The sequence below is a fragment of the Sciurus carolinensis genome, chromosome 12 (genome assembly GCF_902686445.1).
Source record: "Sciurus carolinensis chromosome 12, mSciCar1.2, whole genome shotgun sequence".
In the NCBI taxonomy this organism is placed as follows: domain Eukaryota; kingdom Metazoa; phylum Chordata; class Mammalia; order Rodentia; family Sciuridae; genus Sciurus; species Sciurus carolinensis.
Window position 1 is genome coordinate 54,982,356 of NC_062224.1, and position 72,089 is coordinate 55,054,444.

The following is a 72,089-nucleotide window of genomic DNA, read 5'->3' on the forward strand; positions in this document are numbered from 1 at the left end:
GAATACATTTTCTTTCTCTATTTGTACATGGAGTCAAGGCATACCATTTGTATAATCATAAATTTACATAAGGTAATGTTGTTTGATTCATTCTGTTATTTTTTCCCTTCCCCCACCCTTCCCACCCCTCTTTTCTCTCTATACAGTCCTTCCTTCCTCCATTCTTACCACCCTCCTTAACACTAACCCTAAACCTAATCCTAACCCAAACGCTAATCCCTCCCACCCCCATTATATTTCCTTACCGCTTATCAGCGAGATCATTCATCCTTTAGTTTTTTGAGATTGGCTTATCTCACTTAGCATGATATTCTCCAATTTCATCCATTTGCCTGCAAATGCCATAATTTTATCCTTCTTCATGGCGGAGTAATATTCCATTGTATATATATGCCACAATTTTTTTATCCGTTCATCAATTGAAGGACATCTAGGTTGGTTCCACAATCTGGCTATGGTGAATTGAGCAGCAATGAACATTGATGTGACTGTATCTCTGTAATATGCTGATTTTAAGTCCTTTGGGTATAGGCCAAGGAGTGGGATAGCTGGGTCAAATGGTGGGTTCATTCCAAGCTTTCTGAGGAATCTCCATACTGCTTTCCAGAGTGGCTGCACTAATTTGCAGCCCCACCAGCAATGTATGAGTGTACCTTTTTCCCCACATCCTCGCCAACACCTATTGTTGCTTGTGTTCTTGATAATCGCCATTCTAATTGGGGTGAGATGGAATCTTAGTGTAGTTTTAATTTGCATTTCTCTTATTACTAGAGATGGTGAACATTTTTTCATGTATCTGCTGATTGTTTGTACATCATCTTCTGTGAAGTGTCTATTCATTTCCTTAGCCCATTTGTTGATTGGATTATTTGTATTCTTGGTGTAGAGTTTTTTGAGTTCTTTATAGATTCTGGAAATTAGCGCTCTATCTGAAGTATGAGTGGCAAAGATATTCTCCCACTCTGTAGGCTCTTTCTTCGCATTGCTGATAGTTTCCTTTGCTGAGAGAAAGCTTTTTAGTTTGAATCTATTCCAGTTATTGATTCTTGCTTTTATTTCTTGTGCTATGGGAGTCCTGTTAAGGAAGTCTGATCCTAAGTCAACAAGTTGAAGATTTGGACCTACTTTTTCTTCTATAAGATGCAGGGTCTCTGGTCTGATTCCAAGGTAGTTGATTTTTGTGCAGGGTGAGAGATAGGGGTTTAATTTCATTCTGTTGCATATGGTTTTCCAGTTTTCCCAGCACCATTTGTTGAAGAGGCTATCTTTTCTCCATTGCATATTTTTGGCCCCTTTGTCTAGTATGAGAAAATTGTAATTATTTGGGTTTGTGTCCATGTCCTCTATTCTGTACCATTGATCTACCTGTCTATTTTGGTAACAATACCATGCCGTTTTTGTTACTATTGCTTTGTAATAGAGTTGAAGATCTGGTATTGCGATACCCCCTGCTTCGCTCTTTCTACTGAGGATTGCTTTAGTTATTCTGGGTTTTTTCTTCTTCCAGATGAATTTCATAATTGCTTGCTCTATTTCTGTAAGGTATATCATTGGGATTTTAATTGGAATTGCATTGAATCTGTATAGCACTTTTGGTAGTATGGCCATTTTGACAATATTAATTCTGCCTATCCAAGAACATGGGAGATCTTTCCATCTTCTAAGGTTTTCTTTAATTTCTTTCTTTAGTGTTCTGTAGTTCTCATTGTAGAGGTCTTTCACCTCTTTTGTGAGATTGATTCCCAAGTATTTTTTTTTTTTGATGCTATTGTGAATGTGGTAGTTTTCCTAATTTCACTTTCTGAAGATTCATCACTTATGTATAAAAATGCATTGGATTTATGAGCATTGATCTTGTAACCTGCTACTTTACTGAATTCACTTATAAGTTCTAAAAGTTTTCTGGTGGAATTTCCAGGTTCCTCTAAATATATAATCATGTCATCAGCAAACAGGGATAGTTTGAGTTCTTCTTTTCCAATTTGTATCCCTTTAATTTCTTTGATTTGTCTAATTGCTCTGGCGAGAGTTTCAAGGACAATGTTGAATAAAAGTGGTGAAAGAGGGCATCCCTGCCTTGTTCCAGTTTTTAGGGAGAATGCTTTCAGTTTTTCACCATTTAGAATGATATTGGCCATGGGCTTAGTGTACATGGCCTTTACAATGTTAAGGAATGTTCCCACAACCCCAATTTTTTCTAGTGTTTTGAGCATGAAGGGATGCTGTATTTTATCAAATGCTTTTTCTGCATCTATTGAAATAATCATGTGATTCTTAACTTTAAGTCTGTTGATATGGTGAAAGACATTTATTGATTTCTGGATGTTGAACCAACCTATGATCCCTGGGATAAAACCCACTTGATTGTGGTGCACTATCTTTTAAATATGTTTTTGTATGCGATTTGCTAAAATTTTGTTTAGAATTTTTGCGTCGATGTTCATTAACTATATTGGTCTGAAATTTTCTTTCCTCGATGTGTCTCTGTCTGATTTACGTATCAGGGTGATATTGGTGTCATAGAATGAGTTTGGGAGGGTTCCCTCCTCTTCTATTTCATGGAATTCTTTGAGGAGTATTGGAATGAGCTCTTCTTTAAAGGTTTTGTAGAACTCGGCTGAGAACCCATCTGGTCCCGGACTTTTCTTTGTTGGTAGGCTTTTGATGACCTCTTCTATTTCATTGCTTGAAATTGATTTATTTAGGTTATGTATGTCCTCCTCGTTCAGTTTAGGTAATTCATATGTCTCTAGAAACTTGTTGATGTCTTTGAGGTTTTCTGTTTTGTTGGAGTACAGATTTTCAAAATAGTTTCTAATTATGTTTTGTATTTCAATTGTGTCTGTTGTGATATTTCCTCGTTCCTTCCGAATTTTAGTAATTTGAGCTTTCTCCCTCTTTCTCTTTGTTAGTGTGGCTGAGGGTTTATCAATTTTGTTTATTTTTTCAAAGAACCAACTCGTTATTTTGTTAATTTTTCTGATTGTTTTTTTGTTTCAATTTCGTTGATTTCAGCTCTGATTTTAACTATTTCCTGTCTTCTACTACTTTTGGTGTTGGTCTGCTCTTCTTTTTCTAGGGCTTTGAGCTGTAGTGTTAGGTCATTTATTTGTTGATTTCTACTTCTTTTGTTGAATGCACCCCATGAAATAAATCTTCCTCTAAGTACTGCTTTCAGGGTGTCCCAGAGATTTTGATATGATGTGTCTTTGTTCTCGTTTACTTCTAAGAGTTTTTTTATTTCCCTCCTGATGTCTTCTGTTATCCATTCATCATATAATAGTGTATTATTTAATCTCCAGGTATTGGAGAAGTTTCTGTTTTTTGTTCTGTCATTTGTTTCTAATTTCAATCCATTATGATCTGATAGAGTACATGGTAGTATCTCTATCTTCTTGTATTTGCTAACAGTAGCTTTGTGGCATAAAATATGGTCTATTTTAGAGAAGGATCCATGTGCTGCTGAGAAGAAAGTGTATTCGTTCTTTGTTGGATGGTATATTCTATACATGTCGGTTAAGTCTAAATTGTTGATTATGTTATTGAGATCTATGGTTTCTTTATTCAATTTTTGTTTGGAAGATCTATCCAGTGGTGAGAGAGATGTGTTAAAATTGCCTAGTATTATTGTGATGTGGTCTATTTGATTTCTGGATTTGAGAAGGATTTGTTTGACATACACGGATGAGCCAATGTTCGGGGCATAGATATTTATGATTGTTATGTCTTGTTGATTTATGCTTCCCTTAAGCAGTATGTAATGTCCTTCTTTATCCCTTCTGACTAGTTTTGGCTTGAAGTCCACATTATCTGAAATGAGGATGGATACTCCAGCATTTTTACTGTGTCCATGTGCATGGTATGTTTTTTCCCATCCTTTCACCTTTAGTCTGTGGGTATCTCTTTCTGTGAGATGGGTCTCTTGCAGGCAGCATATTGTTGTATTTTTCTTTTTAATCCAATCTGCCAGTCTTTGTCTTTTGATTGATGAGTTCAGGCCATTAACATTCAGGGTTATTATTGTGATATGATTTGTATTCCCAGTCATTTGACTCATATTTGTTTTTTGACATGATTTGGTTTCTCCTTTATTTGGCTTTTCCTTTAGGCTAGTTCTTCCCATTGCTGATTTGCATCGTTGTTTTTCATCTCTTCCTCATGGAATATTTTGCTAAGAATGTTCTGTAATGCCGGCTTTCTTTTTGTAATTTCCTTTAGCTTTTGTTTATCATGGAAGGATCTTATTTCATTGTCAAATCTGAAAGTAAGTTTTGTTGGGTATAAGATTCTTGGTTGACATCCATTTTCTTTCAGGGCTTGGTAAGTGTTTTTCCAGGCCCTTCTAGCTTTTAGGGTCTGGATTGAAAAATCTGCTGATATTCTTATTGGTTTCGCCTGAATGTAATTTGATTCTTTTCTCTCGTGACCTTTAAAATTCTGTCTTTATTTTGTATTTAGGTATTTTCATAATAATGTGCCTTGGTGTGGACCTGTTGTAATTTTGTATATTTGGAGTCCTATAAGCCTCTTGTGCTTGGTTTTCCATTTCGTTCTTCCGATTTGGGAAATTTTCTGATATTATTTCATTGAATAGATTGTTCATTCCTTTGGTTTGTTTCTCTAAGCCTTCCTCAATCCCAATAATTCTCAGATTTGGCCTTTTCATGATATCCCATAATTTTTGTGGATTCTGTTCATGATTTCTTACTATCTTCTGTGTTTGGCCAACTTTGTTTTCAAGATTAAATATTTTGTCTTCAATGTCTGAGGTTCTGTCTTCCAGGTGTTCTATCCTATTGGTTATGCTTTCTATGGAGTTTTTAACTTGCTTTATTGTTTTCTTCATTTCAAGGATTTCTGTTTTTTTTTTTTTTCAGTATGTCTAACTCTTTATTGAAATGATCTCTTGCTTCCCATATTTGGTATTTTAACTGTTGATTGGTGTGATCATTTAATGTCTGCATTTGCTCTTTCATCTCCTCCTTCAATGCCTGCATTTGCTCTTTCATCTCCTCGTTTGTTTCCCTGATTGTTTTAATTATGTACATTCTGAACTCCCTTTCTGACATTTCTTCTGCTGTGCTGTCATTGGGTTTTATTGATATAGTATCTAGGTTTGTTTGGGACATTTTCTTCCCTTGTTTTCTCATATTGGTCAGATGTCAGTGGGAATCTGAGATATTGCAGATTTCCTCTATTGGCTTATAGTGTCCCTGTAGATTTCCAGTTTATCACCTCCCTGCCTTCAGTAGCCTGAAGTCTTGGAGGAATTTGATAATGCAGTGCTTCCGAAGAAAGCTGCCCCTAGCCCGCTACTGGTTCCAGAACTTGGAGCTGGTTCTGTGCGGAAAGGCTCTCACTGGGCGGTCTGCTCTGGGAAGCTGGCCGTGAAAGGAGCCTGCTGCCGGAGGGAGCTGGGCTGCTTGGGGAAGTCCCTGGCTGCCCTGTTCTGGTCCCTGAAGCTGCCTGCAGGCCAGAGCTCGCCACTGGCTCCAGGACTTGGAGCTGGTTCTGTGCAGAAAGGTTCTCACTGGGGGTCCTGCTCTGAGAAGCTGGCCATGTGGGAGAAGCCCACCGCTGGAGGGAGCAGGGCTACCTAGGGAAGACTTTAGCTGCCCTGCCCTGCCCTGCTCTGATAAGCCACCACTATATGGGCCTGCCGCCCAGGTCGAGCTTCACCAGGTGGGGGAGACTCACCCCGTGACTCTATTTTAGTCTGAGTCTCTCAATGCCTTCCCTTCTTGAATCCTGGGTTCTGGAGCAACAGGAGATGCAGTCACCCTCTAGTCCACCATCTTGGATCCCAATCTCTGTCTTATAATTGGTATATTTTGTCCATTCATATTTAGTGAATGTCAGTACGGTTGGATTATTACACCGTATGTGTAGCAATTTTCTATTCATTGGCTTTTGTCTTTGTCCCCCAAAACATGTTTTTTTGTCTTCCACTCCTTTTTTTTTTTTTTTTTACCAACTCTGGTGTAAACTGAGTATTTATATGCTTATACTTTCTCTCCTTTCATAGGTCTTAGTTATATTTTTGTAAAAATTTTTGTGTGTGTCTGCATTAGGATTTGCAATATATATATCTACAGTTCATTCAAATACATTTTCAGAAAATGCTATCTTGCTTCATGAGTCATACTAGTACCTAACATTATTTTCATTTTTCCCTCTGTCATTTACAAAATTACTGTTTTTCATTACATCGGTCCATAATCTATAAGCATTAAATACATTATCACTATTAACATTTTGTGCATACTGTTATTTGGCAGATCAAGTAAGAATTTTTTCAATAAATGGTTTTATTTTACACAGGTGCTGTGCTGCATGCCTGTAATCCCAGTGATTCAGGAGGCTGAGGCAGAAGAACCATGAGTTCAAGGCCAGTCTCAGAAACTTAGTTAGGTCTTGTCTCAAAATAAAAAAATAATTTTAAAAAACGCTGGAGTGTATGTAGTTCAATGGTAAAGCACCTGTGGATTCAATCTCCAGTGCCGCAAACAAAATATAGACTTGCTTTTATCTTCATTTGTTCCTGTTGTATTGTTCTTTCCTTTATTATGTAGACCCATGTTTCTGAGCTGTATCTTTTTCCTTCCCACTGAAAAAATTCTTTAACATTTCTTGCCATTTTTGTGTGTCTGAGAAATTCTTTAATTTGACTACATTTTTGAAGGATAATTTCAAAATGTTGGTGTTTTCCCCCCCAATGCTTTGTTTCACTTTATGCTCTTCCTGTTTGCATGTTTTCTGAAGAGATACCCAATGTGTTTCTTATATTCATTCCTCTGAAAAGTTTTACTTTTCCTCTCACTTATTGCAAGATTTTATTTTATTTTGCAGTTTGGATATGATATGTCTATAGGTATTTAAATGTTTGATATCTTCTTAGCTAACTGGATCTATGGATTGAAGTCTGTTATTAATTTTGGAAAATTCTAAGACATTATTACTTCATATGTTTCTTCTGTTATTTTTTCTTTCTTCACCTATTGATATTCAATTATGAATGTCTGCATACTTTGTAATTGACCCATAATTCTTAGTTATTCTGTTTCATCATTTCCACAATTTTTTGTCTGAGTTTTTTACATTTCCATTTCAGCAGTATGTATTTGGTATATTTTTAAGCTTACAGATTCTTTCCTTGGCTGGTTCCAGTCCACTGATGAGCACATAATGTTTTCTTCCTTTCTATTGCAGTTTTTTGATTTATGGAACTTTTATTTTGATTCTTTCTTAGAATTTCAATCTTTCTATTTATATTATACCTGTATTTGTACATTTTGTCTACTGTTTCTATTAAAACCCTTAGCATGTTATTTTAAACTTGTGGTCTGATAATTGCAAAATTTCAGTTGTACCTGAATCTCATTTGTATTTTCAGATTGTGATATTTTCCTTTAGCATACCTTGTAATTTTTGTTAAAAACTAAACATAAGCTGTGTAGTACAAGGAAGAGTGGTAATGTGAAACTTTGTTTCTGGCAAGGAAGTTATTCTGTGGGTTTTTTCTGTAGTTCTAGTGTCAGAAGCTGAAATATCTAATGTCATTGTTTTTCTCTCCCATGTTGACTTTGTTCCTAGTGACTTTTAAAATAGGGTCAAGGCTTGTGATTCTCCGATATAATCTTTATTCATATGATGGTAAGGAATGGAAACTGGAAACTATTCTATAGCTCTATGATTAGGTCTCAATCTTTTAGTGAATCTTAACTGACTATTTCTTTCCCTCCCACATGGAAGGCTAGAGGAAGCTGGGGTTGGACATTTTTCTTTTTCAAAGTTATGTAGACTCCTTGGTTAAAAAAAAAAAAAAAGTTAGGCTCTATTTAGTAAAATGGGACTCTGACTGCCTTATGATCTTCCCTTAAGGGAAGCCAGTTTTCAAGGAAATCTGAGAAACTGGTCCTATTTCAAAATGGCTCCTTTCCTTTTCCGCTGCAAGAAGAAGAGTAAAATTTTGTAAAGGTCTTCACTGTGGTAACCTGGTAGATTTCTTGAAGACAAAACTCATAAAAGTATGCCCCAACAAGACTGGGTCTCCTAGTTTTTAATGCTCATCCTATTCTACACTAAGCATCCAGCAATTCATTGACTACAGTTTCAAGTGTTTGGATCTTGCTGTGAGAACTTTGTTTCCAGGTATCAGCTCTATTTATACCTAATCTACTTATCTGTCTCTTGCAGCATTTTGCCCTGTTGCTTTAGTGCCCTGATGAATCTAAGAAGAATTTTTTATTTTTCAATTTTTTCATTTTTTTTTCCTTATGAAGAGGATGGGAATTGTTACAGTTTAGATATGGGGTGTTCCCCTAAAGCTCATGTGTGAGAAGATGCAAGAATGTTCAGGTGAAAAGATTAGGTTATGAGAGGTATAATCTAATAATTGTATTAATCCACTGATATGAGTTAATGGGTGGTAACTGTAAAAAGGTAGGGTGCTAGAGGAAATAGGTTACTGGGGACATGCTTTTGGGGTTTATATTTTGTTCCTGGTACTTGGCGTGCTCTCTCTCCCCCTACCCCTCTCTGCTTCCTGGTTCCTTTCCTCTGCTATGCCCTTCTGCCATGATACTCTGCCTCACCTTGGACCTAGTGCTATGTAATTGGCCAACCATGGACTGAGCCTCTGAAATCACAAGCCCAAATTAGCTTTTCCTCTTCTAAGTTGTTTTTGTCAGGTACATTGGTCGCAAAGATGTAAAGCTGACTTAAACAGAAATGACTTCTGTTATGGTTTGTCTTAAATATCCTCCAAAGGCCATGTGCTAAATGCTCTGTTGCCACCTGTGCCAGTATTGGGAGGATGGACCCTATAGGAGGTGGGGCCTAGTGGGAGGAAGTTAGGTCATTGGGGGCCAACTAGTAAAGAGAATACTGGAACCCTGGCCCCTTCCTCTCATTCCTTTGCTTTTTGGCTACCATGAGGTGAGCAGCAGCTGCCACTCACTCAGCATAATGATGTTCTGCCTGAACGTGGGACCAAAAGCAATGGAGTCAACCGACCATAGACTGAAACCTCTGAAACCATGAGCCAAAATAAATCTTCTCTACTTAGGTTGAATTCCTCAATATTTGGACACAGAAACAGAGAAATGACTGACACAACTTCTAACATCCTTATGTTTTGAAATGGAACAGGGAACTCAAATAAATTTTTGTATTTCACCTTCCTCATCTACAAAATTAGAATAATCATAATATTTACCTATTAAGATGATGTAAGATTTAAATAAGTGATATATAGTGATTGGGATGGAGCTTGGCATGTAGTAAATTCACAGTATTATTATTGTGAAAGGGCATGAGAGCAGGTGCCAGGTCTGTTCTATCCTTGGCTGCTTCCAGGTGCATGACACATAGTAGGCCTTAAATTATTTTTAACTAATAAATGTTCTTGAAGTCAGACTAAAGCATTAGTAATCTCTACCTATCACAAGCAAGTGGGGGAAATGTCATGAATAGGGAGAGAAGGCATGGTTTCTACATCCACTCATTAGGGATAAAAGACTGATAAGTTACCAAAGAGACTCACACTATAATACCATTTTACCATTTTGTACTTTCATAAATTCAATAGAATATATAAAATAGGTCTGCATTGACCCATATCATATAATAATGACTTCCGTCGATAGCACTGTCATAAGTTCCTGTGGGATCATTAGTTTAGTCTTTTTGTGTGTATATACGCATATGTGTTATAGTTCATGTGTGTATATGTGTATGGCTCATGTGTAAGAAAATGCCAGAAGATTTGGAGAAGAAATGGTTGGGTCATAGCCTTAACACAATCAGTGAATTAATCCCTTGATAGGGATTAACTGAGTGGTAACTGAAGTGGAAGGGTGTGACTGGAGGAGGTAAGAATTGGGGTGTGACTTTGGGGTATATATTTGTATCTAGCAAGTGGAGCCTCTCTTTCTCTGCTTCCTGATCATCATGTGAGTTTCTTCCCTCTGCCACACTCTCCCACCATGATGTTCAGCATCACCTTGAGCCCTGAGGAATACAGTTGGCCTTCTATGGACTAAGACCTCTGAAACTGCGAGCTCCTAAATAAACTTTCCCTTCTCTATAATTGTGCTGTTCAGGTCTTTTAGTCATAGAAGCAAAAAGGCTGACTAAATCAATTTGTGATACTGGGGTTTGAACCCAGGGTTTCACACATGCTAGATAAGGGTTCTACTTTTAAGCTATAACCCCAACCCTTTTTATTTTGAGACAATCTCTCTAAGTTGTCCAGGTTAGCCTTGAACTTAATGACTTTCCTGCCTCAACCTCCCAAGTATCTGGGATTACAAGTGTATGCCACCACACCCAGCCTGTTTAGTCTACTCATCTTTTTTTTTTTTTATGATTCATATGCCCACTTTTATTTTATTTTCAACAAATGTTTCAAGGAACCCAATGGGAAAAGTATAGTCTTTTCAATAAATGATGTTGGAATAACTAAATATTCATATGGGAACAAATTAATCTTGTTCTTTCTCATATTAATCATAAAAAGTAATTTGTAATGGACTATAGATCTGAACATAAAAGCTAAACTAAAAACTTCCAGAAGAAAACAGGAGAATATTTTCAAGACTTGGGGGAAGACAAAAATAAAAAATTATAAATTAGACAATCAAAATTAAAACTTCTGCTCAAAACATCATGAAAATTTATAAGCAAACCACAGGGCATAATCAAATGTTTGCAAAACATATCTAACAAAGTAATGGTATCTAGGATATACTAAGAACTCCTAAACCTCCGGCTGGGGATACAGCTTAGTGGTAGTCTACTTGTCTTATTGAGTACTTTATATCAGCTGTAAAATAGAGACCATCACATCCTTATGTGTATGTTCTGTCAGTCTAGGAAATTATGAACATGACAGGGAACACATCCAGAATTCCTTATCTGAATGACTTTCACCTTGTCAGCAAGAACACTTATTGTATTGAAAATGGTATCTCACCATTTCAGTACTGATCATATATTTTTTGGCATTACTCCATCTAGTGGCTAAAATCAGAAGTAGTTAAATTCAGTTCTTTTTCTTCCTTGTCCTTCTTTTGTCTTAGTTTTTTAAAAAATGCATTTATGTCACATAGTCATCTCCAATGTGTCCACCTTCCATAAATGGAAAGAATTGTCTGAAGTTGTAGATCTTGGATTTTACAATTTTTGACCTTTCCATGACAGGCATAAACAAAATTTATGTTTTTTATCCTTAAATAATAGAAGTTGTTTCTGTCAAATTTCCTTTAACCTTCCTATCCTTGATGGATATTGAAAAGGTAAACTGGAAGAAAAGAATTAGCATTTATTTAGCATCTCATTCCATTCTCTTAGTCATACTGTTATATGTTCTAGGAAATATTTAGAGTAATTTACAAAGTTTTATAAACTTCAGAAAGATTTTATGCAGCAGATAATATGGAAAAGTAGAAAGGGAACCAAGGGTGTAACATGGGGGTTAAGACACAGGTAATTGATGAAGATGGATGCACTTTCTATAAAGGCCACAAACTCAAGTGTCCAGTAGGAACTCCTGAAAGGGGAGTAGTCATGAACTTCATAATTGCCCATCAGAATAAAATAAACCAAATTTTATTTGAACCACAACCATTAAAAGTGTTTCTAAGAAACCGACGTGAAATGTCCGCCCAAGATTAACATAAAGATCGTCAAATGTGGTTTGGTATATCACACTTTTATCAGCACTTAACATCAATACAGACCATCAGTCTGTCTTTTACGACACCTCTCACCATCACCATTGGTATCACATGAGAATGAAATTCAGTTCATGAAGTTTGGTTGGAAGTTATGTTGATAAAACTCAGGATCACGTCTTCTGACTGTTTTCCTACTTTATAGTAAGCAGAGGAATGATCCAGTTTATAGTTTTAAGATTATCTGACCTGACGATTGCTTTTCTCTACAGTTGCTCATGATTTTGCATGTCACTGAGCCGAGAGACTAGAGATGGCCTAGGGTTCTTTGCATTCCCTGTCTCACATGCACTTCTCTGTCCCACCCCAATGTAGACCCTAGTCTACTGCATCCCTATCGCACTGGTCTTCTCATGGATTCTTCACCTCCAAACTGTCTAACGTTCCCACTAGTTAACCTTACACTATTTCCCTGTGTCATGTCACTCCCTGTTTGTGATGCTTATGTAGTTTCACTATTGCTTGAATAGTGGAACTTATAAAAATCTCACCTTAATCTTTAAGACCTCTCATAGACTAACCATTACAAACCTATCTATCACATCTCCTTGAACAAACATTTAAATAATCTGTTACCACGTGTCATTGTTGATTTTTTTTCAGTATCCCAGTTTTATTTACCACTTCATACACCATTATGGTCTACAGAAAGCCTATCGTGCCATAAATACCAGCTCCTCCTTGGTATCTTCTGGATCTTGCTTGGTCCATCCTCTGCATTCTTGTGCAGTTTGCACCTCTCACGTGTTTGCGGTTATCCCAGTTTACCTCTCGTCTCATGTCAAGTGGCCCCGCCCATGCTCAGTACGCACCAACCACTTCCCTTCAACCCCTAGGACTGCCACGCTCTTTCTAGTGTTGGACTCTTGGCCTCCCTTTCCCATCTGCTGTAATGCTCAGACCTTGATTCCTTGAGGTGGGAGCTGTCTCAGTTCTCAAAATAACCCTCAGAGAGGCCTCGCTTAATAAAGTTCATATAAGCAGATAGCCCTCTTCATTCTCCATTTATCCTTTATGACCTTTCCCCCAACATTAAATATGTATAAAGAAATGCCCTATCAAAGTGTATAAATGAATTCTACTGTCATGTACAACTAATGAGAACAAATAAAATTTTAAAAATTCAAAAAAAAAAAAAAAGAAATACCCCATGTTGGCCTATGTTATCTGTTTTCCTCCTCAATTTGGTGACTATTCAAAAGGTAAGCTTGTGAAAAAGTTTTGTGTGGTCAATGACAACAAATAGTATGCATGCTTTTATTGAATATCACAACTCCTCTGTGCCTAGTATCATATGGAAAGTAGAAGAGATTGATAAAGATCATTGTTGAATTCAGTTGAGTTTTGTCTCATTCCTCTTCATAGCTTTTAAGACTTCCAAGAGCAGCAATAGTACTTTTTATCCCTTCTACGTAACACTACTTTCACATAATATTACACATTATAGTGATTATTTTTATTGAATCAATGGATAGAGCACTGAATTATGTCAAATGCCTAACTTTTATTTCTTTCAGAAAACTAGTAAATTAAACACATATATTGAAATTATCATATTTTAGGATCCATCCTTACAGTGAGTCATGATATTACCTATGTAAAATTAAAATTATGCATCCAAATTATAATGGATACATAAATAATAGTCATGTTTATAAAATATTATGTATTTTAGGCAATAACTTTATAATATTCTTAAATCACTCATTTTAATTTTTTTGAAAAGGGAGTGTCTCTTTACATTCAATGAGTATTATAATTATTGGCTATGTATATCATACCTGCAAAAGTGTCCTCACAAAACAACAACAACATTATTTTGTTGATTTGGTTATCACAAGTTCCAAATTTAAACATCAATATAGTTAATGGATCAATAAAATGATAAAGCAAGAAGACTATTGGCTTGAGTGAATCATCAAAGTAGTTTTAATTTGTGACTTTATGATAGACAAGTTTTGATCCACAAAAATAACTTGTCTCTTTTCAACCAGTTTCCTTCTCTCCTATTCTTAGGTTTATAAAGAGTACTACATATTTGAGAGGATCATTTATATTGCCTGACACACAATAAGCATTTAATAAAGTAGTCTTTAATAAATTGTTAAGAAAACTTCAAAATAGGAAAACAAATTATTTCCTAATAATTTCTTCAACAATCAGAAACTAGTGAATTTATGTGGCTCAAGAAGTAAGTCAATACTATGTCTGTTGATTTCATGTCTGAAGACATAGTAATTGTTTAGTTGGGTCTTTTCCTTCAAACCTTATCTCTAACTATATTCTTTTAGCATAACAACTTCATTTTAAAACAAATAGAGTATTAGATGAAGAGTCATCAACACCTCCGTTCTTAACTGGAATGCTTTGTGAGCCCATCCAATCCACATGTACCAATGATTTTTTTATTTTTATAGGCTGCATTTTGATTCATTGTACACAAATGGGGTACAACTTTTCATTTCTGTGGCTGTATCGATGTAGATTCACACCATTTGTGTAGTAATACATGTACATAGGGTAACTAAGGATTGGATCTGCAAACTGTAAAACCCATTTTTCTTTAAAAATAGCTCTTCATGAAGTGATAAATATTCAGAATGGTCTGCAAATATCAGATGTGTGGTCCAAGCTCCAGTCAAATGAAGTGAACAATTTTTAGTCACTTGCCCAGCAGTTGAAACAAGAAGATGGTAAATATTGATAGGCTTATCCCAGGGTGCTGGCTGCAGAGGGCCGGGACTGCCTCTTGGAGCAAATAAACAAGAATTTTCTACAGTATTTAAACCTGTCCAGCCTTTCTCAGCCAGCTTCTCTCTTTCCTCTTCACTGTGATTATGTACCACTCATTTCCAGCCACATTTTGATTGTCCTGATGTTAAATTATAACAAGTATTTTAGAGATGTTTCCCTTTCTTTCAACCACAAGTTTAGATTATGTGAGTCATTGCATTTATACCAGCTTTTGCTCCTTAGTTTGCTTATCCCATCTCAATAGGCCACCACAATGTTTGCTTTTGTTCATTAAGCATTTTGAAAGTCATGCAAAGCATTGCGACAGAAAAGCATTTAAGCAGTAGAATATATAAACCGGTCAAGTAATTTCATCCGAAATCAAAAGTCTAACTTTCAAGAGACTTGATATTGAGAGCCAATGGATTCTATGAGGATCCCAGAACCCAGTGTTTGATTTCCTGTTTAAATACTTCATTGATTGTTAATAAAATCATATCTGCTGTGAGAGTTTTCTAACCAAGTGTCTTGTTTGTTTATTTTATTATTTTGAAGTGTATATGTAATTCTTCATGACTAGGTTACAATTTTACAGCTGGGAGTGATCTTTGAATTCATCCCTCTAATCCAAACTCCTCAAACTACAAACAAGGAAACCAAAGCTCTGGGAGGTTAGCAAGGGACAAACCCTGGGGCCCTGAGATTGTTAGTGATAATGTGGTATGTTTTTCCAAGATGAGATTCCTAAGCTTTCCTGATAACATTTAAATCTTTGTTTCGTAAGCTCTGGGTTCATCATTTCAAAACCATAGGGAGTGGAGAGGAAGTGGGCTATCGAAGAAGTTAGAAGTTTCATTTTTTTTTTCTTTAAAGAACAGTTTTAATTTTCTTTTTAAAAGCAATTTACTTTTTGTTTTTAACCTTTGCTTAGTCATAAATCCCCTTTGAGAACTTACTGAAGACTCTGGACCTTTTTGATGGAAAAACTTGCAGACACACAGAAATTCACAATTTCATCAAACCCATAAACTCTTGAAACTTCTAGAGTTGTTTATGTGTTGATTCATAAATGTTTATTAGTGGTTGTCTAATCATATTTCTACATTTGAATAAATTTAGACATTGCCATTTGAAGTAATGTGATGGTTATTTGATAAATGGCCATTATCACTGCTAAGAAGATTATAAAAATTATTAAGTAAAATGATAGACTTAACGTATGAGTAAAATGAATGACTCTGCCCAAAATTGTTTTGATTCCTATGATCACACTGTGAGAAATAGTCCATTATTGCCTATCAATTTTAACTCACTCATGTAAATGTTTTGTTTGACATGATGGGATGCTTTATAGATAAGATTTTGAAATGAATATGGAAAAACATGAATAAACATACTAGAAATTCCCTAACATGTCTAAAAGATATTAATAGCAAATGTCATTGGTCAACAGGTAGAAACAGAACATTATAGCAAATATTCATTATAACTAATATTCAAAGGCTAAAATGATATTGTTGCTAGATTGTGAGGAGACTTCTTTGGGGCTGGAAAACTGGCCTGAATCTTTTCATCATGAGGGTGGCTTGTACTGAGCAAAGATTTGTGTTTAAGTCTCAACTGTAGTACTGTAGTGCAGCTGTGGGAAACCCATTCACACTTAAAGACATGAAGAGAAGCAGTAAGTTAAAGGACCTGCTGTAATGTTTGTCCATCTAAGATATCAATGACAACAGGAAAACTAGCATGAATGTGCTCATGCACACACACACCTACACACATACATGCAGAACAGAATGTCTACTAACTGAGAAGTCAACTAAATTGATTTTAAAATATATTACTTTTATTCCATTTGTGTATAAGCAAAAATGCATTCTGCTGTCATGTATAACTAAATAGGACAGATAAAAAAAATCAGATGTCAGGGTGAGTCTACCAAAACATAGCAAGACTGCCTGAAATAAGATAGGTGAATGTTTCATCTCTCTTTCAAAGAATCTTCTCAGTTCCTGTCTTCCTACATCCAAACAGAGACTAGCTCTGGAGGGAAGCAGGCAGGAATAAGAATGCAGGTTGGTGCATTGTTGCCTCAGGGGAGGAAAAGATGGCTGAAGGAAAAGGTCAAAAGATGTACCCGGTTGAGAATTGTGGTTTCAAGTACTTGGTCTACTCAAGTCCCAGGCAGTGCAGCAGGAGAGCCAGGGTCATGCCAGCTGAGTGATGCTAAGGGAAAGAAACCCTTCCAGACTTTGGAACTGGTTGAGGGGTTGTCACATCTGCCCACCTTCTCTCAATAAATAGGAAGAGCTTATTCTACCAGAATCGACACGAGTAGAGTGAGTCAAGCATGATCCAGGCAGGCTGTTGAAATGAGAGATCTTTGAGAGATCTTTTGTCATTCTAGCACAAATGAGAAAAAACAGTGATATGTAATAAAACATTACAGAGCCAGAAAACAGGACTGTCAGGATCTTACAGAATCTGGGTGAGAGCAACCTCTGAACACCCCAGGACCAGGAAAATTCTTTGGAAAATGGCTGAACAATATAGAAGAATACAAGATCCAACCCATATGTAAAAGAAGCAGAAAATGTAATAACAGCGTGAATTGAAACAAACAAATGCAAGAGTAGACTAAAAAGGAGACTAAGTGAAAGAAGCAAGGGAGACAAGGACCTAAAGATCCAATATGGGATTAAAATTTATATTGCAGATAGGAACATAGAAATGAGACACCAGAGAAATCAGTGATGTGGAGAATCACCTTTCCCTCTTTCGGAAGACAGAGAAAAATAAAATGAATGAAAATAATGTAATAAATGATTGGGGGAGGCAGAGAGCAGGAGAATATGAGCATGCTTGAGGAAAATACCCTCCAAAATTATAAACAATACTCAAAGACACTTTTGAGGGGCATTTCTGACCTGATTAAAACTCTGTATAAGTAGACTAAACTACATTTATTGAAAAAAAAAAAAAAAAAAACACTAGACAAATTCAGGGAAATCATTTGAAAAGGTAGAGTGAAAAAAATTATAAGTGCTCAGGCAGAGAGAATAAAGTGTTTTATTTTGCATAAATATTATCAGAGGGAACTCAAACTTCTCCATGCAAAAGGGAACTTAAAATTTTTAATTTAAAAATGTTGCAATTTAGAATTTAATTTCAAATGAAATTGATTTTGATGTGGGAAGGCGCTAGAAATACATTCTCAGATATACTACTGGTATATTTGAAGAATGCCTGAAAAAGTTGAAGGAATCAGCCAGACATGATAGCACATACCTGTAATCCCAGCATCTTGGGAGGCTAAGGCAGGAGGATAACAAGTTTGAGGTCAACCTCAGCAATTTAGTGAGGCCCTAAGCAACTTAGTGATACCCTGTCTTAAAGTAAAAAATAAAAGGAATGGGGATGTGACTCAGTGGTTGAACGTCCCATGACTCAATACCTTATATAGAAAAAAAAAAGTTGAAGAAGTCAAAACCGAAATGCCATGACTTAAAAGATTTTGAAATGAATATGGAAAATCATTAAGTCTAAATAATTATTGTATATTTAGTTGCAAAAGCATCATACTTTTCAAATATACATCAAAATTATATAACTATATTCCAAAAGTATATATCATAAGTATTTTGTAAAATAAGCTGTCCTGTTTATAATTTTTAAAGTAATCTGCTTTTATGTTTTCAAAATTATTATAAATAAAATATATAGACAAAACAAGTAGAACAAGTCTCTGACACAAAAGACCACAAAGGGAACAGCAAGAAAACATGAAAACCAGAAAAAGTTCAATGACATATTACTGTGCTCATGACATAATGTCAAAATCAGTGCAAAAATCTATTTGGTCTATGAACTCAATTATGTTTTAAAATAATTGTATATGCATGCATACATAGCTTAAATATATACATTAAAAGCTTATAGGAGGAAATTTTAGGTTGTTTTTAGTTTCATTATAGTTTTCTCTATCTATCTATATCTGTGTGTGTGTGTGTGTGTGTGTGTGTGTGTGTGTGTGTGTGTGTAAGCAATATGTTTAATTGGGTGATTTCCGTAACCTATACGTGAAGTTTCTAACCATCACAATTCAGTGAAGTTCAAGACGTTAAGTTACAGGTTGTGGGAAAGAAGGCAGCACCAATGGTGGCACCTTCCAATCCTGGTTTTCCTAAGGGTAAATGGGTGGGGGTGTCATTTTTAAACAGAGCCCCTCATTTCAATATACAAAGAATTACTCTGATCCATATTAAATTATATTGAAAATGAAATGGACTAAAAAGCAAAACTACTCTATGTTGGGGTGGAGGTGGGAGGAAAAGAATGAGTCCTTCAGCGCAGGGAGGAGAGCTGGGAGCAGGTTCTGTGGCCCTGAGTGACCCGGGTCACTCACGCTGCTCCATTTTTAATTTCGGTGGTCTCAGGAAGCTCCGATTTTTCTTCTCTTTCTTCCCCTTTGTATTTGCTTGGAAGTCTCGCCAGCTGTCCACCCGACCATCTCGATTTCCTCCAAGTTTTTCTGCCACTCCCTTTCTCGTTTGGCTTTCTCTTGAGCTTTGGTCTCCGCTTCCCTTTGCGTTTCCTTTCGTGCATCTCTTTTGCTTCTCTCTTTTCTTTTCATTTCCAGCTCAGCGAAGTTTCACGGTCTGTTTAAATACTGGTTGTTTGAGCAACTCGGGATCCTCTTCCTCTACATTTCCTCCTTCTTTAATCGTTTTTTCAGCTCTTTCACAGTGTGTTCCACGTGCTCTTTTCCTGCCTGAATTACATCCAGCGCCCTCTTCTGTTCCTGATCAGGTAGCGACTTGTGAGCTTGGTCCACAGCTTCAGAGGCCTTTTGTGCTCCGTCAGCACCATCCTGATTTTTGTCAGGATGCACCAATATGGACAACTGCTGAAACCTCTTTTTTATTTCTTCACCTGTCACTTCAGGTCCATCTGAAGAACCTCAAATGGATTCAAATAGAAATAAGAGGAACTGGGACGGGTTCGTCTTTCAATCCGATTTTTGGACATCAGAACCGAATCTCTCTCCTCTGTTGGTCTCACCTCACTGGTCTTATGTGCTTCCTCTGTGCTGCCTCCGTGGAAGCCCAGCTCTCTCCTGAAGGCGCCATTTCCCCAGCCCAGCCACCACGTGACCCTCTCTATATTTTTAACACAAACGTATTATTTTTATATCCAGAAAACAGAAAAATGCTTGTAAGAAAATTGATAAGGAGGAATAGTAAGGAATTGACTGAGATAAAAAGAAACCTGATCTCAGCCAGGTACAGGTGTGAGGGCATGCACCTGTAACCCCAGTCCCTGGGAGGCTGAGGCAGGATTGCCTGGACAACACAGTGAGACCTTGTACAAGAAAGAAAAGGAAGGAGAAACTTGATCTTCAGCCCTGTTTCAGAGTCTTTTCAGCTCTTTTAATCTAAGATTATAGGACTTTGTCTTATATTTGACATTTACCTGCAGTGCAATTTGTGTTGACCAGAAGGTAAGTATATTGGTAGCTTGTTTCTTCTGAGTTCTTAATAAATGGTTAAAAGATTTACTTTCAAAATGTCCTTTGTTATTTTACAACCAAAAATTTTTAAACAAATTGATGATTTATTAAATGTGCTTAGTTACCTCCCACAGACAAACAAACCAAACCTGTACAGGCGGTTTTTTTTTTTTTTTTTTTTTTAATGCCCAGAAACTTAGGATTCCTGTGGCCCTGTTTTGCATTGGAAATCCCATGCTTTGGCAAAAGCATTAGATTCCTTTGAGGAATATTGAGGCCTATTGTGAGCAATCTTTCTCAGGGACTCCATGATCTGAACATACTTAGCCTGTAAATGGAATATTGCTGTGGTATTTGTGGTGTCATTCAGTCTTTTCAATGCAAGGAAGCTACGAGAGTTAAAGTCAAGTAATAATGTGATCTTTTTTCCACATAAACATATCCATGCCAACAGCATACAGTGGTTTCATTGGCTTTTAGGCAGTTCACTATTTTCAATTATCAGAGAAAATTAGATGTTTAATGATAAATTAGGCAATTCTCAGACATGATACAAACAATGAGAATATGTCCACATTTTTGGTTTGGACTTTTCTACACCCACAAGTTAAGGTTGGACTTATGTTAGTACAACTAATCTATATGCATATATTGAAACAATTTTCATACTGTTTTAGAACAATAACTTCTCATTTGATTTAAAAGTTAGCAACACTAAAGATTGTCTTGCTATCTTTTTGTCCAGCTCATTTATTGTCTGATGGTTGTTTGAAACTGATGAATCTTATACATTGAGTCCTAACTCTTTCCATTTATTGAGAAAAAAAAAACTGATGAAAACATCTCTATTAATATTTGTATCTTTAGAATTCAGGTTACCTAAAAATAACCAATGCTTTCCAGTATTAAGTAAGAAAAAGGTGGGGGAGTAGGGGTGGGGTGGTAGGTGTGGAACTATTAAACTCACATATAGCCATGAGAGTTTCTAAAGTATGTTCTGGAAGCTAATTCTGCTGTAGGTGGGAGGGAAGACAGTTAATAAGCTTCTTCAAGTGCCTGTGTATCAGTATTTTTGCACTGTCAAAATAATGCTACATAATACCTCCCCACCATCAAATCAATTTCTTACAACCACAAAAATTTATTCTCAAGAATATACCACTGGACTAGGGCGGCTCTGCTCTTTGACTGTGGTCACTATGAGTCTGTGGGGTGGCTTGGGTTTTCTATCTAGCTGAGGCACAGTTGGGCAGTGTTGCTTTTAGCTGCGTGTCTGTGGACTGGCAAGGAAGCTGAACACATGTTTCTCATCCTTCTCGCAGCAGCAGGCCAACTAGGCAAGTTCCTCCAATGCCATGGCAAAAGACCGGGAGGGTGTGCTGAGCCAAGCCAATGTATCTGAAGTCCCTGCTTGCCTCATGTCTGCTAATGTCCCCAAAGCCAAAGAAACTCATAAGGCCAAGTGAAAAGGAAACATCTTCCTGCCACAGTAGTTAGGAGAGGGATTGGAACTTTCTAAATAAGAATCAAATCTATCATATTTTGGTAGGTTTAAATGGTTAAAGAGAGACTTCTGCCTTTTACCATGATGACAGCTTCTTTCTAACTAACTCTTACACTAGAACCCATTATAAAACCTGGATAAAATACAAAAACAGATGCTTGATGGCTTCAGAAAGCTTAGAACTTGAGAGACAAGAGAAGCACATTGAACTGAGTACCACATTATCCTTGTTTTTCCCATATCTCTTTGCAGCACATGAACTAAAGGCCAAATGCAGAGCAGCATATGGGACTTGGAGCCCTCTCCCTAGGCTGGAGAGTCGCAATTAATACTTATTCAACACACTTACTTGCTATGAAGTCAGATCCTGGAGAGAAAAATGAAACCTCGGGAACTTGAGCGTGAAATCCTATTTACATATTCTCCCTCAAAGTTTTTTGTTAATTTGTAATATGTATGTAGATCTGGCAAGAGAATCATGGGAGGCCGAAGAGCTGAGTAGAGATTGTGGAAACCCTGTGGTGCTATAAAGACAGATATAGGAGTTTAGAGCATGCCAAAGCAGAGGAGTTTCATAAATACCAGTCTTCAGTTGAATCTTCTGATAGGCAAGAAGAAAATCCACAAATATTTAAAATGATGCAATATATTTCTAAATGGCCCATGGGTTGAAGACAGCATCAAAATAAGAGACTATCAGTAAATTAGAAAACATTTTGAAATGAATGATAATGAAAAAGATATAAAACTTGTGAAATACAACTGAAGGCATACAAGGAAATACAAATGCATATATTATAAAAGCAGTAATGCTAAAAAGCATTGATCTATTATTCATCAAATAAGCTAGGCTATGACAGTATATTAAACTTAAAGAAAAAATAAGAAATGAAATAATAAGGCTAATAGCAGAGATCAATGAAAGTTAATGTACTTTACAGAAAATCAAGACAAGAGTTGATTCTCTGAAAATTCTAATATAAACTACTGAGAATATTGACATTAAAAATAGAAAAGTTCCAATTTCTAGAATACAGATTCTTCTTATTAAAGAGGTTAATTAAAGGATATAATGAACGAATTGTGACAAAATGTAAAGAGTTATGGTCAAATAGAAAAAAATCCTTCCAATAACCAGGAAAATTTATTAAAATCAAAATAAGAGGAAAAAGAAACTGAAAAATCTACTACCTATTTAAAAGGGAATCTGTACTTGCAAGCCTTTCTACCATCCCTACTCCCTGCCAACGCACAACTCTAGGCCCAGATTTCTTTTCTCATCAGTCCTTCCAACATCTCAGGATAAAATAATGTCAATCCCTCAGAAACTATTCCAGAGAATAGAAAATGAGGGAATATTTTCAAACTCATTTTGGAGCTGTCATCACCTAACCATTTAACCTGAAATTTATTACAACAAAGGAAAGCGAAAGCTGTTTCCTCCCTCAAACATGGCTGGAAGTTCCCTCAGCAAGCACTGAGAAGGGGGTCCAGCAGCAGAACAACGGGGTGTCAGATGGTGATTCCAGGAGAGCCAGGGGAAACAGAGAAAAATGCAATTCTACTAATAGAATTAAGTAGGGGAAGAAAGCAGCTTTCAACAGATTCAATAAAGCATTTGATAAATTTAACATATTATAGCAAAATAGGAAAAGAGTTGAAGATAAACAAGTCTTGTAAGATTATAAAACATTAATGAGAGAAATTTTATATGTTAAATTATCTAAGTATGTAAGTTCATATTTTATTTATATATTTACATAGTATAATAAACATATAATATAAATTATGCTGCAATACATGTATAGTTAGTACTATATAATATACGTAACACTATAAATCTTACTGAGACAAACTTTAAATGATTGAAATAATGGAAGGATAAATTCTGTTCATATTGTGAAAATGTAAATTCTTCCCCAAGTGGTTTTTAGGTTCAATATGATCTCTGCAAATTCCTGGACTTTCTTTGTCCATATGGAAAATGAAAAGCTGACTTTAAAATTTTTATTAAAATGAAAAGATTAGGTAAGTCAATTTTAAAAGAAAAATGCAATTATTGCTATTGCACTTATAGAAATAGATATCAAAAATATTTCAGAGTTATAGTAATTAAAACAGTGTAGTAGGGTCTGGGGTTGTGGGTCAGTGGTAGAGTGCTTGCCTAGCATGCATGAGGCCCTGGGTTCAACCCTCAGCACCACATGAAAATAAAGGTATTGTGTTCACCTAAAAACTAAAAAATATATATTAAAAAAACAGTATAGTATTGCACACTGCGTAAAGAGTCCAGGAGCAGATCTGCTCACATATAGTTAGCTAATTTAAAATGAAGTGCTATTGCAGCATGGGATTGGGGAAGAAGAGTTCTTTTAAAATATATCATGCAGAATAAATCAGATACCTCATCCATCCTTACCTCACACAATATAAAACAAATGTAACTGACTCTTACGTGTAATTCTCTCTCTAACTCTGGTGATAGATGAAAATTTCTTGAAAAACAATAAAGATAAACACTGAGAATCATTAAAACTGAAAAACTTTGTTCATTAACAGAAATCATTGAGAGAGTTTAAAGGAAAATCATAGTGTGAGAGATGATAATTATGACACATATAAAGAAAGGACTCATGTATAGAATGTTTGATAAAATTTACAGAGAAATAGGATAAAGATAACCTGACAGAAAGCCAAGGAAAAGATTTAAATGGCAACTACATGAAAGTGGATATTCACATGAATGGTTGTGGAAAGTCCTCTACATTATCTCTCATCAGGAAAATCCAAATGCAATACTTGATGTAATTAATTGCACTGCACATCTACCACAGTGACAAAAAAAAAAAAAAAAGGCAAGAGCAAGCATTGGAAAAGTTATGGAGTCAGTGGGAGTTTCACACCTGCCGAGGGCATGCATTGGGAATGTCACTTGGGAAAACATTTTGAGTATTTTCTGTAGTTTGGATCTGAAATGCCCTCCAAAGGCCCATGTGTTAAAGACTTGGTCCCCAGTAGGTGGCATGACTGGGAGGTGATAGAACCTTTAAGTGGCGAGGCCTGGTGGAAGGAAGTTAGGTTATCAGTGACATTGACCTTGAAGGGATATTGAGACCCCGGGACCTTATTCTCTCTCTTGCTTCCCAGCTGCCATGAGATGAACAGGCCTCCTTCAATATTTGCTCCCACTGAATGTATTGTGCTACCACAGACCCAGAGTAACAGTACCAAGTGACCATGAACTGAAAACCTCTAACTGTGAACCAAAATAAACCTTTCCTCCTTTTAAGTCGGTTATCTCAGGCATGTTGTCAAAGTGACATAAAGCTGAATAACAGTATTATACAATTGGGTACATACATAAAGTATGACCCAGTAATTCCATTGACATATACAAAAATGTTTATTGTAGCTTTATTTTTAATTCTTCAAAACTAGAATATATACCAGAAACCCAGTGAACAGATCAATTTTGTTATATTGACATAATGGAAGACATAATTAAATACTAAATAGTAATGAAAAAGAACATATAAGTCATATACAACAAAACCATTACATTTACAGAGATAATGTTAAGGGAATGAATGATTCCATTTATATGAAGTTTTAAGAGGCAAAATTATGAAGATAGAGGTAAAAGAGGTGCTCTCTTTTTCTATAAGATAATAATGGTGAACAGACATGAGGGAGGTTCTAGGGCATTATCAATATTTTATGTCATAATCTGTTTGTGTTTCAGAGCATATTCACTTTGTATAAAATCATTGAACTGCATGCTTCATTTGTGCAATGTGAGTGTATTATATTTCAATGAACATTTAACCAAAATATGAGTAATGTGATAAAAAATGTTATATAATTGTATGTTTATATCTAATATGTATACATATAATTGTGTTTTAGTGAGGTTTTTCATTGCTGTGACCTAAATAACTGACAAGAACAACTTAATGGAGGAAAAGTTTATTTGGGTCTCACAGGTCTTAATTCCATAGGTGGATGACTCCATTTCTCTGGGCCCAAGTTGAGCAGCACATCAATGGGGAAGGGTCCAGTGGAGGAAAGCTGCTCAGCTCATGGCTGGGTCAGGAAGCAGAGAGGAATGGGGAACTGCCACAAAGAAGATGCATCCTGATAGGGCACACCCCCAGGGCCCTCCATCCACACCCGCCTGCCTATAGTTACCACCTGTTAGTCCATTCCAACTAGGATGGACTGATTAGGTTACAGTTCTCATAATGCAATCACTTCATCTCTGAATATTTCTTCATTTACAGGAGCTTTTGGGGGACATTTTATATTCAAACCACTAACAAGTATTACAGAATGTGTACTAACAAATATGAAAAACTATTTTAGCCAGGGACAGTGGCACATGCTGTAATCCCAGCTCCTTAGGAGGCTGAGGTAAGAAGATCCCAAGTTTGAGACCAGCCTGAACAACCCCCATTTCAAAATAAAAGTTAAAAGAGGCTGAGAATGTAGTTCAGCAGTAGAGTGACCCTGGATTCAATTCCCTATACCCCCATATAAATAGGATATATATTTATATATTTATTTTTATCTATTTTATAATGTTCTCATATGGAGTAGAAAGGCCATTTTTTAATGCTAACTAATTTCAAAGACTCTGATTTTTATTCCCAGAAATAATACCACTTCTAGTTAAGGTCCAGTTCCTTAATAATAATAATAATAACAATAATGATGATACTGATTATTTATAGTGCTATGGATGGAATTTAGGGCCTCCCACAAGCTATACAAGTGCTTTACCACTGAGCTATGTCCCCAACTTCCAGAACCTAAATTTAAAGATATAATTCTTTCTTTAATTATTTCATTAATTCAATTAATATCATACTTGTTAAAGCAAAGTATTCTATAGAAATATTTCTTGATTATAGCCTGAACATAAAAACTCAATCCTGTATTCTTAAACATAACTGCAATCAGAGATGAATATGGGCACTATTTGGCTTACCAAGTAATCCCCATATGCAGATCAACTCAAGTGCTGGTAATAATTATTGTGTGGAAATGAGCTCCAAGCTAAATGTCACCAACAATGACTGTACAGAATCATCCAGAACAAACTGCTCGTGCTCAAACTTTTACTAAAACAGTCTTTATTAGAATTATAGGAACTCTCTTTTATCATAAAAAATGCCACTGTCCTTGGAAATCAGGGCCTCACTGATGGATACTTCAATTGTTCATTCACCTTTAAGAAAAGCAGGTCACAATTTTATTGTAGTTTTGTGAAGCAACTGAAGGATGCTAAATTTCCAGGTGCAAATCACCTCCGTACTCTCTAAAAAAGTCAGGATCAAGAAGGACTCTCTTACACAAAGAACATTCAGTGCCAAAGCAAAGCCACCCCTTAGATATTAGAATAAAACAGAATGGGAAATAAGCCTACATTCTGAAGGTGGTATGCACACTTGGACTTCAAACCAGATGCCTTGGTCTTGGACTATTTGTGTCAATTGTTAAGTTTAAAAAAATTATTTGTTCTTTTTAGATATACATGACAGTAGGGAGTGTATTTTGACATGTTATATATGCATGGAGTATAACTTATTCTAATTTGGATCCAATTCTTGGGGTTGTACATATGTGAGTTTTACTGATTCGTGTTCTCCTAAGTATATAAAAACTGAGTTGTTTCATTCTGCTGCTTTCCTAAATATCCCCTATCCCTTTTTCTCCCTTTCCAATATCATTTACTTTTTAAGCCCCTTTATTGTAATTCTACTATTAGGGTAAGCTTACTCCAAAACCTTGAGTTGCTCTTGGATTATGGAGTGGAAACATTGTAGAGACCTTTTCCAAGAATTGTCTGTTTTTGTGGCAGATAAGGATATCATCCATATAATGATAAATCAATAAATCTGGAAAATTGTCTCTTGTAGGTTTTAAGGCTTTATCTACATATATTTGGCATAACGTGGGACTATTAGTCATGCCTTGAGGCAGCATGGTCCACTCAAATCTTTGGTCAGGCTGTGCATGATTGAGAGAAGGTAAGGTAAAAGCAAACCGCCAACAATCCCTTCTATGTAATGGGATTGAGAAAAAACAATCTTTTAAATCTAAAATGACAGTGGGCCAATTTTTAGGTAAAGCTGTAACTAAAGGCAATCCCCGTTGTATAGGACCCATAGGGAACATCTGTGCATTAATGGCCCTTAAATCATGTAATAGTCTCCACTTTCCAGACTTTTTCTTAATGACAAAGATAGGAGTATTCCAGGGAGAAGTAGAAGGTTGTAAATGTTCTGCCTGTACTTGTTCTTGTACTAGTTTATGAGCCGCTTCTAACTTTACTGTAGTAAGGGGCCACTGTTGAATCCATTGTGGCTCATCATTTTTCCAAACTATTGGAATTGGTGTAATAACAGTGGCCCCTATATAAAACCCAGCCCTCTGAAATCATTTTTTGGAGGAGGTAAGGGCAAGGGTTGTAGTGATCCCTGTTGTTCTCGACCTAACCCTTGACTTTCTGTATATTGCATCTTTTTCATCATATGTGTCACAGGTTTAGAATTAATATTTGTTGTTAATTTAGCATTCATTTGAGTTAAGACATCTCTCCCCCATAAGGAAATAGGTATTTTACAGATATATGGTTGAAAAATCCCTGAATGGCCCTCATTATCCCTCCAGGACAGCGAAGCAGCACTCTGGTTAGGTGATTGAGCCACACCTAAACCTTGTAAATTTTGATTAGCTGTAACTACAGGCCAACCTTTGGGCCAAACTGCCTCACTTATTATACTTTATCAGCTCCTGTGTCCAGTAATCCTATAAAAGGTTTATGTCCCACTATTAACTGCATTATGGGCCTATCTTGGAGGTCCATAGTAAAATTAGCCCAGGGTCCTCCTGTAGACCCAAATCCGTTAGTTCCCCTTATTGTCTCCTTACTAGGCCACAAGGAATGCTGACTAGGTAAAATTAACATTTGTGCTATCCTATCTCCTGGAGAAATGACTGTGATTCCTTTGGGTGAAGAAACCATAGCCTTAACTTGTCCCTGAAAATCAGGATCAATTACTCCTGGGTGGACTATAAGACCTCTTAAAGTAGAAGAACTTCTGCCTAGAAGCAATCCTACTGAATTTGCCAGAATATTTCCCTCCCAATCTGTGTCTATCATTTGTACACCCATATCAGGGGTTAATACGAGTCTGGAGGTGGCACAGATGTCCAATCCTGCACTTCCTGAGGTGGCTCTTCTTTCCTGAGCTTTATTCCCTTTTCGGTTGGAGGAAAGTGTCGTGGCACTTGTTGAATTACCCCGTATATTTGTTGTGGGCCCCGGGGTGGGCCCCTCACCCCGTTTTTTTGTAGCTTGGGGTTAGTTGGTAAAGGATTCCCTTCTTTGTCCCTAACGGAATGACATTCACTAAGCCAATGATTTCCTTTTTTACACCGAGGACATAACCCGGGCCCCTTTCCTTGGCCATTGTTCCTGGAAGGGCAACATGCTCTCAAGTGTCCCATTTGTCCACATATGAAGCAGGAACCAGGAGGTCCCCCTTTTTTACCCCCTCCTCTTTGTGCTAATGCTGTGGCAAGAACAGAGGTTTGTCTGTCGAGTGCCGCAATAAATGCAGCACTATTTCCAGAGGCCTCATTAATGTCTTTGCAGACTCTTAAATAAGTAGACAAGTCTTTATTTCTCCATGGCCTGATGGCATCTTTGCACCATTTATTGGCTTGTTCATAGGCTAACTGTTTTATTAATGGCATTGCTTGATCAGCATCTCCAAAAATTCTAGAAGCTGTTTGAATTAATCTATCAACGAAGTCTGCATAGGGCTCATTACTTCCCTGGGTAACTTTTGACAACTGTCCTTGTAAATCTCCTGACCCTTGTAGGGTTTTCCATGCTTTAATAGCAGCCACAGCAATTTGAGCATACACTGCAGGATGATAATTAATCTGTGCCTGGACTCCCTCATAAGGCCCTGTTCCCATCAACATGTCTCTGTCTACCTGCGGATTCCCTGAAGTTGCATTGCGCCTTGCAGTGTCCATTGAAATTTCCTGCCAAGCTGTTTTCCACATAAGATACTGTCCCCCTGACAAGGTTGCTCTAGCTAGATTAGTCCAATCCAAAGGTAGCATATTTAAGGACATCATGGTCTCTACCAGTGAGACTGTAAAAGCCGATTGAGGCCCATAAGTGCTCACTGCTTCTTTCAGCTGTTTAACAATTTTAAAATCTAATAGCTGATGAAACCTTTGATTTTGGGCATCCTCAAATACTGGATATGTAGCATTTTGTAAGGAGGCCCACCCTCGATGTCTGCTATGGTGTTCCTTTTTCTTAAACTCCATAGGTGGTGCACTAGGGGCAACAGGTGTACTAAGCAGTCTAGGCGCTAGGGGGCGCTCAGGTTGCACGCTTAACTTTCCCATAGCTTCTTCAAGTTCTTCCCCAGTGAGTTCCTCTTCGGAACTCTCCCTTTCCGTATAATTTTCTCTTTCTGAATTCTGAGAACATGATCGTTCCTCTTTAATTTCTTCTAAGATCTGACTTCCTTCTTCTAAAGGCCCCTTTAAATCCCTAAAAGGGTTTTTTGATTTACTTTGCTGCATCAAACAAGATTTAATAAGCGACCATATGGCCTGTGTTCCCATTGGCAATGGCTCTCGTCTCTCCGCATCGCGCAAATCCTCTCCTATCTGCTCCCACTGAGGAAGATTTAGTAACCCTTCGTCTAAAAACCACGGAGAGACTTTCTCTACAGTATCAAGAAACTTCAGAGCCATCTTTGCCTTCAATGGTGTTCCGTGATTTTTTAATAGTTCTCTAAGAGGCTGCTGCATTCTAATCTTAGACAGTTCCGTTCCCATGATTAAATATTACAGCACTACGAGCTAGTTTAAACACACAAACAAACAGACAAGCGCATGCACGCGCACACATACACAGTTTGGTACCACTGTATAAGTCTGTATTTGGCCACTTCACTCGTCCCTCCCACGGGGATCCTTTTGTTATGGATTGTCGCGGCTCCGCGATCGTCAAGACATCTCACCTTTTGTACCCTCGGACTAATTTTGTCTTGATTTGAGAACTTATGTGAACTTACCCTTATGTCTTTACTCGTTCCCGGCTTGTTTCGGCACCATTTATTGCGCTCCCCGCCCGCAGAGAGACACGACACCGGATCGGAGCAAGTTCTTTATTTTCTGCTATCTGCTACTTCTGGCTGGCCGCGCCGGCCGCTCTTGCAAGGGCCTTACATTATATACAACAACCAATCAGCTTATAGATCACGAGGAGAAAGCATGGACAGTAATGGAGCATAATAGTGTGCATATAGCAAGCATGCAGTGTCCACAAGGACCCATGGCCAATCACATTAACTTCCTCAAATAACGCCACTTGTTGCACAGAGAATTAGTCTGCTGGAGGTACCTGGTTTTGCTCTCAGCACTTCCTTGGCACATTGCCAGGCGCCATCTTGGCCGCACCATAGGGCTGGGGTCCGCGGTACCCTGACAGTACATGATGTGGAGTTTTACTGGTCATGTATTCATATATGAACATAGTAAAGCTTTGTTTGATTCATTCTACTGCTTTCCTAATCCCATATCCCCTCCGTTCCCTTCATTCTCCTTCCTCTAATCCAATTAATTTCTACTCTTCCCCACACCCTTATGTGTAAGTGGATGGAACTGGAGACTATCTAGCTAAGTGAAATAAGCCAATCCCCAAAAGCCAAAGGTGGAATGTTCTCTCTGATACATGGATGGAAACATTCGTTTAAGTTTTCACAGCTTCAAACCTAATTTCTTCTTTAGCTTGTACAAGGAGAAAAGATGAGAAAACACCTTAGCTGGCAATCAGAACTAACATCTTATTTGGCCATGCTTCTTTTAATTTCCAGTCATATTTTGCAGGCCATATCAAATATCAGCTATCCTGATCTATCATGCTGACCTGTAATCAGCATTTGTCCTAGGTTTTAACTCCAGAGTGTCAGGGAACTGGACACAACTCTTTTGTTCTCAGTTTTAACTTGAAATCTATGTCCACCAAATGCATTTTCACTTAAATATCTTTTATGTTAGCTGTTCTGAATCTATGAACCCATCTATAAATGGTAAATATTCAGGACCAGTTTTTTTTTTTTCTTTCTTTCTTTCCTTATGTCAAGCAGACTCATGGCCAGGGAGAGGAAAGGGGAGGTTGGATTGCAGATCATTTTGGGTCCTTTCTGGTCAATATGTCAACAGGAACTCTATTAATAAGAGAAAGAATTTTTCATTTATTTTCTATTTTCAAGGTTTGGCAGCTAATGCCGGTACAGGTATATTGACTCCCCAATGCTCTGATGTCAGGGCCCACTACTGTTTTGTTTTGAGATTTTGACTAATCCTTATATTCTGGCTTTTGGTAAGGACATGTCATAGCAGAAAAACAAAGAAGCAGTTACAAACTAAATGGTTCTGCAGACTTTTGCTGCTTTGCCACGAAATTTGCGTCCACAAAAACTGGATCTGTACTCTAGGCACAGCATATGTTTCATATTTGCCAAATAAAGTTTTGGTACCTCTGCTTCTAGTTCCCTGATTCCCCATCTGGGATGTGAATCTCTTCCTTTTACTCTGAATGGCAGTAGTAAGTCATTGCACTCTTCCTGTTCAGATTAACATCTTAAAGTCCCTGGAACTCATTGGCTTTGGAAGCACTCTTACTTTTCTCCTCTGCCTCTGAAATGTGACCGTACAAGTAGACGATTCCCACTGCAAAATATGATTGAGAAATAATATTTTAGGGGCTGGAGATACTGTTTCCTTCCACACCTGGTAACTGTCTTAAGTAAAACCACAACAGTGACATGATAGTGTAATCCTTTTCAAAGATCTTAATGACTTTTGAATGCCACCAATATATATAGAAGTAAAATGTCCATGAGTTTAAATGTGGATTCACAATGAAGAACATTTAGTACTTACCACTTCTTGGTATATCATCATTTTCTCTATTTTATTTGTCTATTTTTTTCTTTGAGGGAAGGTGGGAGATAAGGATCTATCACTAATACTGATCAGCCTCCCTCACTCTACATTTTCAAGGATTTGTAAAACTCATTACAAGAAAGAAGAAGAAAGGAGGAAAAAAGTAAGAAAAACATGAACACAGAAATCATGCTAGACAGGGGTAATCTGTTCTACAGGCAAAGTAATTATTCTATCAGTGGAATTTCAAGAACCAAAGACAGAATCATGTTTAAGTACATGTGTTTATATTTCTGGGATAAAGATGTATAGTTTTCTGGTTCTCAAAACAAACTGATGCTCTCAAAAGGTTAAGAACCACTGAAATTGCAACTGCTTTTTCTTCGAAAACACCCAGTCTCTGTGTTTTATATGAAGTACTAGAGTTTTAGGCCTCTGCTGCTTGCCTAAACTACCAGCATTTCTTTTTAACCTCTAACTCATTCAAAGTAACAGGATCAAGTTGTTCCGCATTTCATGTTTTTTATTTTGTTCTTGTCTATGTTTGGGTGACTTTCAGAAAAGCAGAAATCAGTGACGGGCCTCTCATCTTACTCTTCTAAGTGCTGGTAGAACAGTGTCTGCCTGCTCCAGTGGTTTGAGGATTTTTCTTTCCTTTTCTTTTTTTTTTTCTTCTTTCTTTCTTTTTTTTTTTTTTTTTTTTTGTCTCAACTCCTATCTGTTCCTGGGAAGCTTTTAAAATATTCATTTTTCCCCTTCTCTGTCAAACATCCTCAACTTCCTTAGCTCAAAGGAATTCATACAAATTGTGTGTTGTTTAGGACTTTTATGCTGATAGACTCTGGAAAATCCTCTGTTTTTACCCTCCCATTCTCACACACAGTAATAGTTTCAGGTTATTTTAAAGGCTATTTCTTCCCATACTTCAATTCAATTGTAGAAGCAACATAATCTTCAGTGTATGGAGAATTTGTTTGCCAGCTTTAGGGAGCTTTTTAGGATGTTGGAAATTGGAGTTACTATATTCCATTTACTAAACAAAGATCTAGTCCCCTTAATTGATACTCAGTTTTGATCAGATCAAGACCACAAAGCCACTCAGGTAGCCAGAGCCTGACAATATTCACCAAGTTTATAATTGGTTTAGCCAAAGATACCAGCCATGGGTCACTCATGGCTTTCCTACCAAGTTCTCCAGGGAGATGATTTATCAACAGTTCAGCCAGAGGACAGTGGACTGGGATAAAATTCAAAGTTTGAAAGTTAAATTCTTCAAAGTGTTTTAAAACATTTTGAGAGACTACTAGGGAACCTCTTGATGACTTGACTTTTTTGTTTTTTTGATAATAGCTTCACATTTTTATTATTTCATAATCTGTGTAGAAGCCTAGAAGGAAATCAATCATTTAGCTAGAACACTCATTTTCCTAATCAGTTAATGTTCCTGCTGGGAAATCAGAGACTTAGCTAAATAGCTCATGCCACTAATGAGGCAAGGAGGGAAAGTTACTTTAGGAAAATGTTCTCACTCACTTCCAACTTTTGCTAAAAATTTAAGCAGTTGTGAACATCTAAACTTTGCTTCACTTGAAAATGTATTTCAACGTGTTTTTAAATGAACTTTGAAAGTGTATAGTGTTCTTTCTATGAACCCAATATTTGGAAATCCATCAGCTGTGTTCTTGTTAAGATGATTGCCCTGTTTCTGAGAAGAGATAACCTAAGATAGTTAAGGCCAATTTCATACAAAAACACTAAACTTCAAGTCAATGAACCAGCAAGGAACATGTAAAGGTTACAGATGCCATTCATAATGAATAAAGTTATTTTAAACCTTTTGAACTCAGGGAGTTAATATTAGGATTTATAATCCCAATTTCTTACGGGGTCAGTCTTGTAGAAAATTTACACGTAGATAACCCAGTTTTGTAACATCTGATTCAAAACTGAATGATCTGCCTAAGTACAATCTGCTGGTTATAAAGAATAAGCTGGGCTCTCAATCTGTTAAATTCTGAAAAGCACAAAAGAAGAAATTTACCATCCAGATCTTAGCTCAAAGCAAAAGGAGACAAGTTATCTAATAACCCCAAAAGATAAGAGAAACTGTCTCATCTCACACCCATTGTTCCTGTTGGTCACTTGAAATCCAAACCTAATCAAATCCCCAAATCCCAACATCATGGATGGTGCTTATGGCTTACCAACTTCAACAAAGATAAATGGCCCCATTAATGTCAGGGCAGTTATGTTTGTCTGAAGAATACACATCTGTATTTTAAATTGCATTATCCAGTTTATCCATGGGATAAGAGTTGTTTACCTTCACAAATTCCAGGCTTCTGAGCTGAACTAAACAGGGCAAGTTTAAAGGCAGGAGCTCAGAGCAGTACAGAGCCTTTTTGACAGCTCTGATGTGGTTTGCCAAGTCAGAATTAGTAACATCCAGGCTTATCTCTCAGCTTCTGGGCTGAGTGCAGTCAGCTCCCAGGTCTTTTCTGCTACCTGCAACCCCACGTGAAACTTCTGCAGAGTTGATAGTTACAAAGTGGATGGAATAATGCTGCAAAGTACTTGGTATTGGATTAGCATTCACAGATGTGGGTCCAAGGAATTGCTCAACTGCCCATGAAGGCCAAAGAAGATCTGCCATGACATGGGTGCCCCACCTCACTAGGTCACTTTAGGCTGAAGTCCAGTTCATTCTGTACAGCCAAACCCGGGCTTTCCTCCCCTCTTGTTTCCAGTTTGCTGTGCTTCTGTGAGATGTGTTTCTTCATCACCAGGAAGGGTAGAAAAGTAGACAGAATAAGAGGTGGAGAACACAGAACTAACAAATCAACAACCATCTTTTACTTCATTCCTTCTGGCTTGTGCTGGCTTGGAAATAATTTGTTGATCAGTGTTTGGAAAGTGCAATGGTGCCTTGCTGCCACCTGCTGTACTCCCTGTTGCTAGCAAGCATGGGACTGAGGCTTGCCACACTGGAGATGAAATGGGAAAGGAAGGAAGCAAGAGACTGGCAGCCTGCTCACCACCCAGGAAATCTCCCCAGTAATGTAGTTAAGGATTCCTGTCAAAAAAGAAACCACCTTTTCTATCATGATTGGATCACAGTGATTTTTTTTTTTTTTAGGACTTAGAATATGTTTTTCTTTAAACTAACATGTGGTTACGTCCTCCATATTGTAACTATGGAAGGGGAAAAAATCGAGTTGTGAAAATGAAGTTCAATAGAATCAAGGTATCTACCCATTTGAAGTTCTTCTAGATAAACTTTAAACCAAAATAGAGGGTAAAGACTTACTGCTGTGTAAGACTCTAGGAGTAAAGATGGAAGATATACATCTAAAGATGATCAAGATTTCTGAAGAAGCCATGTCAGCATTCTCCTTCCCTTCCAATATCCCAAACTCTTTATTTTCTTTCATTATCAGACTCCTTAAGAAACCCTATTTCCTTTTGTTAAACTAACTTCCAGATGCCCACTATAATGTCTTCCAGTATCAACTCTCAAAAGAAACAAAATGAAATTCAAAAATTAGGGACATAGCTTCTGATTTAGAAGTTGTTCTCCTTGGCTTATTCCAAAACACAGTCTGCTTTCATCTTGTCAAAACTCTGATCTCTCCCTTATTCCTTTCACTTCTTTTTTTCACTCTGCCTAGTGGTTTTTGAAACTCAATGGGAAGACTCATCTTGGTTTACTCTAGTTGTAGTTAATAGGAATGAATCTGAACTTAGGCATGAGTAGGTTGACTTCCTAACTTCAAACTTGTTTTTCCTTTTCCATTCATTCTTTGTTTTAATAATGATGACTTTGTTGGTGACAAAAAGAAAATCTTCATTTGCCCTCCTGAGTGTCAAGTTCCTCACTTCCTAGCTCTGTTTCATGAGATAAAGAGGTTTTACAAGCATTATGCTTATAACATAAATCATATACATTCTATAACAGAGACTATTGTAAGTTGAAGAGCAAACATGTAGTGCTAATATCTGGTCTTTGAAACATGGTAATTTATTTATTGTTTTTTATTGTTGGGTGAACATCCTCTGGTCACATAACCAAGACCTCATTGTATGCTTTAAAAAAAAAATCATATCTTCAGATATTTTACTTAAGAGAGGAAGTTGTTCTCTTCATTCCAAATTTGCAGAGGATGGTGTAAAATCATTCCTTCACTGCATGTTGCTAACATATCTGTCCTACAAAATTTCATTTGGTAGCTTTCAAATATCAGGAAAATGAAGGACAGGATACCAATAATTTGATGAGCAACTTATTCTGTTGTGATGTAATGGACAGTGTTATGAAGTGGAAATCAGAAAATGAATGTGATTGGCAGGTTCCTGTGATATGTGCATCTGCTAAAAAGAAGGTTTGGGTATGTGCACTGAACTTATATCCAATGCATTTAATAATGCACATATTTAAAGACAATCTTTTGAAAGTTTTTATTGGCTATCTGCTTATTTTAAAACATTGTAAAAAGGTCTGATGGGAATAGAATATAAATAAAATCAAAATTATATTTACTTTCTTTATGGAAATTTTCTTTAGCAGTACCATCTGGTAATATAAACAGTCTCATTCTTTCAAGCTCTCCTTGTATTCCATGTAGACTTTTTTTGTGGATCCATAATATTTATTGAGCTATTTGTTTATTCATATCCCTCACAATTAGTTAATGAATTAACAGTTTCTGATCTCAAACTAGCTGGGCAGAAAAAATACCAGCATGAATTGCAAGAGAGGATAGCCAAGAGTTACACTAAACTTGGTGCTGACAGAATGTGTCAATATTGGAACCCTAAAACCATTTCTATTGTATTTTCATCCTTTGTCTTTTATTGAATCTTTCAAGAGTAGTGTGGTCTAATGTCTTCATTTTGCAGAGAGGGGAAGAAAGTCAAATGAATAATTAATTCCTGAAGGCCAAGTATTACTGCTGCATGGTCATTCTTTACAATGTTTAAAAAAACTTCTCCAAGATGAACAGAACCTTCTTCTATTTAAAATTAGCACCAAAGTTTCCTCATCCTCCAAAAAGTCCATGCATTAGTGGAATATTTTTAATGTTATATTTATTATTGCTTTGCCTTGATTTATCCTTCAGGCTTTTTTTTTAGAAATATAAATTCATCTCATCACTAATGAAAAACTGAAGTATATATACAATTAAATTAAAAACAATACAATTTGTTACTATGCCATTCTTTGTCATTTATGAAGTCATAAAACAAGAATAATAGTAACTTACTTTTATTGGGGACTTTCATCTTACCATGTGTCAGACACTCTTCTAAGTCACATACGTGTGTATACACACACACACACACACACACACACACACACACACACATGACTTAGAAGAGTATATATATATATATTCCTTTTGACAACCGCTCCAATATATAAAAATGAAGAAGTTGAAGCACAGTTGGCTGATATCGCAATCTAGTGAAAGTCAGAGAAAGACTCGAAACCAAACAAAATGACTTTAGAATCCAAATAATTGATTCCGAGGACATCTTCTCCTTCAAGACAGATATGACCTTCACCATCAAAATGGAAAAGGTGGTATGTAAGCACAAGAGCACAGTGCAAGGCAATGAGTCCTCAAGTTTAGACAAGGGAGAGGCCAGAGGAAGGCTTAGATAGATAATATTCATTAGGCTTCTAACCTTGGCCATGAACTAGGAGGGCGCTGTATGCACTGCCATCCCTAAAACTCTCTGGCTGATGAGACCTGTCCCTTGACCACTCTGATTGGAAGCCCACTTTGTCTTCCTTGATCTCCTCTTCCATTTCATCATCCAGATGAGGAATATGTCACTAGATCCTGAGGGAAAGTCCTGGCATCAGTGGACTATTTTTACTATTTTACTTTACTATTCTCTGCCACAAGGAATCATGTTCACTGGTGAGAAGTTCCAGCACTTAGAAGCAAGTAAGAGGAGATTTAAGTATTTCCATTTCTCTCTGAATGTGTCTGTTTATGAGTTTCTCTACATTTGCTGTGCCATTTTTCAGAACTGTCAACAGATCACATTTATGAAGAAGTCTTCTTGGTGGGGTATGAATAAAAATTTATAGGATTTTGATTTAGTGTTCAATAAGTTTAGTATCAATACAAACACATTCTAACACATCTAAGAGTTACTGTGTAATATAGTTGAAACCCTGGTAACATATTTATCATGAAGTTGCTTTGGAATGTGTTCCTAAATCCTATCAGCATGGTCATTGTGATTTCTAATTTAAATTTGCTCATTAGAAAATTATAATTTCCATGAAAATTTTAAATACATTATTGAAATTACTTAGCATGACATAACTTCACCTGTGTTTAAAAAAGAAGAGCCATACTATTGAAAAAAAAGCATTATTTATTTGCTTACTCTTCTGCTCTTCTCTATCCATCTGCCCATGGAACAGGGCCAGCAACAAGGTCAGGGGTAAAAGGATTAGGCTTGCAGAAGTTGTACTAAATGTATTCTAGGTTAATGAACTAAACCAGGAATTGAAATTGACAGGAAAAATCAAGGCATCTCAGCAGACAAGTTTGCTGACCAGACTCAATGTGGCACTTAGTCAAATAATCAGATTAATTTAACTTATACCCTATTTATTTTATATTAAAATAGCATTATGATGCAATGGAAGAGACAGGTAAGTCTTTCCCAACTCTGCTAAGAGACTATATGGTACTGAATACATTACTTACCCCAACTGTATTTTATTTCTCTTTCTGGCAACTAAGGGGGTTTGTAGGAGATGATTTCTGAGGATTCTACTAGTTCAAAGATTCTGTATCAAATTATGTGGAGAATTTAATAACATTCTTATAGTAAAACAATTGAGAAATTATAAGTGTTCTGCTAAAGACAAATAAATCAAGTAATGTGGGCATTCTGACTCATTTTCAATAACCAACAAGTCATCAAAGTAAGGGTGTGATGAGAGTACAATTTGGGTCAAACAGACATGGGTTGAAGCCCAAATCTGCCACTGTCTGTGATGTTGGACAACTTACTTCAAATTCCTGAGCCTCAGAGTCCTCATCTACAAAACAGAGTGAGCCCTTTATCCAACATTACTGCCATGTATATTAAATAAGTGTTTGTACATGTAACCATTAACACAATTTCAAATATATGATGCTATTTCATCCTTATAAACCTTAAGGCAAATTGTTCTTTAAACACCAGAAAATTATGGAGAGTCAATGTCATTAAATTTTATTCCATCGATTATAAAATATATCAAGATTTTATCATCCATAACTTTTGGTTGAACAAATCCATACCATCAGAACCAAGGATAATCTGCAGAGAACTAAAAATTGTTACATAAGGAATATCACAATAGTTTGATTCTAATTTGATTGTGATACTTTATTAGGAAAAATTTAAAGAAATAGAGATATTCTAATATCTGTGCAACAAATACTCAAGCACCCACCACCTATACTCTACACTGAATATATTAAGGTGTTTGCTTTATCACATTCCTGTCTATCCACTATTTCTATTACCCTGATTGGTGTTTATTGGTGAGTTAAAGTAAGTTAACATCATTAAAATATTGAGAATAAAAATGCAAATTAGAAATACATCTCCTGTTAGAATCAGACCAAAAGAAATGGCAAGTTTCCAAAACAATTTTTAAACATGAGATGTTCTATGTCTGGTAAAATTGGTGAATTATTGTTTGCTTCTTTGACAGCTACTATTTTTATTATAACTATCTTTAACAATGAAGAATGGTTAGAAATGATGAACTGAATTAGATTGAAAAATTAGAATGTTTAGCTGTCACAGCAGAATGCACATATGTGCCCTATTTTTCTTACTTAGAAATAGAGCTAATTAATTACATATTCTGTATTCTATAAAAATTATCTACAAAATGTATTTTTGTATGAACTGAAAAATGTCATATTCCAAATGACATATTTTGATACTTATGTAATTCAAATATGGGTGAAAATATCTTCTGGGGAAAGCCTTTTTCTGCCAAGTTCAAGTCCAAAGGGATCTTTTTGTCCAATTATCCTATTATAACCATTTGAAATGAATACTGTTAATGAAATTCCAATGGCCATTCTGTTGAAACATGTGGTTGACTATGGCACTCTCAGCTTTTTGGTTGATGATATAAAAAACTCAGCTTTGTAGCACCCTGCTACTTCCCTTAGGAGTCAAATATCTGAAGGCATTTTCATTTTAGTTGAAACTATGTGCACAGACATTTTCCATACAATATTTCTATGTAATCTCTGCCCATCTGTAAGTAAAATCTTCTGAGATCAGAGCTCTCTCTCCAGCTAGTCTTATTTTTATGGTCTCCATTCATTTCTCTCAACACAGTGCCATGGGGACCTGTGAGCTCTGTCATAGCAAAGAGCATCCTCATTCAGCATTTCCCCCACCTTAAGATCACCTTTGGTGGGGAATTAGTCTACTGTAGTAGAAAGAACACCAGATTTTGAATCAGTTATATTAAAAGGTTCGCTGTGTACTTTACTGTGCCAGGTACTGCCTCAAGGACCTGGGGTTACAGCGAAATGAGACACAATCTTTTCCCCTGATGGAGCTAACTTTCATTCAAATGCAAAGAAAATAAGAGTGGAAACAATGGCTAAGATAATGCCTGCTGCTGACAGTACAATAAATTATGTAAAGCAATAGAATTGAGGGAGTTTTCAAAATAGTAGTATATGCCTAAGTGGGGTAGCATTTGAATTTTCAGGGAATGATGAGAAAAATACAGCTGTAAGAACACCTGTGAGATGTACTTGTCAAGAAGTTGGGGAGGGGTTAACTGTAGGCATACAGATCTCAGGGAGAGGATGACAGCTCCTCTGTTCACACAATGGAGAGGTTGGCCTTCCACAGGAAGGGGGATGCTTATTCCACTCTAACAGGGGCAAAGACAGGTGTGGATGCTGTCCCTGTTTTTTAAGAGTGGTGTAGTAGTAGTAAAGAATACTGGGTGAACCATGAGGTGCAGTCAACATCTGATAGTACAGGAGTTGAGGTACTGGAGATAGAAGAAGAGAGGGAAAGAGAAGGGACCAAGCTGTGTATAAGGATTGTATGACTTTGTTAAATGCCTATTTTACAATTGTGGTCTTAAGTTTGAGATGTAAGCTGTTGTTCCTGATTGTACAACTCTTCTCAGACTATTTTTAGCTGCTCTTCTGAGGCATGGAGTAAGTAAATGTTTGGGAATTCTAAGCAAGTGTGTCTGTGGGAAGAAAGACCAACTGCAGCAAAGGGTGTTTGTGAAGGAGTGGTTGTTGTGCTGGGTGTCAGAGGTTAAACTGGGTTAAGAAGAGAGGAAGGACATGTTCTGGGTGGTAATAGTAAAAATGTGGTAGAGAAAATCAGTCAGAGGGCTCCATGCGTGTAGAGACTTGATATGTGGTGAGAACTAGAGTAAGTTAGCTGAAATGAGTGGAAAGTGATATTTAGATATGAGACATTTAGGATGGAGGATTTTCAGGTGGTAACAGGAATAATAATAACAATAAGAGTAACTGTCACTGAGTACCCACCTGTAGGCAATGTACTAGGAGGTTACACTCATGAACTCATTCAGACTCTATGACAGCTCTCCAAGTTAGGAACTGTAGACAAGTCCATTTTACAGAAGAAATTAAGAATGAGGCATTAAACAATTTGTTCAAGTCACATAGATAAATATGGATGGGTTACTTTATAAAATGATAAACAAATCTAAGATATGGCAATGTGAGTGAAGGGTTAAGGTGGAATGAAAGAAGAGATTATTGGGATGAAGGAAGAAGACATGGACCAAAAAACCAGGTGTAGAATAAATCATTCCAACAAGAATTAAGAGAGGAATGGTAGCAGCAGAAAGAAGGGCAGCCAGGTTCTCATGTTTGTCAATACTGAGAGCAATTAACCAGGAGGTTGACAAATCATAGCACCAACAGTGGTAATGAGTGGTGACTTCTGATCACCTGAGTTTCAAGGGACTTATGGGCTTTGAAGGACAAAAGATAAGTGGACAGGTGAAGTGGCACATGCCTATAGTGCCAGCTACTCCGGAGGCTGAGGCAGGAGAATTGAAGAATCACAAATTCGAGGCCATTCTTGAACCTTCAGCAAGACCTTGTCTAATAAATAAATAGATATATAGGTAGATAAATGGAACTGGGGATGTAGCTCAGTGGTAAAACACTCCTAGGTTCAATTCCCTTTATCTCCCCACTCCCACACACAATGAGTGTGGCAATGAGAAGCAAGGAAACCTGGTCCATCTATAGGGCCTGAAGTATTTAGGGGTTTGGATGCAGAGTTTTCTCTTGGAAAGTTCACGGAGGAAGCAGGAATCTCAGGGGGCAGCAAGGTTTTAGCTAGTGCAGGAAATGAAGGAAGTTTCAGAGAAGAGTTTGAGAATGCTGGGGCATTCTGTAGGCACCAAGGAAAAACTGGGGAGGGTGGCTGATGGGGTCAGATTGGAGAAAGTATTTGCATGCAGATGGACTGATGGGATGTTTATGTAATGGTATATGATCTGAGGCTTGGACTTCTGATGGGTTAGAGGAGAATGGAGATGGGATGTGGTGCAAATCGACTGAGTTGCTTAGATGGAGACCAGGGGATGGGTCTTTTTATGACTTGCATCCTGAGCATGAGTCTTACTTCTACCCTAGATCAATTGGTTGAGTTTTGGCAAGACATTTAAATTCACTTTTTTCATTTATGATACTTACATTTCACAAGTGTAATTAGGATGAGAGATGATATATATAAAGTGATCAGCACAGGTTAGGTATATGTTACAGTTTGGATATTACGTATCCCCCAAAATCTCTTGATAATGCATGAATATTCAGAGGTAAAATGATTGCATTATGAGAGTTGTGACCTAAGCAGTCCATTCTCGTCTGAATGGACTGATTGGGTAGTAACTGTAGGCAGGTGGGACATGACTGGAGGAGGTGGGTCACTGTGGATGTACCTGGTAAGATGCATCTTCTCTGTGGCACCCCCAAACCACCCTGTTTCTCTCTGCTTCCTGATCCTGCCATAAGCTTAGCAATTTCCCTTCCTGGGGCCCTTCTCCCATGATGTGCTACTTTACCTTGGTCCCAGAGCAATGAAGCTGGCCAACTATGGATGCCCTGAATAAACTGTGAGCTCCAAATAAACTTTTTCTCCACTAAGTTTTTTTTTTTTTTTTTTTTTTTTTGGTCCTGGGGATTGAACTCAGGGCCACTCAACCACTGAGCCACATTCCCAGCCCTATTTTGTATTTTATTTAGAGACAGGGTCTCAATGAGTTGCTTAGAACCTTGCTATTGCTGAGGCTGGCTTTGAACTCATGATCTTACTGCCTTATATAAAACTTCCATAGGGTAATTGGTTGAATCCATAGATGAGGGACCCACAGATATGGATGATCAACTGCATGTAAGATTTTCAAACATAAATTATTGAGTATAAAAATGGTCAAATAGTCACTGATCATTGAAACTCAATGGTTTCTATGCAGCTGGGAGTGATGACAGAGTTGGGATTTTCTCCCAGTGGTACAAGTATCAGCTTATTTGACATATGCAATAATGTATATGGCAGGCATAAAAAAATAGGAAAATACTTATATGTGCCAAAAAAGTAAGAAGAAATAAGTTAGTATAAAGAAGATGGAAATAAAAATCAAATAACCCAGAAAATAAGGAGAGGAAAAAATTGAGAAAAACCAGAATCCTGGGAAAATTCATGGAAAAACACAGCATTCGTGGCAAAAGAAAAGAAGGAAGGAAATGTGTATTGCAGAAAGACAAGACCACAAAGCAGTCTGGCACAATGAGAGGAGAAAGCAAGTCTAAAAGAAATGCAATAAAGCCAGTAAAAAATGGACTTATGAAAGAAAAACTATTGGAACAGATTAATTGGATAAGAATAGGAAAACCAGTGAGAGTCATTCAGATCAAGGATTAGAGGTAAAAGGGTTTTAAAAATAGTTATTAACATAATAAACTGCCTTAAATGTGGAAATTAAAGATTAAAAACTTAGTCAAATGTTCTTTTGGAAAATTGTTTTAAAAAAAGAAATGATCTGGAGTCCCACTGAGGACGTATCAGGATGAGTTACTAAGTTAGGCTTAGTATTACCACACACACTGTCACCATTTAATATTTGACTCTCTCAAGGTAAAAATCCCATCAGTTTTTAAATTTTAGCTTGATAATTGGAATGTATTTAGAATTTTGTGAATTAGTTTAGACTGTTTGCTTGTTTTTATGTAACTTTGTTGCCAGTGGTTTCAAAAGTTCTTGACTGCCAAAAGGAGAGGTCAGCACATTTTCCTTGGCTTCACCTTGCCTGAGTTTATCCCTCCTCATAGCCAAAAATCTGGAATGGAGTGAAGCATGTCAGATATTTGCATCCCTTTGCTTTCTTCCTGAAATATTTAATTATTGGACTTAATTCAATCACCCAATGAACTTACTGTAGCTGAGTTGTGCCCTTGGATGGCTGCTGCAAAGGCAGGGATTTGACACTATTTTTTACCTGATGTCAGCAAGTACTGTGACTAATGTAGATTCTTAGGAAGACATTCATTTCAGACCCTTTGTAGCTCTTTACCTAATTCCCACTCATCTTTCAAGCCTAAGGCTTTTTATCAATTTATCCAGGAAGGTTTTTCTAAACCCCTGGGACTAAATTAGGACCACTGTTTTATAACTTCTTAAATAAACTGCTTTCTCGTAATGCACCTCATTCTTTATTTTTATTTTTTTATTTTTTGTATTGGGGATTGAACCCAGGGGTACTCAACCCCTGAATCACATCTCTAGCCCTTTTTATTTTATTTTTTTAATTTGGAGACAGGGTCTTGCTAAGTTGCTTAGAACCTCTCTAAGTTGCTAAGGGTGGCTTTGAACTGGCTAACACCTTATTCTTATAATTACTTGCTAAGTGTAGAACTTCTCAGTCCATTTATAAGCCCAATTATAATATGCATAACAGATATTATGTGACTAACGTATCTGCCTAGAAGATGGTCAGTTCTTAATAACTTTTGTATTATTGTGTGAATTAGTAAATGGATGAATAAATATGTGAATAGATATGAAGAAAGATTTGATAGTGATACATACAGATTTTTGTATATAAATGTATAATCATAATGTCTATATATGTACACATATACACTATTATATGAGAGTTGTATATGTAAGCATTTATTTATATTAAATTCATAGATATGTATATGTATTGTGTACATTTTTAATGGATGTTAGGTCTAAGCATATCTTATTTCCTCATAATTGATTTCCTACTTTCTAAGTTTGGTCTGACATCATGTCTGGTATGTTGTCTTCCAACCAGTACACTAAGGAAAAGAAGGCAGAACATTTAAATTCCAAAAACTCCTGAGGATCTTTCAGGTTGGTTCAAAGGATCAATTTACAAAAGACTTGGATAAAACCAGAATTTATTTGATGAAACTTCCTTGAACACGAGTGGAAAAAAAATTGACAGGATTGACAAGTGCTATTGTTATCACCCAAACCAGGCAATCAATTATATTTCCTGTAACTTAATTTTGGCAGATGCCAGAATTTTCAGTCACAAAAATAAAGTTCTGAATAGCTAGTGGGAATTCTCAACTGGCTCCCTCCCTGCCTTGTGGAATGACGTCCTTAGACCAGAATATAGAATTTTTGTTGGTATCCCTTGAATTCACCTCCCCCTTTTCAAATCAACCACATCAACACAGTGTGTACTATTCCATTGCTGGGTCTTTGCAAGGGCTCTTTGTTCTTTGGAGAGAAAGTTGTGTTTGATTAGTGCATGTTTCATGCATGTGTTGAAATATCACACTGAAACCCATTAATATGTTCAATTAATACATGTTAATCAAAAATGAATAAAAATAATTTTAAAAAGCGTTCTTCATGCAATACCCTGATCTCCAGAGAAACTCATACTAATCTTTTAAGATCTACACTGAAGTAGATACTGAAGAGAAGTCCCCTCTGGGTGTTATGGTTTAGATGTCATAACACATAACACAAAAGCTCACATGTGAGACAATGCAATGTTTGGAGGAGAAATGATTGGGTTGTAGCCTTAACCCAATCAGTGAATGAATTCCTGGTGGGATTAACTGAGTGGTAACTTGAGGAGGCAGGTGGGATGCGCTGGAGGAAGTTGTTCATTGAGGGCGTGGCTATGGGGTATATATTTGTATCTGGAGTGTGGAGTCTCTCTCTCTGCTTCCTGATCATCATGTGAGCTGGTTACCTCTGCCACACTCTTCCATCATGATGTTCTGCCTCACCTCAAATCCTGAGGAATGGAGTTGGCCTCTGAAACTGTGACCCTCAAATAAACTTTTCTTCCTCTACAATTGTTCTGGTGGGACTTTTAGTCGCAGCAGTGAAAAACATGGTTAAAACACTAGTATTATTAGAAAGGGGCAGTTTTAAATTGGTTTATGAAGCATGTGACACATTATCACAGAAGACAAGGCACTTCAGATGAATTATCAATAAAGAATCAACAAGTACCATGAAGAAAGAGGGGAAAGATTATAGCAGGAAGGACAAAGTGAAGGCTCAATTAAAAAGAATTCTAGTTTAGTAGCCCAGCTTTCTAACAAACATACAAACTGAAAATAAAACTAAAACTGTTCTGGCATGACAGACCTCAAATATGAATCCTTCTTGGCACTCTGAATGCTGCTTGGTAAAGTCTTGGGGAGCTTAGTGCTATAACGGATGAATGTGGGATAACAAGAATCCATTCCTTGTTTCCTGGAAGATCAATGACAACTTTCCAGGAAGAAAATAATGAATAGTAGCAACAATGAATCAGAACGTACATATGAATTTCTGGATTTAAATCTAAACCTTCAAATCACCACATAGCAATATCTGAGACCAAGTATGTGATATCTACACACTGTCCTTTCTCTCTCTGAACTATTGCACAAAAATCTGGTTTCATGTCCTTTGTGGATCCTGAAACCTGAGTCAAGGCCAGTGCTGTGGAGTGAAAGTTTTTCATCAAAATCTGAGAGAGAATGACAGCCAACAGGGACGGGTGTAAGTTGTCACATATCTAGTGGCAAATTCAGGTCATCATCTATCTAGCAGCAGATTTCCCATCTCCAAGGCTAGAATGAATTGTGTTCACAGGATTAGAAAACCCACTGAGTGAAATCAATTAATGCGGTTTCCAAGGGGAAGAATCTATCTGGGAGAGGGAACTGCTTCTTTATTTTTTTCAGGGTTTTGTTTGTGTTAAAATCTTTGAACAGACATACAAAAAACCCCCATGTATCTTCACTTGATGGTGTCCTGAATAAAATCAAAAAAAGACAGAGATGATTTTATAAGGCAAAAATCTCCATTCCATTCCTTCCCAGACAGGCTTTCTAAAAACATTGATCATGAAGGCACCAGCCTTAGTTTGCTGAACTTCAGGATTTAAAATAAACAACTATCAGTCTCCTCTCTGTCTCCCTTTTGTCCTTCCTACTGAGGAAATTTAAAGAGCACATTCTTTTCCACTAAACCAGAAGCAACAGAATGCAGAAATTCTATTCACAGTTTTAAAATAAATTACTGGATACAAAACTAACAATAACAATGCCTTTGCTCAGTCAACCAATCAAATGTTTTACACAATTAAAATGTAGGCACAGTCAAATCCCGGATTTAAAAGAAATAATATTTAGATGCTATTAGAATTTCCATTTTATGAAGTACATCCAATATATGCACTGTTATCTTCGGCAAATGAAGTTTTTCTCAGCAGCCTTTGATACATATCTGTGCAGTCAGGATCTTAAGATTTTAATCCTCATTTCACTCTGAAGTCTTGCCTCCCACCTTTCTTTCTTTGTATCCTTCCTCCTCCTCCTCCTCCTTCTTCTTCTTCTTCTTCTTCTTCTTCTTCTTCTTCTTTTTTTGGTACTGGGGATTGAACCCAGGGGTACTTAATCACTGAGCCATATCCCAGCCCTTTGTATTTTGAGACAGGGCCTTACTAGGTTGCTTAGGGCCTCCCTCGGTTGCTGAGGCTGACTTTCCAACTTGTAATCTTCCTGCCTGAGCTTTCCAAGCAGCTGGGATTACAAATGTGAGTACCAGGCACCTGGCTTTTATTTGATTCTTAATCCGATTCATCAGCACTACACAATGGCTACCTCCTTGGTTTGCATCCAGCCTGGATGTCAAGATTCTTCATTTTCTATTCCCCATGACAGCTTCCCTCCTTCCCTCCAGAACCCTCACCTTCCTGTCCCCACACCAGTCCCTATTCACAGAACCAGGACATACCGATTCTTGTTCATCCTCCCTGGACTACCAATTCTATGAGGCTCTATTGTGCACTATCGTCACAAACCTTCAGAAACCTTCCCTAAGAAAAAGAGTGTTTCCAATTGCTTCTTCTTACTTATCTTACAGTTGTAGTTCTATTTTTTGGCAGCGCTGAAGATCGAATTCAGGACCTCATGCATAGTAGAAAACACTGCACCACTGAGCTAGAACCCCAGGTCCCTTGCAATTGTTAACTATCCTTTTCTCTTATATTTTACTCAACACTTATGAACACTTTTTCTCTCATACAGTTATCTTAATAACTTATTAATTAAGAATTATTATTTTTCCCCCAATGCAAGGAATCAAAACCAGGGTCTCAAGCATGTTAGGCCAAGTTCTACCTATGAGCTACATTCCCAGCCCCCTATTCTTACATGTTTGTGACCTTACTAAGATTTTAAGGATTTATATTGATTTTAAAATAGCTTTATTTCCTAATTATATAGTGTATATTCTAAATATAAATTGCTTGATTAGTTTTTTTGTTCATTGGAGGTCTGTAAAACTTTTGTATATCATGTTTCTAAGCTTTATTCACAACAACATAAAACATTACAGACTGATTTTTCTTGTCTCCCTTTTCCTAACATTCACTAAACCAAGCTTCACTAAGATAAATCAGGGGGAAGGGAAGAATAGAAGTTCAGTGGATTAGACAAGGGGGAAAGAAGGAACAGGAATAGGAAAGACAATAGAAGGAATCAGACATAACTTTCCTATCTTCATGTATGAATACACGACCAGTGTAATTCCACATCATGTTCAACCAAAAGAATGGGATCTGATTAGAATACCTCCTTGTTATCTTCAGCAAATGAAGTTTTTTTCAGCAGTCTTTGATACATATCTGTGTAGTCAGGTTCTCAAGATTTTAATCCTCATTTCACTCTGAAGTCTTGCCTCCCACCTTTCTTTCTTTGTATCCTTCTTCTTTTTTTTTTTTTTTTTTCTTTCCTTTTCGGTACTGGGGATTATACTCCATGTATGCATAATATGTTAAATCATAGTCTACTGTCACGTGCATCTAGAAAGAACAAATAATACAAAAATATAAATCAGTAGAAAAACTATCAAAACAATGCAAAATAGGAATATTGAAAAGGAGATGAACTCTCATGTTTGATGTCCCAGGATAATTTAATTCATAACTGTTGAGATATAACAACAAATCTTAGTCACTGGGCCATCTCCCATGCTCTCATCCTCTGGAGTACAGTCCCTCCTCCAATAGCTCTAAAGTAGTTTCTATGGTTACTTACTCTCACTGTATTCCCTTCTGCTGCCATGTTCCTCTCTTCTACGGCCTGTCCTTCTCTGTCATGACCCCCTGGATCTGTAGATTTATGCTGCCCATGGTGCTCTTTGCTTCTTGTTCTGGGCCTCTAAATCCCACAATCTCTGCTTCCTCCCAGACAAAAGGCAGATACAAGGGCCTTTGAGGGACTGTTTTCATTGCAGGAATGAAAGAAAATCAGTGAGTTAAACACAGCCAACATTGCTAATTTTGTTCAAGGAGAAACTACTGAATCTAGATTTTTAAAAATATTTCTGGGTAACTTAGATGTCAAATAATTATGCCAACATCAGCTTAACTTTAGCTGGGAGGCACAACATGATTTTGCATACAGAAAGAGCTTATCTAGAAGCAAGTGTCACTGCCCTTCAAATCCTACTAGTTTGTCTAACCATTCACAGTCTACAAATTCATTCATGTGTCAGTATCATCTTGAAGTCTTCATGATTTTCCCATCCTCCCTACTAGTTTGTTAGTTCTTCTGAAGAATTAAAGGAAGGTACAATATCTTCTCTAGAAAAATTCTCACTCACATGCTCTTTCTGGATCTCCAACCCACAATGGACCTCTCTATGAGCGGCTATTTAACCATATCTCTGCCCTTGTACCTTGTCTTATTGTATTTTTCCAGCTCCCAGTTTCTGCATCCAAACCTTTTCCAGGAAACTTTCAGATCAAATAAAATGATCACTTACTTTCATATAATCTCATCCTCTGTCAATAAGCGCTAGCTTTTCAACAGTTTTTATTCCTTAAGATGTTCAATTGCTTAGATAAAATGTAATCACAACACTTACTATTTTGGCTTAGTGTCCCTTTCATGAGTTTTTTGGGGAGCTCATCTGTTTCAGTGTTAGTTCCTTGTGTTAGGTTAGGCACAACTCCATAGCAGGAAATGATACAGTAACAGATCTTGAGAAACTGATTATTAGGGCCATACATAGGGTACTTTTATATGAGTATCTATTACCTTAGTATCTATTGAATGGGACTAGGCTCATTTTTATTTGCACTGTATAGTATTTTAAGAAATCATCCTGGACAGATGTAGACTCAATTCTCCTTTGAGTAAAAAGAGGATGATATGATCAGAATAATGATAGACTTTATTAAAGTTTTGTTTTTATTAAAGTAAAACTACAAACAACAGTAACCAAAATATAGCCATGGATCTTACCTCTCAGAATATGGGAAGCATCTTTCCAGAGGGTGAAAAAAAGAAAAATCCTTTTAAGGGACTAGTCCTGTGTGTTCTCTGAGCACATTGTTTTCTTATGACACAAGCAAGCCTGACAGAGCCCTAGGCCTTCATCTTGTTTTGTATCCTCATTGTCTAAAGCAAAAGACTGAAGGGAAAATGAAGAGAATGACAGGGGCCGGGTGCTCTCAGAGTCCTCTGCTTTCTGTCTTCAAGGCTCACAGTGAAATAGCTTTCCCCAACTCCTTTGTAAACAAAGTTATTTACTTCTTGTTCACCTTTCAACATGTAAACTTTCTTCCAAGTTTTCCTCTGCCTGCTATCTTACTCACTCCTCTCTCTGAAGCTGGCTATAAAAAAGATTTTGCATCTCAGTTTTGGGCTGGAGTTACATCAATTCCAAGCACAGCAGGCAGGCTCCAAGCCTGTCTATGTCCAAAGGGAGGCTGTCAGAAGCAAGGCTGTCTCTGAGTAGGAGACCAGTGCACAAGAGGAAGCCACATATTTCAGACCTGGAGAGGGAATAGAGTTGGCTCCACAAAGACGGTGACAAGATTCCACAGCCTTCTAAACAACATCCAGCTGGAGCCAGGTAGAGATTGCACCCTGCTGCTTGGAGATGACACTTTGCACATTCTGGCTGGACTTGGTTCTTCTGTTCCGTAGACAGTGAAGCTAATGATTAATGGTGGGACCCAGGGATTTGAAAGTTGTGCAAGTGCTCTTCGGTCTCCAGGGAAACTGGTGCCAATTCAATTAAATCCATCATGTGATATTGAGCCTCTATTAGACGCGTGTAACTGAGCTCAGTATTTGGGAAAGGAAATAAGCAAATGACATCATCTGACTTTCAGGGTTGCTGTTCAGATCAGAGATCATACATTTAAATTCCATGATATGCAACATACACTTCATAAAAGAAGTTTTAAGAGTCTGAATGGCATATATGTCAAAGAGTGAACAAACTCCCTAGGTGTAGGTGAAAATATCCTCATGTATCCTATAAAATATGTAGGTAGGAAAAAGGATAAAAAGGTATAAAATAAATTTCTCTTGAAAGCATGGAGGGTTTTAATGGTATGTACCTTTTAAAAAATCATTCCAGATAACCCAATGGGCCGATAACAGGCAAGTAGAGAAGCAGTGATGAAAGCGTTGCTTGCAGCTAATTGGAATAATTGGAATCGTAGACTTTGGAGTTAAGTAGAATTGGCTTCCAGATTATGTCCAATTACTTCACCTCCCTGGGGTTCATTTCTTTATCTGTGAAAGAAGAAATAGTATCTTAAAATGCTGTAGTAACAATCAAATGAAATAAAGGTTGCCAGAGTAGCATACTGCGATTATTCTGGCAGTAACAATTCAGGGGTGAGCCAGAGGGGAGAGCAGGAGGCCAGTTAAGATGCACTAAATATGGAAATAGAGGCTTATGTTCAAGATCTCACTATGTCACCTGTCCATTGGGTGATGTTTAGCAATTCATTTCACCTCTCTGGGAATCAATTTCCCTTTTTGCAAAATATAGGATTAGACCAAATGATAGCATCTTTTTAAGCTTCAACATTCTGTGATTCTTCACATTGATGTCACCATTCCTGGAATTTTCTCTTCGAGCTAGGTGTAGATGTACTTACTGGAAAAATCACTGGAAAGCTTAAGAAATTGCAAAACTCCATTCATTCCTTGATTCTCATGAGGGTTTATCCCTATTTTCCAGATTAGGAAAGATTAAGACTACAGCCTTTCCTAATCTCCTCACATTCTGTTGTGTGACAAGGCAAGTATTATTATTATTTTATTCTGCATGTTATTAAGTAGTTGCCAAATTCAACTTGGCATTAAAAATAAACAAGGAAAGAAAAAAAGAGCTTCAGAAATGCACATTGCTTTGGGATGTAAGACTTTTATGCAAATATAAAGCATTAATACACTGAAAAACTTAAAACCCTTCATTCCTGAGTGAGAAAGAAGCTTATTTTTAGATGCTCAATTCACTGTTTAGTTAATAAGAATTAATAGTTGTGAGATAGGTTCATTAATCCTTCCCTTTCTGTGTAACAGTACGAAACTAGGTGCCAACTTTGAAACAGTTTTCTCCAGATTTTGGTAGTAAACAAGGATAGAATTAGCTTTTCCATCACCTTGCTGTGGGGAGATGACTTCTGTTTAATAGTCCCAAGGTAAAACTAATTATGGAGGATGAGGGTCCCAAGATCTGTGGTCCTACCAGTTACCATGATAACCACATACAGTTTTCTCTTCCTCCCCATCAACTCTGAAAAATTTATGCCAAGTTAACCCCCAGACACATTGGAGCAGCTTGCTTTCCCAAAGGTAGGTGAATACAAAATCCACAAATCTAAGTACAAGGCCCTGGGTTCGATACCCAGCACCCCCCAAAAAAAAAAAAAAATCCACAAATTTGAAGGAAAGCAAAGTTTTTTCCCTGGGTACATAGGAAGACTGAAATAAAAATTAAATTGAGAAAAAACAGGAAATTTTGTACACCCTCTGAGACCCTTCCCCAGAAGATTGAAGCTCATCATTAACTCCTGCAGCTGGACATAGTGTGTGTATGTTGAGGAAGGATGGGGGAAATGTGCATAAACCCTGGAAATTGGGTTTGGATTTAAATAATTACAAAATAAAATTGTACCTCATAGGAATTCATAATAATGAATTGGTGCTCCCACATAGATAATTTTTTAAAACAACATTCATTACTACATATAACTGCTTTAAAATTAATGTATATTCACTATGGAAAGTTTGGGTAAAATCGAAAAGAAAAAAAAAAAAAAGACACTGGGTAATCCCACTCTTCAAAATAACATTTCATTGGTGGACTTCTGGTATGGTATATGCATATAATTCAGATTACAGTTAGATAATACACAAAATGTATACCTTTAATATACATTGAAATTTACATTATAATTTTTATCTATTTGGTATTCTACCATAACAAATGTATTAAGAATTTATGAATATTTACCCGAACACCAAATATTCTACCATAAGATGGTCATCTTTTTCCATAAATGCAACCACATAAATACTTTTGTATTTTCAAGTCACAAGATACGTTACAACTACCCAACTGTGCTGTTGTTAGGATAAAACAACCAATGAAAATAAATGGGTTGCATGAGTTATTTCATTTCAATAGAATATTATCTATGAAAACAGGCAGTAGAAGGCTGGATTTGATCCCTTTACTAGGACATTATTTTAAATGAAAGCATAATGTTTTATTCTGTGGATGTACTCAAATTAAAAGGGAAAAAAACCTATAACCATCTATTACTGATCTTTTCAGTAAAATAGTCACATGTATTTTTATAAGCAAATATTTTTGTGTGTCTACAAATTTCTGAGAAAGGAAAGCAAGAGTTTTGGGGACAGGTCTCTGCCAAACTCTTATGATACTCACTGAAAGAATATTCTTTAGAAAGATTATGGCATCCTCCTATCAGAAGAGAGAACAGTTGTGTAGATGCCTACCAGAGACAGAATGTAGAACATTTGATGTCAGGAAAAGGCTCAATATGGTCAGACCCTAGAATTCAAGGACAGAAATGACAAATAAAATTTACCTGCTGTCAGTTTTGCTGCAAATATTTATTTGTGACTACTTTTTCCCATAGATGAAACTTGAAATTTTTATTTAGCCAAATTCATCCATCTTTTCTTTCACTGATAGATGTTAACAAAGTTTTCAAGTGTCCAATATTTTAAAATGTTCTTATATTTCCTTTAAAAGCTCTTCAGTTTTCTTTGTGTTGTAAAGACTTGAAAACATCTTCAACTTACTGTGTGGTTAACGTTTAAGTCAAACACTTCTGTTTCTTCTTGTTATTTTTTCCTCCTTCCTTCCTTCTCTATTTCCCCCTTTCCTCCCTTCTTATTCTTTCTCTTTTCTTTCTTTATTTCCTCTGATAGTCAATTATTATGCAAACAATTACTGAATAAACCTTAACTTTTCTATTACCAAGAAATGCCATTTACTAAACACCACTTGTCATTTCCAAAATCCATGTATTGAAACCTATCCCCTATGGTAATGGTATTAGGAGGTAGGCCTTTGGAAGTAGATTAAGAGCATGAGGTCTCTGCTCTCATGAATGGGGTTAATGCCCTAATAAAAGAGGCTGAGGGTTGTTTGCATCTTGCATAATGTGAGGATGCAGCAAGAAATTGCTGTCTGAGGAATAGGCACTAAATCTGCTGGGGCCTTGATCCTGGACTTCTAAGCTATGAGAGATAAATACCTATTGTGTACAATTATCCAGGGTGTGGTGTTTTGTTGTAGAAGGCTTGGACAAACTAAAACACTCTTATCATTTAACACAATACTACATATATATGGGTCTGTTTCTGAGCTACTGTGTCATTTCATTAATCTCTGTCTTTATCTGCATTGGTACAATATTGAAGACTGTTTTGAAAATTATGACATATGTTAAAAGATATTACTTCTCTTCAGACATACATAAGCCAAAATTCTCAAAACAGTCTTCAACAGTCTTTTAACACATGTCAGTCTTCTTTTTTTGTAAGTTGTCTTCATTATCCTTAGCGATTTATTCATCAAGGGTTTGGAGAAATTAAATTTAAAAAGTCATTCAGAATTCAACAGTAACTGTGTTAATTTGTAGATTACTTAGGAAAGAACCAAGATGTTTCCAGTATTAATTCATTCCATGTAATACACAGTATATCTCTTCATTTATTAATAATATCTTTTAGAAAATGTATTTAGCATACATTTTTATAAATGTATTTCTGCTTTGATCTATTTTTGATGACAAATAATACTAAACCATTGCTGGAATTCAGATGTTTGCATTTATGTTCATAAATAATATATGATTCTTAAACATTGGAAAACAAAATATCTTTTGCTGTTACTATATTAAGTGAAAGATAAGTAAGTTGTAGAATTATATATATATATATATATATGCAATATTATCCTATTTTCCTTTCAAAAAACATCCTATGCATGCAAATATTTGCATAGATATAGAGGGAAGAGTGTGGAAGAATACAAATCAAATCATTAATTTTGTTTACCAAGGTGGCAAGAGAGAATTATAAAGGGGGGTGTCTATTTATGTTCTTTATATAAATTGATGTTGCTTGTATTGAATGAATGCATCACATTGTGTGCTATTTCTGTAAAAGAACATGACATATTTTTGAAAAGGATAGAATTAAATACTATACTCATGACAACTTTATTTCTCCTCAGTAAAGTCCCATAAGTAACATATTCTGGTACTCTTGCCAAGAAAATACTTGAAATTAAACTCTTTCTCTTTAATGCAAATCTCTAGGTATGACAAGTTAAAAAAAGGGGGAAGATTTTCCCTATATCTCAAACAATTGGTGGTGCTGGCTTTTGCATTGAGGGTTTTTCTGTGTCAAACCCACTTTCTGCCATACCACACTACCTAGAGAGTCCTGCTGGATTTTTCTCTACCATGTGTAAGCCAGATTTTGTTTTTATTAACTTTCTATAGCCTGCTTTTTTTGTATTTTATCTGTCTCTGACTCGGTGTTCTAATGTTTTTCAATCACATTATAGATGGGGATGGAGGATTAGTCATCTTTTGCCTTCAGAGCACATATAGAAGAAAAAGGCATCTACTTTCATAATAATAATTATAAAGATTTTTCATATTCCTCCACTTTCACCTACCCCATCCTCTGAGACTGGCAGAAAACTCTAAAATAAGAGGGATTTCCATTCTTCACCCCTCACCCCCGTTCCCTCTCTCTGTACCCTACTCCACAACTTCTAAACCTTCCAGTGTGACCCTCATTAATTGCTCCGACCTCACAATATCCCTCATTTGTTCCCCAGAGTTTTGCCTTAAATCTGTAGATCACTTTGATTACTTCCACATCTGGGATTTGTCACATGCTTGTGTTAACCATGACCATGTGCTGAATTACCCAGCAGGATTTAGGAGACACTCAGTCAGAAAAATCATCCCTACTAAGAACAACATCTGGAGAAAATTAAGAGAAGATACTTTCCATTGAGAATCCTTTGGAATATATATATCCATCATTTGGATGTAGAGACAGATAGACACTAGCACATGGGCAGAAGTGGATGGCCTTTCTTTGCTGAAGGCTGAGGAAGAGTCATACTTCTTCAGAAGACTCCCAAACCAATTATGTACCATAAATGCAAATTCCTGGCAAAGTCACGAATAAACAAGGGATTTTCTCAGAAAAGTCTTGTTTAGAAGCAGGCGTCATCTCCAATAGAAATGTCTGCATGGACTTTTCCGGTACCATGTGTGTGAACAAATAAAGATTCTATAAAAGGGAGAGGGGAAATGGGCCATGTTTTCCTCAATTGGATCATTGAATATCTCCAACTATTTTTCCAAAGCTTGGGTTTGGCAAAAACCAAAATTGGCTTTGCCAAGCATTTTTCCCTTAATTTTTAAATACATGTGCATTAAGGGAAATTTAATCCGTGTGTTTCTGATTCATTTACACTTAACTCAACAAAATATTGTTTTGTTAGAGTCATTTGGCCCTCAACAAGACTTAGGAGTTAGCAGCATACAGATACACATGTACACAGCACAAGATGCACACATACACATGCAAACAAAAACCATACCCTTGGACTCAGAACCATTTTTTTCCCCCTGAACCTACATCTAAATGGCTATGTATGGGTAAGTCATGGGTATAGAATTTATCTGTGCAATTTCACTTTAACTTTAAAAAATTATAAAGAGTACAAAGAGTGCAATTACAAAGAGTACACTTCTTCTGAGTGTATTTGGAATGAATCATTTCAGGATTCATTATCCTCATGCACAGTCATTCTTTTCCTGTGTATGAGGGTCTCCTGTAAAGAGCTGATGTTAGGCAGCTTAGTTTTCTGTGTTCCTTCAGTGCAACATACAATACAAAATTACTGTAATTTTTTTTTTTTTTTAAGAGCAGAAATCGTCTTTATTCACACCCTTCCATTCCCACCTGACAGTCTCCTTTATTCCAAGCCTAGGACCTGATGGGACAGGCCTGTAGAGGGGCTGCCTCAGGCAGGGACCAGAACCCCAGAGCTTGGACCACAGGAGCACTTTCCTTTTTCTGCCAATCCAGCGAACCCTCCAAAGGGGGTGCACTCTGACTGCTCAGTAGATGCCATAGGTGGGCTCATGACTGTCCCTATACCGGTCCAGATAGCGCAGGGGCTGACGGTGCGGGAAGCGCTTCTGCTTGGGGTGGTAAGGGGGCTGCCGCACAAACTCAAACACTGGCTCCCGCATGTCCAGAAGTTGGTGGAAGGTTTGGGTGACTGAGTCATCCCAGCGGCACTGAAAGAAGGCCAAGCCAGCGGGAGTCATGGCGTCCTGGTGTTTCTTGTAGAAATCAAAAGTGTGGAAGGTCCGCTGGGCCAGCTGGTAGCAGGGAGAGGGGCGGGTGTCCTCGGAGAAGTCGATTGGCTTGTCTTGCTTGAAGAGAAGAAAGGTAAAGCAGTGGAAGCCAGTGCCTCAGGCAGGGAACCGGGGGAGGTAGGGACAAGTCTCCTGTCCGTCAGTCACTCTGTTGCCTGGGATGTTGGTTAGCAGCCAGTGGACGTACTCGGCATCTGGCTCCAGCAGGTGTCCATCCAAATTGGTGAGCAGCAATGTCCACATTGAACCCTCATCTGCCTCTTAGGTCACCTCTGGGGCCTGGACAGCCTCAGTTGGAGTCACTTCATTGCCGTGGTACACAGGCATCAGGTCTTCCTCACCCACATCATAGGCCACGTGCAGGGGAACCCAGGGCACGAAAGTGGCACCGTGGAACAGGTCTCGGTAGAGGCCGTAATACTCAGCCAGGCGCTGCTTGTCATAGGGGCCGCAGGTCCTCTCCCACTCGGCTCGCACAGCCTCCAGGGGGATGCTGGCTGTGCGGAGGCGAGCAGCCCGCTCCTCTTGCACATTGGTCCGAAGCTCCCGTAGGACCTGCTTCCGTTCCTGTAACTGTTGGGTCCGGCAGACTGTGGGTGGAGGCAGCCCAATGTCAATTTTGTCTTTGGGATCAGTCTTGTCCCCGAAGTGCTCCCAGTAGGTCCGCCACCAGTGCGGGCCCCGCGCATCCTGCTCCGCCGGCGCCGGTAGCGGTAGAAGCTCCGGTACTTCTCCAGCTGCTCCAGGTTGCTCACGTCGATGTCCGCGTTGGGCATCGGCCCCAGCGGGGGCGTCTGGCGGCTCAGGGCGGCCGAGGAGCCTAAGCCCCGCCGCGCCCGCCTGCCGCACAGCTCGGCTCGCCACCAGGGCGCCGCCATCTTCGCACAGGCCCTAAAAAATTTTTTTGATGTTTGTGGTATTGAAGCTCAAACTCAGGGCCTCCCAAAGTCTAGATCAACTTTCTACCATTGAGCTACACTCCCAACCCACACTAATTTTTAAATAAAATTTTTTTCTTCAAAATAATTTTTAATTCATACACTCAGTTCAGAGAGACGAATTATGATGCTGAAAATTTAGGCAAAAGTAGACATAAACCACTGCACTGAGGCTGGAATTGAGGGAAACCAATTAATGTACATGAGGGTGAAGAATTTGGGGAGGCTATGCTAAAGTTTTGTTTTTATTTTCTTAATCACTGAGCATGAAAAAATGATTTCCTTGCAGTCCCAGAACATGTTAAACATTTAAGAGGAGTTTTTGAAGCTAAAACTTGAAAACTATTAGAATGTATTCTTAAGAGAGGTAGCAAAATGTGAGGCCAGTGAACATGTCTCAAAATAGTAGGACAGATTCCAAGAGCACTGAAGGCCTTTTTAACTCTCATCCGATACTTATTTTTAGTAAACCCTGTCTTCCTATATGGCAGATGGGAATTTGGGACACAAGTATACTCAGTTGGTTTACTATATGGGGAAATGACCTCTGTTCCTTTACTTAGGCAACCACTGGAGATCTGGGGAGATCAATTGCTCTGTTTTGCAATAGACATTGCAAAAGCAGACTCTTTGCAAAAACCCATCTGTAACTGGTGACAGCATCTTTTATAAAATAATCTCTCTTTCCCATTGTTAATAATTTATTTTTCCCTTACTTCTTCCCAACAATGTTTTCCTCTTCTCAGGAAAATGTCAATTATTTAACTATACTTTTCCAATTTGACTTCAGGTAGTCTTTCTTCTGGTTGTTGCCGTCTTATCACACTTTTGTCAAACTCTAAAAGATTTTCCTTTTTAAAATGCATGTAGGTTTTTATAAGTATTTCTTTCCAAATGAAACTATACTGGTTTAATTTTGTTTAGGATTAAATACTATTTATATTTCTTTTCCAAACCTTTGAAATAGAGTTCCACATAATGGGTTTAATAAAAGGAATGCATTTAATAGCCAATTAGATAGTTAATCTAATTAACTATCAATTCTGTTTCTACAAGGGAAAAAAAAAAGAAGGATCTGGTAATGGTTTAATTTCACCAATTTCACTTTGTATACTTTTTCTTTTTTAAAAATTCTATTTCCTGAAGTTTAAATTCTTCAAGTTTTTCCTCCCACTAAAATCAGAGAGGATTTTTTTTCCGAATTTTATACTTCTACTGCATTGACCTGATGCTATAAATACCTATCAAATATTAATGGAGTTTAATTGTCAATATAAAAGTTATAACTAGGGTTGGGGATGTAGATCAGTGGTTGAGTGTTTGCCTCATCTGTGCAAGGTTCTGGGTCCAATACCGAGCACCACAAACAAAAAAACTTATAATAAGAATCTTTGCAATATCATCTTTTCAAAGTAGGAAAATGCAATCAGAAGACTGAAATGGATTGACTCAATTTCATAAATCTACCATACATATGGTCTTATTGTTGTTCGGTTGAAGAATTTATTCACTTTTTTTTTTTTTTTTTTTTTTGTGCTTCAACTATCTTTCAGTAAATATTAGTTGAACTCCTACTGGGCACCAGTCATTGATTTATGTGCTGGGGACACAGTGGGGAACAAAGAAGAATTTTTTGACCTCATGGTTCATGCATTCTGTTGAGAGTGAGACAATAAGCAATTGTACAATGAATAAATCCTTTATCACATGATAGGCCTTATAGAGAAAAATAAAGAGGATAAGAAGGAAAATAAATGCAAGGGGTGAAGAAGGGCAGGTGTTTGCTGTACTACGAAAAAGGAAGTCTTTACTAATAAGGAGATATTTGAGCAGATACATGAAGAAAGTGGAGGGGCTGGTCATGCTAACGTCTGAGGGTCAATGTTTCCAGGGGAAGTTGTAGTATAGCATTCTGAGGTAGGTATTTGATTTCCGGGGAGGAGGGAGATAGGCAGAGGAGGTAGGGAACAGATGAGATCAAAGAGGATAGGGCCAAATCACATAGAGACTTTTAGGTGATGGGATGGCAAGATAGAGGGCTATGGACAGAACAGAGATGGCATGCTGACACAATTGAGAGAAGCATCCTGGGTGCTATGTGCAGAATCAATTCAAGGGGAAGTACAATGGAAAACCCCTTAGGAAGTTCACACAATTTTCCTGGTGAGAGGAGCTGATGCTTGCACTAGGGGAGAATGTTGATGAAGTGAAATGGTCAGATTCTGGGTCCGTTCTCAACTTGAGACAATAAGATTTAGGATATATTGGACAACATGGATTGCAAAAAAAGGAGGAACCAGAGGTCACTCCAAACTTTGAATTCGAAAGCTGGTGTGGCAATTTTCTGAGATGAAGAAGAAAGTCGGCTAAGGTAGGAATTGCCAAGGTCATACTACAAGACCAGCCAAGATGAGGTCTTGATTCCCCTGATCCTGCTGGTAAAGGCACTACGAGCCACTTTCAGATTTATACATTTTATTAGGTAGATAGTGAAAAAAAGTAAGTGAAGGGTGTTAATTTCCTATAATCCTTGACCCACAACACAAAATGATGAGCTAAAATCAAAGGGTCTGCATGATGGCAGTACCAGTGTGGGGTGCCACGTTGCCAAGAAGCTAATTCTTGAATACAGTACAGTGATTTCTGTGGCTCGATGCTAAGGAAGACTGGAAGACAGCCCCATATTTTGTCAGAATTTCATCAACCAAGAGGTGATGGAAAGCTCTCATGGCAGGGGAGATACGGAGATGAGACCAGGATGGCCTTGTGACATGGCAGCTTACATATCTCCCACACTCTGGTGTTAGGGGACTCAAGGCATCTGCCAGGTTTAAGTTTAGCTATGGTCCAAGCCTTTGTTTATGTGACCAATTCTGACACCTGCAAGACCACCAGGGCAGCAAGCCACCACTGTTGCACTTAGAGAATCAAAAGATTGGATTTGGGGTATGCTAAGCATTAGTATTGATAGTTGAGAATGGAGTTTAGAGCTGAGGATGGGGCTGTTGACCAGGATTTCACATATCTGAGTGTCATTGGCATATGCATTTTAAATTAAAATTAGGAAATTTGATGAGATAGAGCTCCTAGGAAGGACATGAAGCCTCGGTGGAAGCTTAGTCAATAATTTGTAGGTACTCAAAGAAGCACTTATTTTTATTACCACTTAGAAGATTCAAGCTGCCTTGTTCTACATGTCTGAAATACTAGATAGCAAAAATAGAGAATTAAAAGAATTTAGAATATATAAAAGGAATTAAGAAGAAACAAACATTTGTTAAGACCCTTTGTAGAAAGAAGGGAAAATCGGGTAGGACTGTGAAGAATAGCAAATAAGTCATCAGCAAGGATAGATACAATCTCATTTATAGTGTTCTTTCATTGTAAAGGAGAAAAACTGGTTACACCTACACAGGAATTTTTCACTTTATCCTACTTTCTTCCGAGTATAGTTTTTTCCAGTAGTTAGGTGGGGTCAAAAGTACATACCCCAAGAATAAAAGCATATTTCCAATACTGTGAAGGAATGAAAATCACTTTTTTAAAAAATGCCAAGGCAGCCAAAGACATTGAGAAAAATTTATTTTATATTTTTATTTGCCCCCTCCTTGAAAATTGTTATTAGATTGAAAATCTTCCAGCAAGGAGATGTTAATTCTTGTTCCCCACCCAAGGTGGAAGTCAAAGGGCAATGGTAATCACAATTGAAAGAACCTTCTCAGTTGTAGTCCTTCTGAGTGAATGCAAGACAAAGAACAACTCCTGAACCTATTTACACACGCAAATCAAATGGATCTAAATTCCTATTCTGTTATTGTAAGAATGTTTTTCTTTCTCTTAAGAAATCACACCTTGAAATGATCCTCTGACCAAAGCCTCAGGGATGTTTCTCTGTCCAAAGGGTCAGTCTTGGATAGTACCCACTTTATCAGAGCAATTTCAGTTTTTCACAGATGTGGCTGTTGCTGACATATAGTCTAGGACAAGTGGCCCATTATTAAGCAGCCTATAATTGCAATAAACAGTGTCATCACCAAAGTTTAATGAGTTTCCTGTGCCCAACCCCAGCTCCCTCCAGCACATTATGCCCACCCTCTCCCTGTTATCAAACATATGAACATTTTCTAGGTAATTTGATAGGTGTATTTTTGAATCCTGTTCTACCCAGAAGCCTCACTCTGCTCATTTACAGATGAGGATTTCTAACTCAGATGAGAAAACTGGCAGGATCACCTGGGTAGGTTCCCAGACACCTTGGATATTCAGAGCAATTCTTCCAGAAATTTTAAGGTACAAACTGAATAATGTCATAGGTTTTTTAGAGTGGATCAAAATAACCTGCAAAGTAATTCTACTTGTGGTTATGTACTGGGCTCCATAACTTCTAAATTTAAAATTTTAGAGCAGGTTACTGACCTGGTAAGGGTTCTAGGTTGGAAGAATACTTAGACCACTGTCCTACGTGGCAAACATAGAGCATGGAAACCAAGATGGTAGCCATGAGTGAAGGGTTGGCTGTACTTCAAATGACAGATCTGTGTCTTGTGGGAGTGTGCTCTCTGACCAGAAAACAGGGTCATGGAGGGAGTAAGTGTTTTTTTGTTTGCCCTTGTATTCAAATACCTCCAGCTGAAAATTACAATGTCCCAAATAAAAGAAAACACAAAACCAAAACAGGGTCAAAGAGTCTGTTAACATTCATACATGCCTGTCAATTGAATAGCACAATCCACTGTTAACATTCATACATGCCTGTCAATTGAATAGCACAATCCAGATCTCTGGACTATGGCTTTTAAAAAAATATATTGTTTTCATTCTATGGGTATATGACCCCTAATAATTTGTTAATTCAGAGAGGAAAATTTGCTTTTACTCCCATCCTCTGCCTATTCAAAAACAGAGATGGTGGTCTCTTTTGGAGTAGCTAGGGTAGTGATTTGGCTCCTTCAATTTTTGTTTATAAGAACTTGGCAACTCAGTAAGTCCTTTAGCCTTTGTTTCATCTATGAAATAAATATTATAATACTTAGTTTTCAAGGTTACTGGGGAAACAGCAGTGTTTGAAGCGTTTAGTAAAAGACTTATCACATAGGGTCATATATCATAGTTATTATTCAGATTATTATTAAGTAACATGTTCATTCTTCTTTCTCTATCCCTTTTTTCTTGTAAAGTGACTGTCTAGTGAAAGAATTTCACATGGAGACATGGGTCAAAGCTAAGCGCAAGTAATTCCACTTTATTCAGAAAGAAGTGTGTTTATATAGAGCCGGGTGTGGGCTGATTGGTTGGGGCATGAAAAGGGGTGAGGGCTGATAGGGCGAGTTCTGTTGCCACAGGTTTCAGGTGGAGGTGTTGAATACTGATTGGGTGTGGCCTGGTGCCTGCGGGAACAGCGATGGAGGTAGAATCTGGAAGAGAATGTTGACCTGCGCCATGTTGGGAAAAGTAAGAGCGGTGACCTTATATTTCTCCCATTTTGTTTTTATATTTTGGAATGGGGCATCACTCAATCTGGCTACTTCATGCTGGATGGGGGCAGAGTCTGGGAAAGGGTAGAGGGTTTCAGGAGAAATATGGTCAGGAGACCCCATAACAAGGCCAAAAAAGGGAAGGTTTCTTGGGGGATGAGGTTGGTGAACGTCCCCTATAGCCATAGGCCCTGAATTGTCTCATTCCATTCCCTCAGGTGGTAAACGGGTGGAATGAGTCAAGCGTCCTGGTGAAGGGATGTGAGGAAAGAGTCCCATGAGCTGAGTAGTTTTTCTTTAACAGGTGGTGGTAAGATGTTCCCCGGGGATGTGGGGAAGTCATCTGTAGTCAGTGGTTGATAGTACCTGAGGAGAAGCTGGTTGAAAGTTTGGTTAGAAATAGCCCGAAGTTGACATTGAAGGAACTTTAACAAGCAGGGTAAAAAGAGATAGGTGAGAGAAATGAGGAGTATTGGACCCAGGATTGGGAGTACCCATGCAAGGAAGAAGGACTGAAGCCACAATGAAAGAGGAGAATTAGGAGTATGTCCTCGAAGTCCCGCAGCCAAATCCTGTAGTTTAATAATGTTCTGTTCAACCACCTTGGATTCATTTATATAGTAACAACATTCTTCCCTGAGGAATTAACAAGTACCTCCTTTTTCAGCTATAAGAAGATCTATGGCCCTGCGGTTTTGCAGTGTTATCTGGGCCAAAGAGGTTACCTGTTTCTGTAAGGAAGCTAGGGATTCAGCTGTTGAAGTGAGGGTGCCTTCAAGTTTGGTGTTCAGTTGTTCTGTGGCCCATAGAGAGTGACCAAGGGCTCCACCTGAAAAAGCAGCTCCAGTGATAGAAGAGGTTAGTGATATTCCCACAAGTGTGGGTAGGAAGGCAGCTCGTTTTTGCCCCAGGGAGGGAAGGAAAAAAGATTGAAGTTTGGAGGAACTATAGAGAGTTAATTGAGGCACAAGTGTGATAAGGACACAGGGAGAAGTGGAATTGCCGTGGAGCTGGTTACTGACAGTGGCGTTGCACCAGAAGAAATGCCCAGGGTGGGTATATATGGTGTTTGTAATAGTGGTATTAGTATGGCAGGTTACAGCCAAAGGATATATTGAGGATGAGGATGTGAGAAGGCAATGAGTGAAGTGATCTGGTTCAGGTTCCCATAAGGGAACAGCATGGATAGGTGTTATTGGTTTAGCAGAGGTTGGGAATGAGTAGGTAGAAGAGTTCAGAGGGACTGTGGCCAGGAGGGGTCATTGCAAGGAGGCACATAAGAAGCAATTTGTAGGATCGACAGAGGTGAGATTTAGAAATTTAGCTGTTTCTTGGATAAGATGTAGCCAAGAATAGATATGACCAGAAGGTGAGGATGTATTTTGTAAGGTTTGGATAAGAACCTTTTCTGAGTGTTATATATCTGAAGCAACCTGAGAGATTTGTGATCCTACAGGAGTGAGTTCTCGAGAGATGTGAAGGGTTCCATGAGGTTTAGACCAGGTTCCGTGATAGATGAAGGCCTTTTCTCCGGTTGCCCAGCATGGGTCCCAGGGGTCTTTGATGGTGAGTGAAATTGAGCCATTCTTCTGTTTCTGGAGATTGTTGGAGGCAGAGGTGTAATGATGCCCATGGGTGGAGTCTCCCAGGTAGTGAATGTTGCATGACCATTATGGACAACCTCCATAAATATCAGGCCACTGATGTCAGTAATCTTTCTTTTGGTCATATATGAAGCAGAGGTAGGGAAGAAGGAGGGGCTGACTGAAGAAGACCTTAGTTGTTGGTGGGAATATAAGGGTTATTGGAGCTGAATATCCTGTAGGTGGACAGGAGACAGAGGTGGGAAGTAGATGAGTAGTTTTGGTGTTCTGTTCAGTATAGGTTTCTCTGATCTTGAATGTCCAGACAAAAGTTGTGGCATGTGAGGGGAGACTTGGGAGGGCTAGGAGCAGAGGGAAGAGGAACAGCTTAGAGTTAAGCATTTTCGGGTATAGATGGAGTATTTCTGGGTATGGGTTCGAGGAGTGAGATATGAGAAAAGTGTAGTTTCAGAGGGTTTTGAGGGGAGAGGGAACAGGAGAATTTGGGATCAACTTCATGAGGAGGAGTTTTCTGATGAACTTCCCTTGGATTGGCAGGGCAGGAGGCAGGTTTGAGCCTAGAAATGTGAATCCAGGGAGAGTTGATTGTGGGGAAGAGCCAGATTGGCAGCTGTGGGGTGCATAAGATGACTTTAGTTGGTCCTTTCCATTTTGGTTGTAATGGGTTTTTATCCCCCGGAGGGCAGAAGTAGACAGATTGACCAGGTGTCAAGGGAAAAGTGTTTTGAGAGAGGTTGGGTCAGAAAGGAGCCAGTCCTGGTATTTCCACAATTCAGTTCAAAGGTGGAAGAGGAGAGGTAAGGAATATTTGTTATAGATAGGCCAAGGCTTGGGCGATAGTCCAGAGGGAATGAGGGGGCGGCCATACATGACCTCGAATGGGGAGAGAGATGAGGGGTTTTTGGTAAAGCTCACAAGTGTAAAGGGAGTAGCTTAACCCAGTCCAAACTAAGTTCCATAGTTAGTTTAGTGAGGTTATCTTTAAGGGACCTGTTCTTTCAACTTTTCCTGAGACTTGTGGATGATAGGGGCAGTGAAAATGCCAAGGGAATGATAAGGCTTGAGTGAAGTACTGAATAACTTGTGAAATAAATTCAGGACTGTTGTCAGATTGAATGGATGTGGGCATCCCAAATCGAGGGGTGATTTGAGTCATTAGGATGTTAGCGACAGTAGAGGCCCTTTTGTTGGATGTAGGATAAGCCTCAACCCATCCAGAGAAGGTATCCACCAGTACTAGTAGGTACTTCATGTGTTTAACTCTGGGCATATTGGTGAAGTCAATTTGCCAGTCAGTTGCGGGGATGTGCCCTCAAGCCTGATGGGAAGGGAAGGGTTTAGGCTGTAAGGGTATGTTAGAATTGGTTCCTTGACAAATGTGGCATGTTGAGGAGATGCGCTCTAAGAGGGCCCTATCATCTGCAGAGAGGGTGAAAAAGGATTGAAGAAAGATTTCAAGACTTTGGGGGCTAGAGTGAAACAGGGAATGGAGAAAATGGAAAAGATGTTGATGATCTGGTTCACATATATTCTCTGGAGAAGTGAGTGTGAGTATTGGAGAGGGATTGGAAGTTTGGAGGGCGGCCGATCGTGTGGCCTGATCAGCTTTGGAATTGCCCGCTGTGATAGGGGAGGAGTCAGTTTGGTGAGCTTTAAAGTGTGTGATACAAAGTTTAGATGGTAGCTTTGAAGCTTCTAAGAGGCTACAAATGAGTGTTGAATTAGTGACAGAGGTGCCCTTGGTTGTGAGGAGTCCCCTTTCTTTCCATATTGCAGCATGAGACAAGAGAATATGGAAAACATATTTGGAATCAGTGTAAAGGGATAGAGCCTTTCCTGCTGCTAGCTCACAAGCCCTGGTGGCTGCCATGAATTCGACCTGTTGGTTAGTGGTGTTTGGTGGGAGGGGTTTTGCTTTGATTATACAGGAGAAGGAGACAATGGCATATCCTGCCACTCTGACTCCATCCTGTATGAAGGAACTGCCATCAGAAAACCAGTGTAAAGTCCAGACAAGATAAGGGCCCCTCAGAGATTTTTGTGGGGCAGGGCAGAAAAGCTTCCAGAGCTTCAGTACAGTTATGGACTGGGGGCTCTGGTAAGTTGGTTATGATAGGGAGAAAGGAGGCAGGATTCAATGGGAGACAGAATTTGAAAGATATAGTGGGGTTCTGTAAAAATGATACCAGTAAGGAGAGAATCCTGGAAGGGGGGAGAGATTGTAACCCTTTGTAGGTTAAAAGGTGCTTCAGATGATGTGGTGAAAGAATTGTGAGGGGAAACCCAAAAGTGAGTTTATGAGCTTCCTTTTGGAGATCACAGCTGGCTGCCAAGGCACGCAGGCAGGGTGTTTTTAATGGTAGTATGGTTCCCCCCTACCCTGGCAATAGGAGAGGATGAGGGCAGTGTATGTCCCCAAAACTCCCTCAAGACTGAAAAGGTGGCCCCTGTATCTAGGAAGAAGTTGATGCTATGCCCATCTACTTGGAGTTGCACCCTGGGTTCCTGCCTGTTGATAATAACAGCCTCCTTGGGAGGAGGACCCAAGGCCCTATCAGTCATTGAGAGCAAGGCCCAAGAGGTCAGTACTGGGGTTTGTGGCTGCAACTCCCCTTCGGGAGGTGGGACAGTCTGAACCCCAGTGACCCATTTGCTGACATTTAGGGCAAGGCGTGTTGGGGGTCCTAGGAGTAGGGCATACTTTAGCCCAATGACCCTCTTTGCTGCATTTAAAACAGGCTCCTGGGGGATTGGTGTTTCGTATAGGCTATTGGCATTGGCTCTGAGGGGCTCTCTGTAGAACCTGGGTGAGCATCTGAAATTTGTTGTTTTCTGTCTTTTCGTACCTGTGGTACTTACAGCGTATGGCTTCCTCATTCTGGTTATGGAAAACCTTAAAAGCCATAGCCAGAATTTTGGTCTGAGGTGTTGCAGGCCCCTGCTCAAGCTTTTTCTAATTTAGCCTTTATGTTGGGTTAGCTCTGGGATAGGAAATATGTCATAAGGACATGCCTGCCATGGGGGTTTCAGGATCTAAGTTAAGTGTATTGTTGGAGAGCTTTAGTGAGGTGATCTAAAAGCTCAGAGGGGGTTTTATCCTTTTTTTTGGATTATCTCCTGGATTTTTTGGAAATTTACTGCCTTGTGAGTGGCCTTTTTTAGACCAGTGACTATACAGGCAGCAAACTGATTTCTTAATTATAGTCCGGCTGCAGTATTATAGTCCCAGTTTGGATCTTGTTCAGGGACTTCATGGGGGCCAGTAGGGTGGTTGGGGTTGATTTGGTGAGTGTCATCTGCATGAGCTTGGGCTAGTTCCGAGACCCGTCTGCGCTTCTCAGGAAGTAAAGTGTTAGCTAAGAGCATGTAAATGTCATGGTGAGTAAGACTATAGGCCTGTAGGACCCATTGAAACTCACAGATGTAAGTAGTAGGGTCAGTAGTGAAGGAATCTAGCCATTTCTCCAATTGAGTGAGGTCAGTCAAAGAAAAGGGAACATGGACCCAAATAACACCTTTGGGTCCAGCAACCTCTCGTAAGGGTGCCATTGTATGGGGGTGGGTAATTTAGTTGTGGGTGCAGGACCTGGTGACTGATGGACTAAAGGAGGCTGAAGGGGAAGAAGATGGTGTTGCGGAAGATGGCGCCACGGAAGGAGAAGAAGATGGAGGTGGAGAAGAGAGGGAAGATGGTGATGAAGCAGAATCAGGTGATAAAGGGGCAGGAGGAAAGTGGGAGCAGAAGGAGGGGGACAATAAGGAGGGGGTTCGTTGGCCGGGTCAAAGGAGGAGGAGAATTCTGAAGGGAGAAGGGAGGGTTTGCAGGCTAAAAGAACTTGGTGAGGGCTACAAGGGGTGCAGAGGTCAGGGTGGGACTGGAGAAGGGAGAAAGCTTTGATGTAGGGAATCTCCTTCCACGTTTTTAAGAGCTGGCAATAGTTAAAAAGATCTTGCAGAATTTGAGGGTCAAGGGAGCCTTCAGGAGGTCATTGATTTTGATTATCCAAGTGATAGGAAGGCCAGTCCTGAGTACAGAATTTGATGAGAGTTTTCGACATGATGTCTGGGGTAAGTGAGAGGCAAGCCAAGTTGGAGAGTAAACATTTTAAAGGGGAATTGCTCGGGAGGGAAGAAGAGGGCCCCATCATCCTCTGAAAGTAGAGGGAGAGAGAGAAAGAGAAGGGAGGGAGAGAGAGGGAGAGGGAGAGGGAGAGGGAGAGAGGGAAAGAGGGAGGGAGGGAGAGAGGGAGACAGGGAGAGAGGGAGGGAGGGAGAGAAGGAGAAAGAAATCTCTGGGCCAGAAAATGAATAAATGAATGGATGACTCACTTAGGTGTCCCCAAGGAGAGAAACCATTCATGGGACCCAGTAGGGTTGGGGGCAAAGGGAAAAGTCAGGTCATCACTGAGTATTCCCTTGCCAGACAGAAATGCCAGGGGCCGAGGAGAACCTAGGGCTAGGTTTTCACCGGAAAATGGTGGCAGGTAGGAGAGAGTAGAGAAGAGAGAGAAAATAAGAAGGGGTCTATTGTTTCTTCCCTCCTGATTGGATAATGGATGAGGCACCTAGGAGTCCACTGAGGCCATAAAGACCGAGGTGGGGTGTGATCTCCTCCCTATAACCAGACGTCGGGGGCTGCCGGACGATCACAGTCAGATACCCCACAATAGTCAAGTTAAGGGTGTTTGCCTCTTGAGGGGTGACTCACCTAGAAATTAGCTGGTGGTGGTTGCCAGGTAACCAGCGTTCAAAAAGGTGAATGTGGGTGAGAAGCTTTGACTGTGCAGGGAGAGGGGGTCCTCGGTAGAGGTTTTCCCCCTCCCAGTTTCAGCACCAATGAAAGAATTTCACACGGAGACACAGGTCAAAGCTAAGCGCTAAGCGTCAGAGTAGTTCCGCTTTATTCAGAAAGGTGTGTGTTTATATAGAGCCAGGTGTGGGCTGATTGGTTGGGGCATGAAACGGGGTGAGGGCTGATAGGGCGAGTCCCGTTGCCACAGGTTTCAGGTGGAGGTGTTGAACACTGGGTGTGGTGTGGTGCCAGTGGGAACAGCGATGGGAAGTAGAATCCAGAAGAGAAGGCTGACCAGCGCCATGTTGGGAAAAGTAAGAGCAGTGACCTTATATCTAGAACTCATGTCTCTGGGTCCACAGTCAGTCAAGTTTTCTGATCATACTCAAGTACCACATATACCTCAGTGACTTCTGTACTTTCTATTCTTTGCCTTTATCCCAGTCCCACTGACCCTGAAACTACTAAATAAGAATAGATTCTGGTCAGGTGATGGGCCCCAACCAAAT

General features: G+C 38.2%; 1 long non-coding RNA gene and 2 pseudogenes across 1 annotated transcript; all 3 read right to left on the reverse strand.

Moving 5' to 3' along the window:
- Window positions 1-18,865: 18,865 nt before the first annotated feature.
- On the reverse strand, window positions 18,866-19,597 carry LOC124961461 (dnaJ homolog subfamily C member 8-like; annotated as a pseudogene).
- A 28,923-nt stretch (window positions 19,598-48,520) lies between these two features.
- LOC124962199 (uncharacterized) lies at window positions 48,521-51,976 on the reverse strand. The gene is made up of 3 exons (XR_007104437.1): window positions 51,319-51,976; window positions 50,107-50,290; window positions 48,521-49,871 (listed from the first exon to the last, which is right to left on the reverse strand). It is a non-coding gene; the product is annotated as an uncharacterized LOC124962199 (long non-coding RNA).
- A 6,469-nt stretch (window positions 51,977-58,445) lies between these two features.
- Window positions 58,446-59,650, reverse strand: LOC124962231 (39S ribosomal protein L38, mitochondrial-like; annotated as a pseudogene).
- Window positions 59,651-72,089: the final 12,439 nt, after the last annotated feature.